General features: G+C 33.6%; 2 protein-coding genes across 2 annotated transcripts; one reads left to right on the top strand and one right to left on the bottom strand.

Moving 5' to 3' along the window:
• Positions 1-36,010: 36,010 nt before the first annotated feature.
• Positions 36,011-38,107, bottom strand: LOC123660613. The gene has a single exon (XM_045595669.1). It carries the CDS (start codon positions 38,105-38,107, stop codon positions 36,011-36,013), a length of 2,097 nt encoding a protein of 698 aa, XP_045451625.1.
• Positions 38,108-63,733: 25,626 nt separating this feature from the next.
• On the top strand, positions 63,734-65,876 carry LOC123660612. Its single transcript, XM_045595668.1, has 2 exons — positions 63,734-64,307; positions 65,770-65,876. The coding sequence occupies exons 1-2, from the start codon at positions 63,734-63,736 to the stop codon at positions 65,874-65,876; spliced, it is 681 nt and encodes a 226-aa protein (XP_045451624.1).
• The last annotated feature ends 6,213 nt before the right edge of the window (positions 65,877-72,089 follow it).

Raw genomic sequence — 72,089 nt, 5'->3', positions numbered from 1 at the left:
AAATTTCATGAGAATCGGTCAAGCCGTTTCGTAGAAGTTTAACTACAAACACCGCGACACGAGAATTTTATATATTAGATTTTGACAATGATCGTTATGATTTCTGAAATTTTCTGCGTAATTTTCTTATTATTTTATTCCATATATCTACGACAAAATATTGAAAAACATAAATAAAATGTGTATAATTATTAAAATCGTTCTCGAGTAATGGCGTGACCAAGCGAAATAAGAATTCCTTTTGGTATAAGTGTCTGTAAGATCCAATTTTGATTAAACGCTGTTTATTTGCGTTTAGTATCAGTGTATTAGCATTTGTCACAAAGGGTCGTTTCCGACAAGTTGACGTGAACCAACAGCGGAGTCCGTGAGATTTGCGGTGCTATCATGTAATTGATCAATCCGTTTCGACAGGCCGGAATGTCGGCAAATTGTGTTTGGGTATATCGGGTGGGGTTTCCTTATTTTTTTAAGGGTGTACATAATATTAGGTTAATAATTTAAAAAAAAATTTCTTAAAAGACTTTTTAATTTATTGATTTGAAATTTTTTACACCTTCTGTGGTAACTTTTAGCCGTATTTTAACATTTTTTGCTTGTGAAAATAATATTACCGGAAGTTGCTATCTAGCGGAGCTACTCGTAAAAAAAGTGTTTATGATGACCATTTTATCTCCGGACTGGATCATCTGAAATATAAAAAAAACAAATGGATATCGTTAAAGTATTATATTATATAGTAATAAATCATAGTTAAAAAAAAAAAAAAAAAAAAAAAAAAAAAAAACTAAAAAACCACGCTTTTATAGCTACTCGTAGTAGAAAATGTTTTTTACTTACAAAGAGTTTATAGTATAGTAGTAGAAGATCGAACAATCAATCATAATTAATTACTTCAAAATAAAATTATAATAAAATTTAAGTTATTAAGAGAATAATTTAATTCAGAGTAAAAAAGCCGGGTTGGTGACCGTAGGGCTGGCTTTGTCACACCTAAGACGCCGCTGCCCGTCTTCGGCCCGTGTATTACAAAGCCAGCAGTCGGATGGTTATCTCGCTATCGATCGGCTTTTAAGTTCCAAGGTGATAGTGGATCTGTGTTATCCCTTAGTCGCCTCTTACAACACCCAGAGGAAGAGAGGGGGTGGCTATATTCTTACTGCCGTAGCCACACAGCGTGTGGTCTGTGTGGGTATTAAATATAAGTAATTTATATAAAAAAAGATTTTGAAAAACTAAATGTAACACCTAAGTGTCTGTATATCAATGAGGTGTTATTCTTTGATCAATGATTGTGTAAATGAAATGAAAAAAATACGATATATATAATGATATACGGGTTTTCAAAATATTTGGGTTTCAAATTTTGGTATATGTGCCGTGTGTACATCCATATACATTTAGTAAAAAGCGGTTATCTTAATATTAAAAACAGACACTCCAATTTTATTTATTATATTTAATATTTTGTTTCCCAAACAAATAAATAAATATTAATGTCTATATAGACGCCGACGGAGCGTTTAAAGCTATCACATTAAATTCACATTGAAATAGCAATGTTCAGTCATAAATTACGGCGGCTGATCGAAGGAAAATATTTTTGCTTTCCTTAAAATATACGAGAATAGAGTAGCGACGTGTTCAAGTTATTTGTATGTGTCAGTATCCATTATGATGTGATTTTTCTTGAGTGTAATCGTTTTTAACGGTATCGAGAGAGAAATCTGCCTAAAATATATGTATTAACATTAATATAGAATGTTAGATATTGAACTTTTACAAGTAAGTTCTCCTTGAAGAGTTGTTTAAGTTCTTCTATTATTCTTTAGCCTTAGGTTTACTATGAAAGATGACGTTCATAGTTTTTTCTCACTTAATTCAAGGCATCGTATATATTCTAGAAAGTTACGTCTACAATTTACAACGTGACCGTCGCTGGCAAAGATCGCTAGATTAGCAGACGTTAAAATTTTCTAACTACGAACATTTCCTTCTAGTTCTACTTAGATATCATTAAACAGAAATTTCTAGTAATATTCGACCTTAAATCATTGATGAATGAATTATTATTCTCTGCTGAACTTAAGTTCAAATTAAATTTACGATGGTTGAACACAGCAGAAAATATAATTATCAAAGTCTGAAGCGGCTCGTTTAGGGAAGCAAATATACCTTAGTAGATAACAGTCAAATAATGCAGGTCTCAAGTAGTATGGAAGCCGTGAGGAACGTAATCACAGCTTCGCAAGGGGCTAATTCTGGTTACGGGTAGAGCCGACAACGTGCCTCCGATGTTCTTAGTGTTGTATGCGTCCATAGACTACGGTTAACCGCCTCCCACCAGGGGAACTGTATGCTTGTTTCCAATTGTATAATAAGTAATTGCCTAGTTCAGAATGCCTTGATTTAGACGCTATGAATTAATTTATTATATGATGTAGATACCGGGTATATTAACGGCTAAATAAATATTTACGTAAGAACTTTAAAATAGAGTTCAGAAAACCTTTGAAGAATGGCGGAACATAAATTTAAAGTTTCAACTTTATGCAGATCGTTAATAAAGTTTTATTTTACGAGCTTAATCAAACGCGATGAGGTAGATATTTTACAAGTAAAAATAACACTTTTGAAGTTTTAAAAACTTACTAATTCTTCAAAACTAAAAAAAATGTAAGTGTTTTTTTTTCCGACGTAACTTTGGCTTTTAAACTCCAAGGAAGTCGCTATGAAAACATTTTTTTTGAGGAATTTTAAATGAAAATATTATTTTATGTATATCTTATATTTCAACTGTTTATTGTTTAATAGATTCTTGCTAATACTATGTAAATTACTCCTTTTTATAAAGACTAGCAGCTGAAAATTGCTACGAGACTGTTTCACATAGATATGTATGTACTATACAGTATATTCTGGAATATAATATTTTATCCAGTGTCCGCGATACAAATTGATATTGGACTCTTGTGAGGCACTTTGTAGAATAGTTATAAGAATAGACACCCTGACTTAGACTTGAATATTTTATGTGAATGGTTATATTCACTGGTAGAGAAAATGAAACGTCTAATATACTTTAATTTAAATATAAACGCTTTATTATAATGCGTAAAATTTGCGTAAATAATAGAAAAAAAACACGTCACTTGTTAAGAAGAAGTAGTATTAGTATGAGTTAATTGTGTTAGATGAAGCCTCTCAAATATATAATATAATATTGAAAAAACGGTATGAATTTCTTTTTAAATAGGGGTATTCGTGTAATATAACGTTTTGAAACGGTTCCATTCCACTCGAACATTTATACTACAATTATGCATATGTAGGTAATCATTACACCGGCCCATAAAAAAAGTACTATCTACCTTTGACCCGACCCACCTGCAGGCCTAGCATGCGCGCCACGACAAAATTTTGTCTACCCCTTTTCTCGTATTATCTCTCTATGTCTACAGTAGCTAACATGCGTGCACGCGATACTCTTCTCGTTACGTCAAGAAGAGATAATCATAAAATTTTAGTGATCTGTGATATTTATCTCTACGGAAGCTAACATGACATCGTAATTTTGTCGAATTTTGTCGTTTTAGGAAGAGAAACTTCTCGTCTTCAATATTATCGACGAGAAAGACGATAAATAAAAAATAAATAAAACCGGGTGCCTATTTTTTGTATACCATGGCGTTTCCCTATTATAATTATATAATTTCGGTATACGAAGAGCGGGAAATGCGAAAAGTCGAGTGAAGTGTGCCATATAATGACACAAAAAACGTATTTGCGCCCTGTTGCTTCTTATTCTAAATAATAATAATACTTTATTTCAGACCAAAGTACAAGTCCATATTGGGTTAGTACAACAAGACAAGACAACATTCAGAATAAAAAACAAAACAAAATTATATTAAAAAAATTAATAACTAAAAATAAAATTAAATAGAATAAAAGTAAAATCAATAATAAAAAAAAAAAAAAAATTCAAAAATTAAAAAAAATTTAAAAATTAAAAAAAAAAAAAAAAAACAATGCGTGATAGAATTACAATTATCTAATGTGCGACAAGATATAAAGCACAACACGAGCATATTGTTTCACATATATAATTAAATTCATTTACTTACGCCGTTTTATTTTCCATATTAGATTTTTTAAATTAGATATACACTTTTTATCTTAGCCAAAAGGCCGAGAACATTGTTAAATAAAACATGTGTCACTCGTTTGAAATTGGTCAATAACCTTGTAAATTCAACTTTACGACATAAGAAATAAGAATGATATTCAGTTGTGATTATGGTTGATAATGTTTCTCTACTCGACAAGGCGAAGTCTTCGGAAGAGAATTTTGTCTCTCGTAGTGCGCATGTTAGGGTAATCGAGAAAATACTCGATGTAGACATTATCTCTCTCTCTCGTCAAGAGATATCTCGTTGTATGCATGCTAGGCCGGCTGGAGTTACGTATTTCGATGTGCTGAATCCGAGTTTGAGGTCTCTACGTACCTTACCCACTAATTTTAAGTAAATTCCTAAAAACCGGCAATAATAGCGAAATAAACCCTTGGTGGTCGGGGGTGTTTTTTTGTGGACCGGTGCTATTTCTAATCTTAATTTTTTCTTTATTTTACTAAAACATACACAGTTTGTTAACCGTTTATTTAATGAAATCGGATCATAACGTGAACGTGCCCCGAGACAGCAGCCTTTATATACAAAAGCAGTTCTTTATGCGACAGTTATGGAACTTATTGGCTGATATTAAAGATCGTATTTTAAACAATTGCGCTTCACACGAACTCACACTTTGTGCTCAATTTTGTCTTTGATACTGAACCCGTATTTTGCTTTAAAATTTAGCTATTTTGTCGAACTACATACTGTAATATTTGAACATCAGTGTTGTGAGCAATGTAAGAGGGAGTTCAAAGTCAAGTGGGATTCTAGAATTGTTTTTATAAAGAAGAAGGCGAAATTTGTTTAATTTACAATAAATTGTATTTAGACTATCTTGATTTTTTATTTTTGCTTTAGATGTACGTCGCTAAGAAGCCATTGGAGGTTAATTTGAAATAAATAGAGCTTAAGTTTCATATTATTCAGATTGTTTTTATTTTTTTTTAATATTTTGATGTTGTTGTCGATAGTATTTTCTTGTTTTTGCTGTTATACGTAACGTAAATAATACAAATGCTTAATACAAAGTAAAGAATTGTCAAATAACGGCAACAACGTATTTATTTCATGTTTAACCGACTTCAAAAAAGCAGGAGGCTCAAATCGGCGCAATTCGTACATATATTTATTTACTAGCTGTGCCCGCGACTTCGTTCGCGTGGAATTTAACAAATAATTTATTGTTCAGTTCACAGAGCTATAAAATAAATAAATTTGTACATCAAAAGTAGCCTAAGTTACTCTTTATTACATATTAAAAACAACTATTTACCTCACCAACATGATCAAATTTATTATTATTAATATCCAAAAAGGGATTGATGCCGATGTTTTTGAAATCTCATAGATGGCGCTGTTTTAAAATTGTCTTGATACTACTTATATTACTTTAATTATGTTTATCGGCCTAAGTTACTTATATTGCGTAATTTTTATCGTGTGAAGCTAGCTTATTCAAATATGCGTCGTTAGATTACACGTTGTTACAGAATGCGTTGAAGAATTAAAAGTTCCCTGCTCTTTCCCCGTAGGTGATAGCGTGATAATATGTAGCCTATATGTTGACCCGACGATAATATTCGTGCCAAATGTGAAGTAAATCCATGCAGTATTTTTTGAGTTTATCCCGGACATACAGACAAACAGACAAAAATTCTAATGTTATTATGTATCAAAATAAAGACAGTAACGCCACCTGTATATTGTATTGTCACTATTGTAATTAATGTATTATCTATGAAGGTATATATTAAATAAAGTATGTGGTTCGCTCGCTCATTCTCACTGAAAGCGTTGTTTAATTAACAGGTTATGGGCCCAGGTCCAAAGGTCGCCAGGTCACCAGATTCCCAGTGTTCTCAGTTATTATTTTGTATAGTTGTTTCTCGAGCTAAAGTAGTGAAACATAGTTAGAATAGTGTTATTCAGTGTTTGCAATAAAAGTTTGCAAGAATGACAACGAACTATCTAGTAAATGTTCCAAAACTAAAAGGGCGAGAGAACTACAACGAGTGGATCTTTGCCGCGGAGAATTTTCTAATCCTAGAAAATATGGTGCACTGCATTAAGCCAGTTTCTGGGAAGATGATAGAAGCCGCAGACGATGCAAGAACTAAAGCAAAATTAATTATGACTATAGATAGTGCGTTGTATGTACATATTAAGGAAGTGAAAACTTCGTTGGAGCTATGGAACAAGTTAAAGGCATTATTTGATGATTCGGGTTTTACACGAAGAATAAGCCTATTACGTAATTTAATTTCAGTTCGCCTAGAGAATTGTGTTTCCATGCAGTCGTACATAACGCAAATAGTTGAAGGAGGACAAAAATTGAGTAGAACTGGATTCAATATCAGTGATGAGTGGATTGGATGTCTATTATTGGCGGGATTAACTGAAAAATTCATGCCGATGATAATGGCGATTGAGCATTCCGGCATAAAGATTACAACGGACGCCATTAGAACCAAACTTATGGATATGGATACGGAAGTGAGTATAAATAGTCAAACTCAATCACATGAAGTTGGTGCATTCGCTAGCAACACGCAAAGATGGCAACATAAGAAAAATAAATTGTCTATGGCTCACGCGCAGAGCGAAAACCAAACAAAAATCAACGATAATGGCGGCGGTAAAAGTCATGTAAAATGTTACCGGTGTAAGCAACCAGGGCATTACAAGAATCAGTGTACGAATAGTCTTAATACACGTTCTAATATAAAAAATACTCAACTTAAGCAAAGTAACGTATTTAGTGCTGTGTTTATGAGTGGCCAATTTAACAAATACGACTGGTACATCGACTCCGGCGCAAGCATGCACTTAACGGCTAACGAGCAGTGGATTGAGAATCCTACTTATCATAAAATGAAGGAAATATGTGTGGCTAACAATGAAAGGTTACAAGTATTATGTTCCGGCGATGTGAATATTGTAACCAAAACTGAACAATGTGAATTTGAAATTACAGTCAAGGATGTATTATGTGCTCCAGGATTGACTACAAACTTGCTGTCAGTGAGCCAGTTAATAAAATCCGGTAATTATGTTCAGTTTACGACAAATAGCTGTGAAGTTTACAATATAAATAAAGAATTGGTGGCCACAGCGGAATTAAATAATGGAGTATACAAATTGAAAGTACCAGACAGTGTTGTTGCTAATTTAACTGCATCAGGCTTAACATGGCATCGTCGTTTGGGTCATGTAAATAGCAAATACTTGAATAAAATGACCAGTGCTGTTAAAGGTATGAATCTTCAAGAAAAGGTTGATCTTGACCAGACGTCATGTTCAGTTTGCTGTGAAGGCAAGCAGTGTCGATTGCCTTTCACAAATGAGGGTTCTAGAAGTAAGGAATTACTTCAATTAGTACACACTGACATTTGTGGACCCATGGAACATGAATCATTAGGTGGTTCAAGGTATTTCATACTTTTTATTGATGACTATAGTCGTATGATGCATATATATTTTTTGAAACATAAAAGTGAAGCAATGAAATATTTTATAGAATATAAAGCAGAAGTTGAGAAACAGACTAATAAGAAAATAAAGAGTTTAAGAAGTGATAATGGTTGTGAATATTGCAGTAAAGAATTTAATACATATCTCAAAAAGGAAGGTATCATTCATCAAAGGAGTAACCCGTATACACCAGAACAAAATGGCTTATCAGAGAGGAATAATCGTACAATAGTTGAAAAGGCAAGATGTTTATTATTTGATGCCGATATGGGAAAAGAGTTTTGGGCCGAGGCTACCAATACCGCTGTTTACTTACAAAATCGAACAGCTTTACCTGCCCTGAATGATAAAACTCCATTTGAAATCTGGACTGGGTGCAAACCAGACATAAGTCACTTGCGTATATTTGGCAGTAAGGTGATGGTACATGTAGCCAAAGAGAAACGGCAAAAGTGGGACCGCAAGTCTGAAGAGCACATACTAGTGGGTTATCCAGATGACATCAAAGGTTACAGATTATATAATCGTAGAACAAGACGTGTGATAACAAGTAGAGATGTCATTATTATAGAAGATGAGAAGAATCTTAATATGAATATACCAGTTATTGAAAAACATCAAGATTCGTATTCAGTGGGGGATACAGTTGTCAAAGATTCACCAATATCAGATGAAATAACCTTAGATGAGGATACATTGCTTGAAACTTCAATTAATTCAGATGATACATATGTTCCTAGTGAATACGAAGATGCATCTAATTCTCCTGAGCAATATGAAAGACCTAGTAGAATCAGAAAGAAACCAGAAAGATACGGAATATCAAATATGTGTGTTCCTGACGAAATGTTCGATAATGCCTGTGGACTATGTCTTGAAGAAGCGCTACAAGGAGTGGAAAAAGAACAGTGGTTACGGGCTGTGAAAGAAGAACTTAAGTGTTTTGAGGAAAACAATGCATGGGAGCTTGTAGATTTGCCAAAAAATGGAGAAACTATAGTGAAGTGTAAGTGGGTGTTACGTAAAAAATTAGACAGTAATAATAGTGTTCGTTATCGTGCGCGCTTAGTAGCTAAAGGTTTTATGCAGAAGCAAAATATGGACTATTTTGAGATTTTTTCACCTGTGGTTAGACATTCAACATTAAGATTATTGTTTGCATTATCTGTAAAACTAGGTTTAGATATTACACACCTTGATGTAACTACAGCTTTTTTGAACGGAGATCTTGAGGAAACAATTTATATGGAAATTCCAGAATGTTTAACAAGTTCTCAAAATCTTAATAATAAAGTACTTAAATTAAATAGAGCCATTTATGGTCTCAAACAGTCTTCAAGGGCCTGGTATAAAAAGGTTGATGAATGTCTTGTTGGTAATGGATATAACCGTTCTAAATTGGAACCATGTTTGTATACAAAGATTAAAGGTAAAATGAGAACTTTTGTAACACTGTATGTTGATGATTTTTTTGTATTTACTAATGATAAGATTGAATATGATAATTTGAAAGAAGAATTGTCATCAAAGTTTAAATTAAAAGATCTAGGACAGATTAAAAATTGTTTAGGTATGTCTGTTAACATTGATAGAGTAAAGGGTACAATTACTTTAAGTCAAGAAAATTATATTAATCAGTTATTGAAAAGATTTAATATGACAGATTGTAAGTTAGCTAATACACCTTTAGAGCCTAAATTGAATATTAACTTAGAAAATAAATATTGTGATAGTCGAATACCTTATCAGCAATTAGTTGGTGGGCTTATGTATTTAGCGGTTTTAACTAGACCGGACATTGCTTATTCAGTTAGTTTTCTTAGTCAGTTCAACAATTGTTACAATAATGAAACCTGGGCATATGCTAAAAGAATTTTGAAATATCTTAAGAAAACTAAATATTTTGGGTTAAAATATACTAAATTTGGTAATTCTAAAATAAAAGGGTTTGTTGATTCAGATTGGGGGAATAATATTATTGACAGAAAGTCTTATACAGGTCTATGTTTCATGTTGGCTGGAAGTGTAGTTTCATGGCAGACAAAAAAGCAGAAAACAGTTGCACTCTCAAGCACAGAGGCAGAATATATGGGTATGGCTGATGCTTGTAAGGAAGCTATTTATTTGAATAATTTGTTAAAAGAAATTGTAAACGAGTCATATATTATTGAATTATATAATGATAACCAGGGTGCACTTAAGCTGTCTTCAAATAATAGTTATAATAAAAGAACCAAACATATAGATATAAGATATCATTTTTGTAAGTAATGTGTTGTTAATAAAATTATTAAGTTAGAATATTTGGAAACAGCTGAAATGCCAGCAGATTTATTTACAAAAGGCTTAATTAACATTAAGCATTATTATTTTATGCAGTTACTTGGGATACAGGATATAAGAGCTGTGTAATTAAGTTTTTTTTTTTTTGTTTGATAAAGGAATGTAAGTTTTTATGTACCTGCATTATTTTGATAAGTGGGGGTGTTATTATGTATCAAAATAAAGACAGTAACGCCACCTGTATATTGTATTGTCACTATTGTAATTAATGTATTATCTATGAAGGTATATATTAAATAAAGTATGTGGTTCGCTCGCTCATTCTCACTGAAAGCGTTGTTTAATTAACATCTAAAAACTATATTTTTGGCTTCGGTATCGATTGTAGACCACACCTCAAGTATTCTTTTAAAAAAATATTCAATCTACAGTTTTGACTTTTCTACCATTTTATTAGATGTATAGATTATTTATGTATGTTCGGGGATAATTTAACGTTATCGTCGTTTATGAACCGATTTTGATAATTCTTTTTTTTTTGGAAAGGAGACATCCCAAGTGTGGTACCATGATAAAGAAACTAGGATCTGATGATGGAATCCCAGAGAATTCGAAGGAATCCTTTGAAAATCGTAGTGACGACTAGTGCGTTTGTTAATTTTTTTCATCTACTTACGTTGTCTTACTAGTCGATGTAATTGAAGTCGGTTTTTTTTCGTTTCCTAGCAAAAACAATTTTTATTCATGTCAATCAATATAAAGTAATAAATCAGTAAAGGTAAAAAGTAATAAAATATCATTTCGAAGTTTTATTGATAGGATTGTAAAACGACTACTTTTAATATATTTTTGTTTATTTTTACCGTTGCTTAAAAATTACTTAGCTGTCTTGATAAATAATATTTTTTCATTAAGACGTAGCATTCAAAGCGAGTTCAAGAAGCTTGTGAAGTTAGAATCCATTTAGTCGGTCCGTGGCCGAATGCGGTTTAAATTATTAATTTAATTAATATTCAAGTGAAATCTCGCAAGAAGATAAATACTGTTGTATTTGGTCTCATTATTTAACTCGAATCTGTTGTACGAAGAAACGTACTTATTTTATTGGAATTTTAATTTAAGTTAATATTTTTTTTTAATTTAAATTAGAGAAAATGTTTAGATCTCGACAGAATGTTTAGACGCCGCGTTGGCGCAACGGTTACAGCCATGGATTGTACCTGTTGCGCTGGCGGTTGCGGGTTCGATCCCCGCACATGACAAACATTTGTATTGGCCATACAGGTATTTACCGTGGTCTGGGTGTTTGTGCAGTCCTTGTGGGCCTCCCCACCGTGCCTCGGAGAGCACGTTAAGCCGTCGGTCCCGGTTGTTATCATGTACACCTGATAGCGATCGTTACTCATAGTAGGGAATATATCCGCCAACCCGCATTGGAGCAGCGTGGTGGATTAAGCTCTGATCCTTCTCCTACATGGGGAAAGAGGCCTATGCCCAGTAGTGGGATATTACAGGCTGAAGCGTTTAGATCTTGATGAACCCAAATTTCCTTTTGGCCATAGCGGTTTTTATAGTGTTATAATAGTGTTACCAAAGGGAAAGTCGGGCACTCAAAAATTTGGTGCCCTTTTTAAGATTCTGCATGCACATTGGCCCCAACGGGCGGGTTTACCTATGCACTCATGCAGATAACATTAGAAAACTCGATCTCATAGATTTTAATTTTTAAAATTTCAAACTAAGTTAATACGAGTACTTTAATCTCGCGACAAGCTTTTATATCGACGAGTACTCGTACGAGTATAATTATGTATATTGTATAATGACGTTACAATCATATTCACAGTAAAAGTTTATTTTATTATTCTTAGTGCATTTAAAATGTATGGTTGTTTTTAAATATTTTTTTTCTATTTATTATTTTGGTACTAATAACCTTTTACTTTTTTATATAATAATGTTATGCTTAATTTTTGATAACTATACATAGATAGAGTTATCGTTATGACGAAACATATTTAACCCTTTGAAATTTCTGCGTTTATTCACGATTTCTTACCTATATCAAGGAGTAAGACTTCCCGACGAAGAGTATATTGACGTTATTCCAATTACCTGCAATTTACAAAAATTGTTTACGATGACGATGCGATTACTCTTTGTTTACTCACTGTTGTAAAATTATTTATTGAGTTGTTCTATAGTTTTTTTTTACTGTTATCTTCCCATAATAAATGCTAATGTAATAAATGTAATATAATCGTACTGCCTTTATCTAATATGTACATATAGTCATATATGTTAACTGTAATGCACGTTTATGATATCTGTATGCTGAAGAAGTTTATAAATCTTTGGTTAAAATAAATAATTTATTTATCTATTCCACTATCGGTAGTTTAAAATTAAGTTACAGGTGTACAATATTTAGAGAGAAGCGACCGTCGGGGTTGAAAATTCAAATACTGAATGTTATTTGATAATACTAATATTATAAAGAGGTAAAGTTTCTAACTTTGTTTGTTTGTAGGAGGTAATCTTCGCAAATACTGATCCGATCATGAAAATTTGTTTACTAACAGAAAGCTACACTATTCAGGAGTGACATAGGCTATATTTTATTGTGATTGAACAAAAAATTCAGCAAAAATCGTATATGTATATAAAACTCTCGTATCACAATGTTAGTTACAATACTCCTCCGAAACGGCTGGACTGATTTTTATGAAATTTTGTGTGCATATCGGGTAGATCTGAGAATCGGCCAACATCTATTTTTCATACTGCTAAGTTATAAGCTGGGGAATTAATGGGGGGTTAATAACATATATAGCAAAACAATAGTTTGTTAATAATTATAATAATGAATTATTATAATTCAAATGATATATCAACCGAGAATTATTTATTTAAAGATAATTTAACATACATTTATCAAATGTACAAATTTATGATCTAAATTATTAAGCACATGGTAATGTTTAATCCGATAAATATTTCAATGTAATTAGGAACTCGTACAATGGCAACTGTAATAATTATTTTTGTATAATTCTAAAAATAAATGAGATTTTATTAAGAAACGCTTGAAGACTGGTTCACGCAGGTTATTATAGCACTGGTTGTTGCGCTAATCGATCTTCGGTAATTACAAATATTTTTATTGGCCCTACAGATGTTTTGCGTTGTTATACTTTTCGTGGTGTGTTTAATTTGTTCACCAACATGGGAGCGTAAATTAACTGAAGGCGTCAATTTATAAAAAAATACTAGCTGACTCTGCAAACGTTGTCTTGCCGCTAAACGCTATTTAAAAATAGGGGTTAATCGTAGAGGGTTGAAAACTTAGGGTTGTATGTATTTTTTAATGTTGTATCATAATAAAAATAAAAAATAAATAATTTATCTAAAAATTTAAAAAAATTTAGGGGTACTACCCGTAACATTTAGGGGGATGAAAAATAGATTTTTCATTCTCAGACTTACCCAATATGCACACAAAATTTCATGAGAAAAAAAAGCTGTAAAAAAGCTGTAAAGCTGTTTCGGAGTAGTTTAACTACTAACACCGCGACACGAGAATTTTATATATTAGATGACATACCTTGTAAAATGACGATGCAAAAATGTTTTGTAAACTATTTGAATAAAGAAAAAGGTCTATGTGTACCATAATACTTAAAAAGAACTGTACCAAAATTTTCCACTCTAATCCTGAATATAAATAATCGTGAGCCAAGTTTTCCTGATAAAGTTTTCTATGATAAAGTACCCTCGTTGGCACACGTGTCCAACTAAACCGTACAACCTTCATGACACCTCCGTGTATTTGTCTCCCTAAACACGTAACTCTTAAATATTATTCGGGAACATATAAATGTGGGTTCTTTCGTTTTTTTTTTTTTCTTTTTTTTTCATTTGTTACATTCAGTTGAAACAATCTTATGTGTGTGTGGATGCGACGTACTCGTTTTGAATATTTTATATCTTGATTGTGGATATCATCACCGGTATTACGTTGAAAATGTTTTTTTTTTGAATAAATGATTGAATGACAGTGACATTCAATTGAAATATATCTAACGTCATTCTAGTCGTTCAGGCAAAGACTTTTTCTCCATTTAGGTGAACGGTTGGCTTAATAAACGTTGCTTTACTGCTAGATGGTGGAAAATTTCCCATATCATGAACTATGATTGCTATGTCATTTTCGAGTTACAGTTAGAAGACCCACAAATACATATAGACCAGAAACAAATATTTTAACATAATAGAAATATCTTTCTTCAGCGGAAGCCAAGTTATACAGTCAACGATCATAATTCGAAATTATATTTTCCTTATACGACCCCTCCTAGTCTAGGTGGAAAGGTTCGTTAGCTAATGTCTAGGCTTAGGAAAATATTTTAATATTAAAAATGAAAACTTAATTGTTTAATCAAAAATATACAAATATGCGACTAAGCGTTATTTAATTTTTAAAGAGGTAAAGGAATTGACAATATACAGACTGTTTTTTAAAAAAAAATACCATTATCACCCTTCACCGTGTGTTCTCAAAACATTTTCATGCATAAGCATAAAATATTTGGAAGAATTTTTGGGCGGAAAATGTCAGTTGTTTCGCTAAAAGAGCGACACGCGTGTGTTGTGACAAAGAAATATCACAAAACTAAAACATATACATATATATATATATATATATATATATATATATATATATATATCCAGCAGTGGACTGTATAGGCTGTAATGATGATGATGACGTGAAACAAAACTTTGTACTTCTTTTTACGAAAATAGCGTGGACGGAATAGTATAAAATTTCGCACACTTATAGTTAATATCGAGAAGGATTTCAAAATGCTACTATTTTTGAATATTATTCATAAAGAAATACATTAAATTAATTTAAAAAAAATCACACATTCTACTATGTATGTGACACACACTCGCATATGTATATACTCTTTTTGTCTCTTATTATTCTTTGACAACAGAACCTTAATAATGTTCAAACTTATAAATTAAATTAATTATGGTCGAATTTTGACTAATAGGCGACCACTAGTATAAATAAAACCAAAACTCCGAAAGGTGTGTACGGTCGGTGAAGAAAGTGGTGTACCAGTTTGGATTAATTTCCTGGTCATCGAAAATTACAACAAGGTTCGTTATTCATAGATATCTTAATTAATAATTATATTAATTAATAAGACTGAAATGGACATATAGTAATGACGTAAACCTAATTGATAAGTATTCATACGTCATTATTATACGTGACATTTTAAACTCTATTAGGTATAAATAATATCGTTATTAATAATCAGATCAAGACGGCAATAGAAATTGTCAGATCGATCTGCATGCAAAACTAATCACCTATGAATCTGCCAGCGGAATTCAACCTTAGGGTGGTACACCACATTCCTGGCCGACGGTACGTGCATATCTTCCAAATGACCGCACCAAGTCGGATAATTCTTATTACTTCATTATTGTTAATACAAGATTTGTCTTAAATAAAACTAAAAAAAAACAATTGGTACATTTATCTTAAGCAAATACGGCGGGTCAGCTCGTGTACAAAGATAATATAATATGAACATTGTACGAGACATCTCTATCCTCTGTCATCGCACGTGACCTAAATTAACAACAGGCGCGAACACTAGCGAAAGATAAATCATGCGAGCGATTTTCCTGTCTTAATTTACTGCTTGCTCGGCGCCAACACCAACTGTCTCACCTTCGTCTCCTTGTTTACACGCTACTGCCCCGGATACATGATTATTGATTTTATTTTATTATTAATTTAATGTTAAATTTTTTATTTATTGATACAATTAGGTCGGAAAACAGGCTTACAGTTCACCTGACAATTATTGCGTGTGTTAAGACTGTAGTGAAGTATAAAATCCAATTGGTGATATCATTATTTCAGTCTATTTCAGTCCACTGCTGGACAAAAACGTTGCCGTTTCATCCGTAAAAATTTTACCCTCATGCGCCTGAAGAAGTTTCACTTCAAAAACCGAATTCTATTACATCGACAAGTAATACGACGTATAGGCAGTTCGTAAAACTGACATTTAAATGCGCATTATAAGAGAAAAAAAACTTTTATTACAAAAAAGCATCAAAATTGGTCCACTCAGTAAAAGTTACAACACACTTTAACGTTAACACACATAAAAAAACAGTTGAACTAAAAACCTCGTCCATTTTTGAATTTATTTAAAAATTAACAAAGCGATATAAACATTGACGTGAAATAAAGTTTTTCCAACACTACCATATATTTATCGTAAAAATACTTGTAGGGTATTCCCTACAAGTATTTTTAAATATTAATTCAATACTGAGGGTAACTTTCCTCATCCCAGGGAACTCTCCATGCACTATAAAATTTTAGTTTTTACTTAAATTTTCCGAAGTTTTAAATTAGTTGGAGTGGTTCCTAGAGTACAAGAAGAAGAGTTCAAGAAGTTTTCTGTTTCGCGAAGGTAAAAACTAAATATTGTATTGTTTTTTTTTTTTTTTTTTTTTTTAATAGGACAAATTTAAAAAGTAAGATATTATTTTATAATTATTTAAATGCTACACCAGTTTCGAGAACTAATGGAAGTCCTTCAACTACTTACTCAATGACGATATAAATTTTGCATTATATTCATCAGTTCAGCTTAATATAGTCCACTGCTGGACATAGGCCTCCACATAAGTTCGCACAACAATGGAGTGGACTCATGTGTTTTGCCCATAGTCACCATTCTGGGCAGGCAGATTGGTGACTGTAGGACTAGCTTCTTTGCACCAAAGACGCTGCTGCCCGTCTTCGGCCTGTGTATTTCAAAGCCAGCAGTTGCATTGTTATCCCGCCATCAGTCGGCTTTTCCAGTTACAAGGTGATACTGGAACTGTGTTATCCCTTAGTCGCCGAAAAGAGGGGGTGGCTAAATTCTTAATGCAGTAACCACACAGCATGCTTCATATTAATACTTAATTTAAATTTATGTATAAAAAATCGTGTCTTTAAATCTTTTATAGGTAAAATAAATCGTTTTCTGTACATATAATAAAACTGTAACTGGTCGATGTATGTACATGACAGATGATTATCTGAAATTATATAAAGAAAATAGCAGAAAATAGTTATAAGCAAAATAAATGTATCTAACGTTTTCCGGGCGATGACTTTAATTTTATAATTTGTTTTTAATTTTTTTTTTTATTGTTATAAACACCTTCCGTGGGCCTTAAGGAACATACAAAAATAAAATATCGGAATTGGTCTAGCTATTCTTGAGTTATGCGCTTAGCAACATTCACTTATATATATAAACTAGCTGACCCCGCAAACGTTGTTTTGCCATGAAATAAAAACAAAAACTTATAACTTAGGGGAATGAAAAATAGATGTTGGTCGATTCTCAGACCTACCCGATATGCACACAAAATTTCATAATATTTTATAAACCTTCATAACCCCCCCCCCCCCACCTATAACTTAGGAGCATGAAAAATAGATGTTGTTCGATTCTCAGACCTACCCGATATGTCCACAAAATTTCATGAGAATCGGTCCAGCCGTTTCGGAGAAGTTTAACTACAAACACTGCGACACGAGAATTTTATACATTAGAAGATATAAATATAATATATTAATAGAAGTAAGCATTAGCTTATATTAGCTGCTTATGTGAGATAAATAGTAGTTTTTTCCTGTAATCGTGATCTGAATTTCAAAGTTGCATTTCTGATGGTCTTTAACTGAGGTAGGACAACAGAAGAAAATATCCTGATAGAAATCTGGAGCAGCTCGACTGGGGAACTACCTCGAACTTACAGATCACAGCTAAATAACACTGCCTTAAAGTAGTTTTGTGTTCCCATGGTGAAGTAAGGTGCTTGCGATGCTTCTGGTGTTGGTGTAATATCTTACCATCAGGTGGGCCGTGGCCGTACGCTTGTTTGTCGTTCTAGTTCTAAAAAAAAAAAAAAAAAAAAAAAAAAAAACAACAACCTTGTATGTTTTAGACGCTGCTAACCATTAATATATTACTAGTATCGAGAGTGTACGTAAACATTTCGTTCAGTGTGTTTACTCCGTCTTGATTATTTGTAATGTAACGTTATAATTTTACATTAACCGCTAATGACATTACACGAATTTTCATTTAGCTACATATCCTGACATTCATTTTTGATGTAACAAATTTCACTCTAGAATCTTTTCCACTCTTTGAATTAGTTTAAGCTTGCTCTGTTTCACTTGAAATAAACCTAAATTTACTCGTATTAGTAACGACATTACATAAAACAAAATAAGTATTTTGGTAAGTACCAAATTAAATAAAAAAATCTAGAAGCACTAGCACATTTACGTAGTGTATACATGGTGAAACCAGCACTATGATCGTATTAGTTTATTTCAGGTTAGTTTTTACCGTACAGTAACCGAGTTATGTAAAACATAAAACTATATTGAAATAATTCAAATATTTCAACTCGCAGTCGCTACGCAAAGTATGGTTAATTAAACAAATAGTTGCTATTTTGTAATCTTTATCGATTGCTCCCAGTTCTGCGAATGGAAAAGGTCCCATTGAAATGGATTCATTAGTCAGAAAGACGGGCTCCAATATTTTAGCAACTGAATAGGAGAAATTATTTCGCATCGCGGCGGCGGTATTCATTCGATCGCGACGCGTTTTCATCTTGATTATTTCGTTCGATTCTATACTTTACCCTATGGTAATAAAGACTCTATAGTCTGTAATTTAAATTGACATTTCAGTCTGTTCATTTTTAACTCGCAACTAAAAAGGCGTTTGATGCGTGAATTTATATAGTTTTACGTGTTTGATTGCCTTTGAATTAAGCTTTCGACTGCACCGACAAAGCGTTGCAGTGTTTTAAAACCATATTTATTATATTATAACCGTATTTGTTTGGTCAAAAAAACTATTAGTTAGACGTTATCGTGACAGTCATTAGTTGCCGACTTTTGATTGCAAGTAAGTTGGATATTCAGATGGAGATACATAATTTTATATAATAACCTTTGGATCGTCTTTGTAAAGTAGTTACATCAAATTATGAACAATTATTTTATCCGTCTCGATGTTTGAGTGACGAGCGATATACCTGAGACAAAACTAGAGTATTTAATCAAAAAGGTTGCATCTCCGCATATTGCCAGTGGTAACAGCACTGATTTTCAAACGCCGATTCGTAGTCGGGTTTCAATTTTTAATTTTTTTTTTCCTTGGTTTCTAATTTGGAATCACTTTATACTAGTGACATTTTCATCTCATTTATAATAATAAAAAGTTTAGTCACGACAATATTCAGTGCAGAAACGTCTTCTTGGCTGGTACGATTTCTCATAATCGTAGAGCATGACAAATCGCCGAGATGCTTACAAGAGCACAAGATTTATACTTGATTTATCATTCACCATTAGTTTTTATTGCCACGAGAGCTGTGGGCCCAGAATTGCCTTTTGTCTTTCAGACACTATGTCGGCATTACGGGAAGTAAGAATTACAAAAATAAAAAAATGTGAGTCATTTTGACTTAGGAAATAGACCGCAAAAAAGTACATTAATGAATTTATATTTGTTAATGGATATTCATTTATCAAAGAATAAACTACCAGCAGCCATAAATTTCCGTTTATTTCCAAACAATCACTATAACAATCATCAATCATGAATCAAATCATAACGCATCATATTCAAGTTCTTAATCAGGTCAAACAAAAAAGTGTATTTCGAACAATAGCTAAGAAAACTCGATAAAAAGATAGAAGGAGATACAGTCCAAAACGCGACCTCCTTCTGTTTTGTCGGTTAATAAAAGTCAAAGCTCCTGAATTAGAATAACGTTGTTACGACTTTGTATAAAGCTTTTTTATGTATCCGCCTAAAATACGGGTGTTAAAGTTAAGGCCTTTGTTTCTATACATGTTGTTAGTACTAAAGCACAAATAAGATAAATCTTAAGCTTTTTCAGTAAATACTTACGTTTAATAATTATTTGATTTTTTTAAATGTAACTAGGTCGGCAAAAAAGCGTACGGCTCACCTGATGATAAGAGATTGCCGTAGCTTATAGACGCCTGCAATTTTTTCCCCGTTTCCCCCAGGAGCTCTGGTCACCTTACTCACCTACAAGAACACAACACTGCTTGAAAATAGTATTATTTAGCTGTGATCTTCTGTACGGTCGAGGTACTACCCCAGACGGACTGCTCCATATTTTGAGCAGGAAATTTTCGCTGTGCCCTACCTCAGTTTTTAGGCACAATTATAAAATTATTATACATATAAAGTTTACCATATATTACGAGTACTAGAAATAAAAAAGATTTCAAATTTAGACTCCATTTGTGTCTGTCTGCCTTAAACTTAATGTACGCTTAGAACTTGAAGGCTCGGTGTGGTTTAGTATAGTATAGTATTAGGTTTAGTTCTAATCGTAGCCGCTATTAATGCTCGCAAAATACTAATTAAAATTATTTAAAAGGAATGTTTATTAACATACATTTTCCACCAGTTGTTAAAAATATATACAAAACTCTTATAAAATATAATCTCAGAAAAGTTACCCATCATTCAGAAAATCCTCACATATCACCGATTCGTGTTTTACGTATAATTTTAACAATGTGGCAATATATGGTTTTTGCTTTATTCCATCACATAGTCTTAGGTGAAACTCGCTTTATACTCGATCCACCACTCATAAATGGTATTGAGTGATGGAATAATGTAGCGATTCAGGCGCACGCTTTGTCAGATCGTTAATCATACACAAAATTTTCAGTTAATTTTCGTCAAATATCGTCAGCTTTCTGTTAAGGCAATTTAAGAATTTTAATTGTAAGACGGATTTGCTTTTTCTTTCTTTAATCAAGTTTTATTTTTTAAATAATATTTTATTATTCGCATTTGAACTATAAAAACTTTTTAAAGCAAAATAAAAAAAAAAATCTACATTCTGAATCTGTAGTAGCTTCATATTATCTAAAGTTAGTAGTGAAAATATTGTAAGCTTTTTGAAATGACGATTGCTTTGCTTTAAATTCCACTTCTTTGAAAATATATTTTATTTAATAAAATAAAATATATCTGTTTTAAATAATAGTGATCTTGTATAAAATATAAAATTCTTTATATGAACAATTATATGTGAAGATTAATCACAATTATTTATATTTGATTATACTCACTCTAAGCTGATATTTACTCGCTCCACGTTTTAGGCAACGGTTTGATAGACACAACTCACAAACCACTTTTGTGTGATTCTTTCTTTATCGTGACGCATGTTTGTTTTATCATCGAGTTTAAAATCACAATAATTCTAAAAAAGTTTCACTTAAAAAAAAACTACTAAAACTACACACAAACGAGCAGTTTTAAAATATATAATATCCGAATAAAAGCAATCGAACTGTGATGGTCAAGAATCCATCGAACTGGAAAGAATTCAATAATTTCGATCTGTTTACGATTTGTTTAGAAGAGCAAACATCGAATTATTTAAGTAGTAATCGTGACAAAGAGGAATTCGTACGAAAGATCAAAAGCTCTGTCATTTGAACTTTCATGAATAGAATGTCTAAGATGGATCCAATTAGTGATTTAATTATATTAACGATTTGTCCAAACGTCCGCTTCCTTACAATCAAGTACTTTGTTAAGACACTAATTATTTTTAATTATATTATTTTTCGTGTATTAGTTCGAGTGTCTTAACTATTGTTTCTAACTTTTGCTTACATTAAAGCGATTCTCTGTAGTAAATGGACTAGTAATAGATCAAGGGAAAAAAATTATGGTAAGATGAAACCCAATGGAAAAGGAAGAGAATACAACGAAAATGAAAGGAACAATAAATTACGGATGATCTGAGTTCGGGAAGTGGTAGGGAAGGAGCAGGCTTAAGAGTAAAAAACGTTATATCTCGATTTCCGGCTAAACCACCAGTCCTATGGAAAAAAGCTCAATTGCAAAGTTGTAGGTAGTAAAAAGATCTACAACTTTTGTATTTATACTTTTTTTACATAACCTCAAAATTCTGGTGAAAAATACAAAAAACCAAGTTCTTGGTTTTTTATTTTTATCTTCGACAAGTTTTTGTTTTACGCTATTTGTTGAAAACTTACCTTTTTATGTTCCAAACACACTGTAATTTTTTGATTTAAATTATTTATATTTTCATCTTATTTTGACCTCAATATCGAAAAAGCACCTACATTTTCTATCGAAAATTCTCATGTCAAAATATCACCTTTTAAAAAACTCTGTGACCTTTTTGTTTATTGAAATCTCTAATTTCTGATGGTGTAAAAAAATATACCTTACTATGCTAAATGTTTTCAGAAAATGCAAAGATTTTTTTTTTATTTATTATTCAACTTGACAGTCCTACATTATTGTTAAGTGCTCCCATTTCCATCTTTGAAAATTTTGCTCACAAGTAAAACTTTTTTTTACAGGTAAGTGACTGGCTTAATTCCGTCATGAATTAGCTCGATTCAACAACCCTACTGGATAAATGGTCGAGTCAGCTATCAGGTATGTGCTGACACGAGAATGAAGCAGTTATTTTGTGGTTTTTATTCAAATGTGTTTATTTTTTGGAAAAAACAACAAATGTTAGTGGCAATTGACCAAAATTTTCCGAATAGTCTTTGTAATAGAAAGATCTGTAGTAAATATAATACTCAATTTTAAGTATTCGTATATAAGCTTAAATCAAAATAAAGTTTTTAAAATGTTTAATTTTAAATGTTCGTTGTAAATATTTGTGATATTTAAATTATTTCGCTATTCTAGTCAAAATCGTAGAATATTTACTGATTCGATTGTAGTACTTAAGGAGCAACAAATTTTTTCGGCATAGGTATCCTACGTTCTTATCGAGGTTCTAAGCTTAACCCTATGTGCCAAATAGGAATTTCATGGTCAGCGATCAAGCAACTGTGGCGTGAAACTGGAACTAAAATACGAAACAAACAAACAAACTCACTTTCCTATTTATAATACACTAGCTGACTCGGGGAACTTCTTACTTCCATATTGTTCGTCGTGAATATATCGTTTTTTTTTCTTATTTGCTTTTAATACAAACTTTGGCCCCCCTCATTGATACCCCTCCAGTGCGGGGGCACCGGAGAGGTTATGTCAGACTCCTACTGACTAAAAACCACCACGTGAGAGCAGTCGTCAGCCTGGGTGGGGCGAGATGGGGTCGTGCTAACATTCGACGGCTCCTTTACTACTTAACTTTTTTTACGTGGGGAAAATCCATCATGAATACTCTCCGCCGCGGGGGCGCCAGAGGGTTATGTCAGACTCCTACTGACTAAAAAACCACCACGTGTGAGCTACGTCCGCCTGGGTGGGGCGAGATGGGGTCGCGCTAACATTCGCCACCTTCCTTTGCTACTACCTAACCGAGTTGCTTTTAATACTAACGTAAAAAAGAATGATTCAATTTGGTACATCATTACATCATTACAGCCTATACAGTCCACTGCTGGACATAGGCCTCCACAAGTTTACGCCAAAACAACGTGAACTCATGGGTTTTGCCCGTAGTCACCACGCTGGGCAGGCGGGTTGGTGACCGCAGTGGTGGCTTTGTCGCACCGAAGACGCTGCTGCCCGTCTTCGGCCTGTGTATTTCAAAGCCAGCAGTTGGATGGTTATCCCGCCATCGGTCGGCTTCTTAAGTTCCAAGGTGGTTGTGGAACCTTGTTATCCCTTAGTCGCCTCTTACGACACCCACGGAAAGAGAGGGGGTGGCTAAATTCTTTAGTGCCGTAGCCACGCAGCAATTTGGTACAATCGTCCTTAAATTATACACGTCAGCGATATCATACCATTCAGCGATTCTTTTATAAAAATAAAGTGGTATAACTACGTGTTTTTTTCCATTAACATACTTATAAATAATACATATGTAAATAAACATATATTTTACTGAGAATATATAATTATAATAAACATATATTTTTTGAGACTTGGGGTGGGAATCGAATCACTATTAACTGCGCCAACGAGTATATACATTTATTAGATGATATATATTTATTATCTTAGTCGGATTTATTTATATTAACCCCGACATCAGAGTTCTGAACTCGTAACTGTTGTCTCTACAATCTCGTACGACCAATGATATAATTTCGTTTCGTTGAAGGAATTTCAAATGAGACCGACAAGTCCTTTAATAGTTTTGTTGAATTTGCATGTAAAAGTTCTTTAGAATTTGTGAGTTGCTTGAATGTTTTGGAGTAAGAAGTTATCCTATTTTGAAATACGTGATTTGAATATTGATATTATTTTTTGTATTATATAGATAGGACCTGGGTGACCGAGCTTAGCTCGGTATTTTTAATAAATCGTGTTTTTTGAAAATCATATTTAAATACGAATTACATATTGATAAAATATGAATAATATTTTTCGATTTTATTTTTTTAGAAAAAAAAAAAAAAAAAAAAACGATAATCGGATCTGGAAAACTTGAGGATTCGAACCATGATCTTTTCGGCCGAGCGCGATCGGCCGATTTCCCCTGAGCTACTACAACTTTATTGACAGATGCGAAATTTACCTTCTTATTCTGACGATATTGTAGCCATTTTTTCATTGCCTAAAAACAGGGATAAAACGACATTTTCTAAAAATGAATCCTAGCTAGATTTATTTATCTCCCCCAAAATTCCCTGCATACTAAATTTCATGAAAATCGTTGGAGCCGTTTCCGAGATTCAGATTATATAGATATATATATACAAGAATTGCTCGTTTAATAGTATAAGATAAGATAAGATAAGATTTGTTAGTGTCGAGTAATACCTTAGCTGATAAAAAGCGTAATATGTGCAGTCTCAGACACAGTGTACTAAAAAGCATTTGCTTCGATACATGTGGTAGGAAATATGAGTTTTATGAACTAGGGTGTACCATATCATAGCAATTCGTATAAAAAAAAATGATGAAAATCTTTTAGTAAAAATTTCTTGAGATTGAATTCGATTAGGACAACAGAAATATTCGATTGCTTGCAACATCCCGCTGTTCTTATTTATACCAATAAAGTAGAATAAATAACAATATTATAAAATTATTGAATACCATCTTTAAAATACTATTTTGTGAAAAATCGATAACTAGTATAAGCAGATAAAATTGCGTTATTTTAAGCCGAGCAGTTTTTGCCTGTGTAGCGATTCCTAATTATCATTCCTGCGAACGTACAATTAATTTTATTAAGCTAATATTTACCTAATCTACCCCAAAGACATAATTAGTAATTCATGTAATTTTCTAGTTCCTAATATTGAGAAGTGTTAATCTGACGTATATTATCGCTTTGCATTTTTACAATTTCAATATTTACACTTATGAAATAGCCTTAACGATTTTCTGAAATTGATTTTAAACGAGATGGTCAAGAACTTAATCTGATCGCTGATATCAAACGGATGTAAATGTAAATGGAAGCTATCGTTTAATCCATACGTTTATAGTGAGATACGAAACGATGGCGTCTTAAGTTTACAATTGGACACTTCCACCAAGCCCTTTTTTTTCAAAGACGTCAGCATATATATCCTAAACAATGCTGTTTTTTTTGTGCACCCAAAGATGAAGAGTGTTGGTAAATCATTTATTAAAGAGCATCTTATTAGATGCAAATCTAGCGTGTTTGGTATATTTAAGAAGCTGAAGACTTAGTCAAGAATGGGAATGAACAATAAAACATACGATGAATCACATGCGCTTGTTTACGTAATAGAATTTGTTCTATTAAATATATTTTAGTGTTAAGTTATGATGTCTGCTACAGTTGTGTGTTTCTTAATGAATGAACTTAAAAGAAATACTATACGAGGATTCAGCCTGTATCACCCCACTGCTGGATATAGGCCTCTTTGTCTATGTAGGAGAAGGTTTGGAGCTTGATCCACTATGCTGTTCCACTGCGGGTTAGCGGATGTATTGCTTTCTATGAGTAACGATCGCTAACAGGTGTCTGTGATGACAACAGGGACCGACAGCTTTGCGAGACAGACGGCCGCTCGCAAGAAAAATGTACCATCATCATGGGCCTTTACGTCTATTCCAGACGATTTAAACGGTGTCTGAAGAGCATTTCTTCTGATGGCTGTACAAGCCGATACGGGAGCGGCAGCGACGCAAGAAAAATGTACCATATAATGTATAAATATGTAGCAATAATTAATATTTTTTTTACTTTGTACATTTTCTTAAACAAATTGAAAACCGAAATCCACACACAGTCTATAATCAAGAACTCCTGTAGTATTTAATGAGTGATGCTCGTCTTACACTGAAACTTAATTATTATAAAGTATAAATTAAAATTTTAATAAACATCAACGTTAACTTTAAAATATTTTAATACGCCATATAATATGTAACACTATGTAATGATCGTTACTTTATATACCCTACGGCTTTTGGTAGTCTTCCTTTATTATCTCCCCATAAATCCGAACTTTCATATTGATGTTTCAAAGCTCTACAAGCAATAACAACCTTTATCTTTTTAAATTATGTTCTAAAATAGCTTGAACGTCGAAAATAACTTTTGAACGATTTTCCGACATTTTAAAATATTAAACATAGAGTTAATTAAAATTCTTTTTGTTCTTTAGCATTAATTAAACATTTAATCGGCAAAACATTTTCGAGAGTAAAGGAATAAAAATTTGCGTTATTGTTATATTTTAGAAATTAAATTTTGGTCTTTCGTAAGACAAAGATTTCGAATATGGTCTTGTCGATATTGAATGTTCAAGGATACTAATGTTAAAACCCTCAACTTTTTTATCTAATTCAAATATCGACAAACAACTACATAGTTAACAGTTTAATGTTAAGAGCTAATCCTTATAAAATGTAGTACAATTTTAACGCCAATTAAAACTGTAAATAAAAAATTTATTCAATAATAGGCCTCTAAACTGAGGAGTTTGTTTTAAAAACATCAAATAGATAAAAGTTATTTATTACATCAAGTGTTGCTCGAAGGAGTTATCTCGTTTCTGGACACTTTAAGGCACTCCGGGGTCTTCTAAATCCTTTTCGGTTGCCGCTTTAGAAACTTTGCGGACTCGTACTATTGTTTAACGTCATTTTTCATTTGTTTATTCTATTTTCTAGTCTAGGAAATTTATGGGTGTTTGTTTAGTTTAATGGCTTTACGAGGGTTGTGTTGTCTGCGTTTGATTAATATTTGAAATGTGTGATATATAGCTAAGTTTTTATTTATAGATATGTGATGTAATAGGGTAAATTTCAAGTCGGTTAAATGATTATAATATCTAATATCTATTGTCTAAATGATATTAAGTTAGTGTAACTTAGTTTGATGTATATATCTGTAGATAAAATAAATGCTTCACTTGCCGCTGCTCTAAACATTCGTAGGTAATCCTCTGTAGGGAAGACCGAAAATACCCAACAATAAGACGCCCAAACAATGGCAAACACCTGCATGGCCTATATAAACACCTATCTCAGTGAGGATCGGACCCGAAATAGATCAATAGCCAGTGGCTGTTAATACAGTACGAACAAATTTCCAAGAAAACAAGTAATGTTTACGGAAGTTTTAGTTAAGATTTTCTAATCTACTTAGTTCATCTTTTATGTTTTTATTTATTTATTTATGTATTTGATATACAAACGATTGTTACAATGCTACTTAGGTACATCTACTGCATAAAACTTAAATTATTTACGGTAATTGTACAATCAATTTGAGGTATACACAACATGCTTTTAAACTTAAGTCCTTTATACCTAGCCAAATGGCATATAAAAAAGCTACTGATTTTTAGGAACTACTTAAAGAGATATATTTTAAAAGTTTAATTTTATTAATAATAATTCTATGATGATAAAATTTAAAACCCATTTACGACGAGAAATGTATGCTTTATTATTCTAGGTAAGTCTATAAATAACTGATTCCACTCAATGCAATCGCAGCAGAGCATTTCACAATAAACGTACTTTATTCAGCTCTCGACTATAAAACTTTTCATATAAAGAAGAGCAAAATTGTTTGTTTTTATTGTAATAAGTACTATGAAACTACTGAACTCATTATATTTATTAAAATCAAATTGAAATTTTACTTATAATCAGAAGTCATTCAGTCAGTCAGTCAGTCAGTTCTGTCTATTGCAGTTGCAGTCCACTGCTGGACATTAGCATATAATAAGAAGATCGGAAACAAGTCGGAAAAATTTAACTGAGATGAGTTGGCAAGAAACTGAACAGTTTTTATTTTAAAGTTTGTATTGACAAACTTTAAAATAAAAACTGTAATAATTCTATATTGATAGAATTATATGAATGTTGAATTTCGGTAACGTAAATACGAGTTTATAGATATGCCTGCATATAGTTATATATCATTGATTGATTACACCATTTACCCTTAATATTTGGTTCAAGATTATATTATTGATAAACACTTGTGAGTTTAGTGGAGTACTATTTGTCATATCAGACGACAAAATTTTATATACCCTAAAAGTTTTTTTTTAAAGAGTAAGTGCAGACTTGCTTTGCGATTCTCCTCTTCATAATCTACGTTTCGAATCAGCGATAACTTTACATTGAGTATAATTGATGTATCAAAAACTAGCTGCCCGGACAGACTTCGTTCTGTCCAAAGTTAATTGTAAAAATTATTATTATCATAATTATTATTTTAATTATTAAAACCTTCCGTGGGCCGTAAGGAACATGTAAAAAAATAAGTTAGCCGAATTATTCAAGCCATTCTCGAGTTATGTGCTTAGCAACATTCGTTTTTATTTATATAGATATAGATGAATATAATTTTAATTTGTAAAATGACGTTACAAAAGTGCCTTTAAAGCGCATTCGATAAAGATATTTTTGATGTTTTTATCCGTCGTACTATTTTTACGAGTACATACGACTATCAGTTCATCAAATGAACACATAAAATGTAGCTTTATATCTTTGTGGATTCGAAATTTTATTTAATCCTTGTTTATTAGACATATTGTGACATGTCATGAAATTTATACAATAATAAAAAGACTGGTTTTATGACATTTCAAAATAATTACTCGACTTTGTTATAGTTTAATTTGTTTTCACTGAGCTCTATACACTTTTACATTTATTATATTAAAAAAATTAAATAATTTTCATGTTCTAATTTTTTTACTTTATTTTAGTCATTTTCACGTCAACCTCAAACATATCCTATATATATAATACAGTTTCAAAAAGCAATCTAGTGAGAGACAGATCGACTGACAGACGGACGGACGATGGAGCGATAGGGATTGTCGGTACCAGTCGCTTGGAAACATAACACTAAACAATTCTAGCCAGGTTTAAGACGAGAAATTTTAATTTCGTTTGAACTCGGTTGTTGAAATTAAAATTCAAAGGCGCGCTTCTATGTACCCTTTTTTATAGATTGGGAAATGCAATTTACGCTCTAACCCCGCCACACGAGGGTGACGGGAGTGTGGAACTCCCAGCCTAAGGTGCCAGACTATACACTAAAACCCACATCTTTTTTCCGCCGGCACCTTGATCATGTGATCGCTTTCGTGCACTACCACGACGCCCCGCGTTTCTTTGTAACCTAATTTAACTATTAACAAAAAGAAAACAAACCACTATGCCTTACTTCGTCGTTTCCAATGTTTCATCTTAATGTTTAAATTAAATTTATAAATATAAAATTATACTAAGTTATTACAAAAGCTAAAGCCGTTTAGTCATTTACCAGTATAATGTTTCATTTCATCAATTTTTTTTTCTGTATGCGTTCTTTATTTTACGTTAAACTTTTATTAATAAGAATCCACTCAACTCTAAAGTACCGTAACAGTCATAAATCAACACCAATGACGCCGCATAAACAATTGTTGTATAATATGTGATCAGAGTTATATCTAAGCTGACGCAATTGAATTTTGAGCGAGAACGCCGTGCCTTAGTCCTCATTAAGATTCCCTCATTACCAAACGCTATGCACGTATACCTGTTTAATTGAAGGAGAATTTTCGACTTATATAAAACTTTAATGGTTAAATATATTTTTAGTTTAAATTTCCCAGATTTACTTATATCTCAGAACGTGTCACAAAATTATTGGAATTAGTATATTCGCTTAAAGTTCATGAAGTGCTTGGAGTTTTATAGCTACACGTAATGAGTGAATCCGAAAAGAATTGAAAGATTGGTTTTTGTAATAATAGGTAAAAATAAGAGATCCGTATGTCCATGATGACATCAATAATTCAAGTTAATTTACTGAAGTCAATAAAAAATATTTTCAGAGACCGAAGAGCAATTATTCGTTTATTTATAGAATTTGAAATGTTACAGGACACTGTTGTGAACGCTTCTGAAACTTATATCGAAGTCCGTTCTGTGATGAGCGTTTTTTATTAACATTTGACATTTTATTTTTTATATGGATAAGAGAAGTGAGTCCTCAATTACACTGCTTTGTTGTCTTCCTTTTTTTTTCTTTTTGCTTTTAATCATTGCAAAGTGTAGTCTGTTAATAAGCAATCTATACATATAATAAAATAGTAGGAAAGTCAAAACTGTACATTGAATATTTTTTTAAAAGAATACTTGGGGTGTGATCTACAATCGATACCGAAGCCAAAAATATAGGTTTTAGAATTTTTGTCTGTGTGTCTGTTTGTCTGTATGTATGTCCGGGATAAACTCAAAAAGTACCGCATGGATTTACTTCAAATTTGGCACGAATATTATTAAGAAGTCGAGTCAACATATAGGCTACGTATTATCATGCTATCACCTACCGGGAACGAGCAGTGAACCTTTATTTCCTCAACGCATTCTATAACAATGTGTAATCTAATGACTCATATTTGAATTTTGTTGTTATTATGTTAATAATCATACTATATAAGCTAGCTTTACACTATAAAAATCACGGAATATAAGAAACTAAGCCGATAAACATAATTAAATGAATATAAGTAGACGAGACAATTTTAAAGCAGCGCCATCTATGAAATTTTTCTGTAGATATGAAATGTAAACAAGAAACGGGTATATGAATGGTATTTTAAAAGGTATAATCATAGGTATTTTTGGTGCTGTATAGCGTTCACGCAGACGACGTCGCGGGCAGCAGCTAGTATTACAATATAGTAATACTAATATTTGATAGAGGAAAAATATGATTTTTGTTTTTTTATTGTACATAAACTCAAAAAGTACTGGAGTATTATAATTTTTTTAACAATAGAATGCTACATCAACACTGAGTGACATACGCTGTATTTTAACGGGAGAAAACGGAAGAGCCGAAGTTGTGGTATCGACTAGGGCGAAACTTTTAATGTAAAGAAAGTATATTTATATCTGTACTAATATTATAAAGCTGAAAAGTTTATTTGTTTGTTTGAATGCGCCAATTTCAGGAACTACTTGCTCGATTTGAAAAGTTCTTTGTGTTGGATAGCCCATTTACCGAGGATCTATAGCCTATATTTATTCACAAATTAACACTAGTGACAACCTCGGGACACAGGTAGTAGCATGATAAAAATAAATTTAAAAAGAATAACACGCCACACATGTTTATTTTATATTTATTATATACCGAAGCACTTAGGGTGATAACTCGCTAAAATTATGACGTTGCCTTCTCTTCATTAGCGGCCGCCACGGAGCGTACGTTCTACAATTACTCGTGCAACTTCATTATAGTTTGAACCTCATTTTGTAAAATTAATTTTTGGTAAAATTTAAATCCGAAATTTAGTATATGAATTTCAATTTATTTTTTACAATCCATCTGTCATTTATGGAAGTTGTTGAATTGTAATATTGAAATTTCTAAAGGCAAGTCGACGTCAATATAATTAATTGAAATGTATAAAGTAATGTTAAATAAAAAATAAGAACTATATTAAAATTTTTAATTGCTTGGCAATTAATAAACGACGTCGGAAATGCAAAATCTTTCTAGATATTCTCTCGTGGGATCAGGTATTTTACAATGACAGCGAGGTAAGCCATATCGTTAATTGCATCGACAATTCGCCAGTGACATCATTTCTGTAAGTAGTTAATTTTTTCATATTTATAAATCTACGAATTGTCGTTATATGTCAATTGATTCATAGCACATATAATGTAAAATATTATCAAAAGAAAAGGAAAAACACCATTGTAATCTCAGTTGTACATAAAAATAACCTGTCCAAAAAAATCGGCGAAAGACGTTGTCAAGACTGAATAACATTTAGTATGTTTACTATTACATGGTAAAGTCACATTGTGTTACACTTGTGATATATTCAATGTTCAGTTTGTATATAAATATAAATAAACCATTTTAATTTTTATCCAGTTTTAATAAAATAAATAAATTTATAACCGAATTATATTTAGCAATAAAGTTTCAACCACGAATACCCGATGTAAAGGAATTAAATAGTCCCATAAAAATAAATGGACCAAAATATAAAGATTTTACGAGTAATCATTTATGTAGTTCACCACAACGGAACGCTTCGTTAAAACTTTGTTATATGCTTTATGAGGTTAATTAACAAAGGGATTTTATTTATTTATTTATTTATTCTTAATGTACATTAAAATACAGACACATATAAAGAAAGATACAAGATTTACAAATGCGATCTTATCGCTAAATAGCGATTTCTTCCAGATAACTATCTAGTTATATATAAGATATATATGCACGTCATTATGTTATAGTATATTATTTGAAATGTAAAAGGGGGAAACCTTTGTCTATATATTCGTCTCAACGCGTATCAAAAGGTTTTATTAATTTAGTAACTGTGCCCGCGACTTCGTCCGCGTGGAATTTAACAAAAAAGATATTTTTCAGTTCGCAGAGTTATAAAATAAATAAATTTCTAAAATAAAAGTAGCGAAGTTACTCCTTATTACATCAGTTATCTGCCGGTGAAAGTTCCGTCAAAACGGTCCAGCCGTTTCAGAGATTAGCCGGAACAAAGAGACCGACAGACAGACAAAAATTGTAAAAAAAATATTTGCATTTGGTGAAAAGTGGTTATTTTAATATTACAAACAGACACTCCAATTTTATTTATTTGTATAGATATTAAATTGCTTTACAAAAGTGTATACAGAACGTCGTATTTTTCGTAGAAGTGAATGAATTTATCAAACAATGCTACCGCCATTCGCTTAAAAAAAATCGTTGTCAAAAGAACTGCTAATAAAATATAATCTCATTATATTAAGATTCGACGTGGTCCGTAGCTGCAGCTCGTAGCATTCGTAGCACGTCTACGAGTGCTTAAGTCGACCAATAGCTACGGAATCCACTTGGAATACATTCGCAGTAATAATATTTATTCAATACTCACCTTTCGTATAAACGATATAATTATACATAAGTGTAAATAAATAGTATTTGTCCGTTTGTATTTATTTTTATATTAAATACTTTTTAAATATTAAAATGAGTAACTTGTGTTTTCTATTCTTCTCTTCGGGATCTTTGTAGTTTAAGTTATTTTTTTTTTTCATAAAATTAGGTCGGCAAAGTAGCGTACGGCTCACCTAATGGTAGGCGATTGCCGTAGCTTATAGACGCCTGTAACACCAGAAGTATCCCAAGCGCGTTTCCGACCCTATCCCCAATTCACCAATTCTACTAACTTTGTTAACTGAGGTAAGGCACAGCAGGAAACATCCTGACGGAATAGAGGATCACAGCTAAATAATACTGCTCTCAAGCAATGCTGTATTACTATCTTATACTATTAAACGAGCAATTCTTGTATATATATATAGAATCTGAATCTCGGAAACGGCTCCAACGACTTTCATAAAATTTAGTATTTAGGGGGTTTCGGGGGAGATAAATCTATCTAGCTAGGATTCATTTTCAGGAAATGTCGTTTTATCCCTGTTTTTAGGAATTGAAAAAAATATCGTTAGAATACGAAGGTAAATTTCGCATAAGTCAATGTAGTTGAAATAGCTCGGTGGGAAATCGGCCGCTCGGGATCAACCGAGAAGATCATGGATCAAATCCACATGTCCCTGATCAATTATTTTTTCTTTTTCTTTTTCTAATAGCACTCGTTATTTTTTTTTAAATAGACTGTTCTTATTTTTTATTATTATGTCGGTAAAATCGAAAAATATTATTCATATTTTATCAATATGTAATTCGTATTTATACTTTATGATTTCCAAAAAACACGATTTACTAAAAATACCGAGCTTAGCTCGGTCACCCGGGTACTCTTATACTATTAAACGAGCAATTCTTGTATATATATATATAATCTGAATCTCGGAAACGGCTCCAACGATTTTCATGAAATTTAGTATACAGGGGATTACGGGGGAGATAAATAAATCTAGCTAGGATTCATTTTTAGAAAATGTCGTTTTATCCCTGTTTTTAGGCAATGAAAAAATGGCTACAATATCGTTAGAATAAGAAGGTAAATTTCGCATCTGTCAATAAAGTTGTAATAGCTCAGGGGAAATCGGCCGATCGCGCTCGGCCGAAAAGATCATGGTTCGAATCCTCACGTATTCCAGATCGATTATCCTTTTTTTTTTCTTTTTTTTTCTAAAAAAAAATAAAATTATTCATATTTTATCAATGTGTAATTCGTATTTAAATATGATTTTCAAAAAACACGATTTACTAAAAATACCGAGCTAAGCTCGGTCACCCAGGTCCTAGTAAGTAAGGTTACCAGAGCTACTGGGGGGATTTAAAGTTGGGGTCGGCGACGCTCTTTCAATGCTTCTCGTGTTGCAAACATCTATAGACTACGGTAAGCACTTACCATTAGGTGACCCGTACGTATATTTGCCGCCCTAGTTGTATAAATAAATATATTCCGAATAGCTGAGTTAGTTTAGTCATCATCATCATCATAGGCCTCTACGTCTATTCCAGACGATTTAAGCGGTGTCTGAAGAGCATTTCTTCTGATGGCTGTACAAGCCGATACGGGAGCGGCAGATTCTACCACACACCGAACAAGGAAAAGATGTGCTAGTGTCACTGATGTCGCTGTTCTGGTGTTTTTTGTTTCTCCTGTCCGATAAGAGTCCAAACCAGGCTTCATCGTGATGTTGTTGACCATCCTTCACGCTCTTACGCCATTGGTCTCTGTTCTCGGCTAACTTTTCCCAGCTGTTGTGATTTATGTTAAAAGCGACCATATCGCGCTTGGCACAGTCTTTAAAACGGAGCAAAGGCCTCCCAACATCCCTCCTTGCGTTCGCAACTGCGCCAAGCATGATCTGCCGCGGAAGTCGAGAGGGGTCCATCCGGTGTACATGCCCCAACCAACGCAGCCGACGCTGTTTTAGCATGGCAGTTAGACTGGGCATCCGCGCAATTTGTAGAACCCTCTCGTTGGTCGCTCTGTCTTTCCAACTTATACCCAGGATGTTCCGTAGGCAGCGCATATAAAAAGTGTTAATCTGACGTTCTTGCTTCGCATAGGACGTCCACGTCTCCGCTCCGTACAAGAGCGTGCTCAAAACACAGGCCTGAAATACTATCATCTTGGTCCTGTTGGTAAGATGTTTGTTGTTCCACACTCTTGTACTGAGCCGCCCGAACGTAGTCGCCGCTTTTCCGATGCGAGTATTGATCTCTGCTTCTAGAGAGAGACTGTTCGAGACAGTCGATCCCAGGTAGCAGAACCTATCAACCACTTGTAAAGCAGTGCTATCCAGCATTATTGCAGGTATTTCTGCACTGCCTTGCGCTAGAACCACAGTTTTTTTGGGGTTTATGGACATGGAAAACAAAGTGCATGCTTTGGAAAATTTGTCCATGATTGTTTGAAGCTCGAGAACTGAGTTTGCCACAAAAGCTGCATCATCGGCAAATAACAAAGAGTCAACGAAAAGATCATGACGCTTTCGTTTAGCTTGAAGCAGTGAGATGTTGAATAGCTTTCCGTCTACTCTTGTATGAAGGTGGATACCCTGTTAGCTATCGCCGAAAGCAGTTCTTAGGATAATCGAAAAGAATATACCAAACAGGGTAGGAGCCAACACGCAGCCCTGACGGACACCCCTACGCATTTCGAACTGATCAGACGTTTGGCCATCAAAAACTACAGCGCCCTTCATATCTTCGTGAAAGGATTGAACAAGGCTCAAGAGTTTCGGTGGACACCCAATGCATTTCAGTGCAGTATAAAGACCCTCCCTGCTGACGGTATCGAAGGCCTTATTTAAGTCAACAAACGCCACGTACAATGGCGTTTTCTGCTCTCTGCACTTCTCCTGTAATTGGCGAAGGGAGAAAATCATATCGACTGTGGAACGCCGGGGGCGAAAACCACACTGTGCCTCAGGATATACGCGATTTGCAAGTTTTTGGAGCTTTCCTAATATTACACGTCCAAATAGCTTGCCGACTGAGCTCAAAAGGGAAATACCACGGTAGGAGTTGCAATCGCCGCGATCCCCTTTCCCTTTGTATAGTGTGATGATGTTGGCATCACGCATATCCCGAGGCACGCACCCCGCCTCCCAGCACTTACACAGCAGACTGTGCAGAATAGGTGACACGCACTTAAGTTTAAGTATTTCTGCTTGGGTTCCATCACTACCAGGACTCTTACCGCGCTTAAGCTGCTTTACAGCAATGTGGTATTCCCTTATAGTAGGTAGGTCGTCTAATTGACTCCAAGTATCCAGTTTAGGCATGCTCTGAATAGCCTCCGGTTCGATGCTGACTGGAGTTGCATAGAGAGTGGTGAAGTGTTCTACCCAACGTTCCATTTGACGATGACGATCTGTTATAACAGAGCCATCAGCTTCTTTAAGGGGAGCTGTCTTTTTGGAAACTGGGCCGATGGCCTGTTTTATACCAGAGTACACACCGCTGAAGTTTCCTGAGTCTGCACACGCTTGGATGTTGTGGCAAATATTGGTCCAATAGACATTCGCAAAGTGGCGTGTGCTGCGTTGAAGAGCTGCTTTAGAAATTGTAAGCTCTTCGCGCGTCTTTGGATTAGGATTCAGACGGTGAGCAAGAGCAGCGTCGCGTTTAGAGTCAAGCAAGGGTGAAAGTTGCTCTATATTTTCAGTGAACCAGTCTTGAGATTTAGCTCTCTGATAGCCGAAAGCTTTGGCAGCTGTTTCCGTGAGAAGAGCTCTGACATTACTCCATTCGTCTTCGACGGTCGCATTTACATCCCAAGTTTCAGTCTCCTTACGTACCAAATCCTCAAAATCACGAATCAAATCGTCATGCCTGGTTTTAGGAAGGTCTAATTTCTTCTTACCAGGTGGTTTGGACGAATGAATCTTTTTGTGGATCAGGGCTACACGTGTTACTACTAGGGAATGATCAGTGTCACATTCCGCGCTGTGGAATGTACGCGTGTGAATGGTTTCGCGGAGGTCTTTTCTTCTGGTGAGGACTAGGTCTAGCTGGTGCCAGTGACCAGAGCGAGGGTGCTTCCAGGACACCCTACGCATAGGCTTACCCTTGAAGAAAGTATTGGTCACACACAGCAATTGGCTCGAGCAGAACTCAAGTAAACGTTGTCCGTTCTCGTTGAGTTTTCCAATGCCGTGGGGACCCACACAATCGGGCCAAGCAGAGCTGTCCTGGCCGACCCGGGCGTTAAAGTCACCCAAGATGTAAAGTCTGTCACTAGAACTTACGCCACGTACCGTCTCAGTGAGTTGGTCGTAAAATTGGTCTTTGGCTTCGTCAGGTGAAACTAGTGTTGGGGCATATGCGGAAATAAAAGTAACAAAGCCGCAGTTGCTTCGCATCCTCAACACCATAATGCGCTCCGAAATTCCTCGAGGAGTTTCGATTGCGGAAAGGAGATCATTGCGGATTGCGAAACCAACGCCATGCTCACGTGCGGCAGTAGAGTCCTTTCCCTTCCAGAAAAATGTATATGAGGCCTCGCGTATTGAGCCTTCGTCCGATAATCTGGTCTCTTGCAGTGCGGAAACCGCTATGTTAAGTCTTTTGAGCTCGACATCGATTAAGGCAGTTTTGCGCAGGTCGTCAGCGCCATTTGAGCTTCCATTGGTGTCTGGGAAGCCTGTCCTCATCGTACGGACATTCCATGTCGATAAACGCATGAAAAGTGGGTTTTTGGTGTGTATTTTTAATTGCTGCTTAGATCCAGGTGTGGTTGGTAACGACGTGAACTTTCTAGATTTACTAGTGCTTCCTACACCCTAAAGAAGCAAATCCACGACGAGGCGGATCGGTACCTAATTGGCCGGGGGCTGCCCGGTTTAAGCGGGCGGTAACCGATCAATGGGTCTTCGATGAACCCTCCCACTGACGAGAGTGACCCCTGGCGCCCGCACTTGACGCCTATTATATGCGGACTTATAACCGGTCACTGCCACTCCCCGTGTTGTTTTCCACGCAGCAGCACTGTCGTGGGCAGAGTGACCTCTCCGCAGACACTGCGTCGCCTGGGACACAGATTAAGGAAAACGCAGGGTTGCCCAAGACCCACGCCCACCCTCTCGACCTAGCTGACTTAATCCGCAGGAACGGCAAGCCGATACGTGCGGAGCCAGCTCGGTTGCAGGAATCAGCTGCGAGAACGCCTAACGGAGACTCCTTCCGGGTTTAATAACGGAATTTTCCATTTCCTGGATGGTGAATAACTACGCAAACTAGAAGGTCTAGTTTGAGTTCCCTTAGTCGCCTTTTACGACTCCCTGGGAAGAAATGGGGTGGTACGATTCTTTTGAGCCGGAAACCACACGGCCAACACGGCGGTTAGTTTAGTAGGTAACTTATAATTAACTGTAATTACATATTGAAGGAAATCGATGCAACTCAATCTGATTTGATTCGCACAATTAGAGCGATATTTCTTTATTTATTTTCTTTTTTAGGATGGTAAATAAACTTTTCATTTTTTGCAAAATGTTTGAATTATTGATTTTTTGTAGGCACTTATTGTCTTTCGCGTTTACACTAATTTCCATATATGCGCCTGTGACCTTACAAAATAAGGTTTACATTACATAATTAAATTACACATATTGAGTACTTCGAGACAAAGGACATTTATTCGCGTAGTCAAGTAAAATTCTATACGTATCTTCGTTTAAACTGACAAAATATTTATATTTTACATTACAACATTTTTTTTTTCTTTTAAATGGGAACTTTTAACGAGTGTTTCAAACACTAGGATCGTGATAAAAATGAAACATTTAATGATTTAATAAACGCAAAGCCGGGGATTAGCGCGTTCGTTTATTGAAACGAGACGCTAAACCGAGTTCGGTGGTTTTTTAATTAATTTTTCATCTCGGCCGAGCCTCGCGGTCGACGGACGGATCGTTAAAAATGTAAGTGTTTAAAATACATTCGTATATGTTTTTTTATGTATGGACTTGACGTGTTAAGAATATGCAGTGTGTTGTTTTGCACTTCCATTACGTTATTGCGATATGTAGCTGGTGGTATTTCGTGAATCGCTTTTTTATTATTTATGTGATATCTGACAAATGTGTATGTTACAATGTTTATGTATGTGTATTACAAGTATATATTTGATACGAAAATTCTCAAGCTTATATTTTGGTAGTAAGAGTTTGCTGTTAATAAAATGCAGGTTTAATATCACTTTTGTAATGTAAATACGAAGGACTCGAATCCTAAATATAAAGTATTATTTTATTCTAAAATTATGATATTATGAATTCTTGTGGTAATTTGAGTCCTGCATGCTCTCGTATTTTGATAAGAATGCGTCTCGCGTCTCCTTCGGTTATATAATAGAACGTGGACGAAATCGTAATTTTTCCAATTTTCCTCCACGACGAGGGTACAAATAGATAAAGTGGGGATTGCTCTTGACGTAGGTAATGTCAGATGATTTTATTAACCCCTTACATTTTATTCAATCACCCTTTAATTTGTTTTATATTGTCAAACTGATAAAAAAGCGAAATTTCGGTTTATTCTATAAATTAGTTTTGACTTAATGCGTGTTTCTTACCTTTGTGATAATGTTATATTGTTTGTCTCCGTCATAAAGATAGTCACAACGTTGTTTTTTTCCAAATGTGTAATACGTACGTGACGACGCGTTGGCGCAGCGGTTATAGTACTGGCTGTCACGCTGGCGGTCGCGGGTTCGATTCCCGCTCACGACAGACACTTGTATCGGCTATATAGATGTTTGTCGTGTTCTGGGCGTTGTGCTTGTGTATTGTGTGTGTTTCCGGACCCCAGACACAGGAGAAAATCCTACTTGGGGCCGTTGAGTGTGAAGCGTTATAACATGTCATAATAAAGCCTTAAACCTTACCAAATAGACAAGTTATTTACTATAAAGAAATCTTCACTAATCAGCGTTTCTTGGAACATAATATCTTCAGTTTATTGTGTTCAAAATAATGTCAAGATTACTCATTAGATTTAGAACATCACAACTATAGATTTGATTTGATATGAAAGTCTGTATATTAGCACAAAAATATGCTTAAAAGTAAATACGCCTGGATCAAGAAAAGCACACGGTCGTCTGTTCCTACGGTAAGCAACCTAATTAGTGATAACTTTAACACCTATATTTCCCTAAACGTGAATAAAATAGTCGCTTCTAACGCAATGAATTTTTATCTAATATTGTGATTTCTAAAGATAGTTTAGTTAATTAGTTTGTAACGTCCGCCGGACATCCAAATAGCCCAACTGTCAGTCCCTTCTTACATATCTACCCCAAAAAACAACAAACGATTGTCTGTTAACACGCGATTTCGTTAATTGTAAGCAACAGGCGGTGTTTCATCAAACCCAATTAATGTATATCAAAATATATAAAAATAGGTAAAAAAACTTTTTAAGTTAAACGGTTTTATGTTAAACATACATTGCAATGTTTAAGATAAATGTACTAAAAACCAAAAAATAATAAAATAGATACAGTCGTGGGAATTATAAACATATGCATAGACTAGACTAAAATAAAACCGTGGGGCACGTCAATTGTCTACAATCGTTGATTAAAATGTTTGTTTTGTAATGTTACACTATAATTAGGCAGTTGTTCAACCGACAACGATGGACGTGTGATAAGTAGGGCTAGAATGTGGAAACAAGCTAGCAAGCTCGATTATAAGCAAGTTTTAGGGTTTCATAGTGGTGAGCGAGTAGTACTTTTATCATATGTTTTGTCGATTAAAGACAAACTACGAGCAGTGAAACGATTCCTCGCCAGCCAGCAGTGTGAATGTCCAACGATAAACTAGTTGAAACATCTCTTTTATTTACATGGAGTGTATAACTATTGGAATTTCCATGAGCAAGAAAATAGTAAGTAATTTCCTTACCGTCTGCGGGCCAACTGCCTATTTTAACGACGAATTAAACGATTCTTCTATCGCACATTAAGTCGATAATTTGTAGACAATTGACGTGCCCCACGGTTTTATTTTAGTCTAGTCTATGCATATGTTTATAATTCCCACGACTGTATCTATTTTATTATTTTTTGGTTTTTAGTACATTTATCTTAAACATTGCAATGTATGTTTAACATAAAACCGTTTAACTTAAAAAGTTTTTTTACCTATTTTTATTTTCTAGTTTTTAGTTTTTATTTCGCATTCTGTTTAATTCATTTAGTGCTTCATTATTGCAAGGCCCATCTTAAATATTGAGGTTGTATAGTGCACTGTATTCTTCTTGTCAAGCCCTTTTATTTGATACCCATATTGGTGGGATTGATAAAAAATTGTTATCACACATTTGGTAGCGGCGGCCAGCTTAGATTTCAATTTTGCATAGTAAATTGTATTCTACTTGTTGAGACCTTTCATTTGATACCCATGTTGATGGGATTGATAAAACCTAAGTTATCCGCCATTTTGTAGAGGCCGCCATCTTGGATTTTAATTTTATATAGTACATTGATTATACTGGTTGAGCACTTTCATTTGATACCCATATTGATGGGATCGATAAAACCTACGTTATCCGCCATTTTGTAGCGGCCGCCATCTTGTATTTCAATTTTTTATAGTATATTGTATTCTACTTGTTGAGCCCTTTCATTTGATACCCATATTGATGGGATTGATAAATCCTACGTTATCCGCCATTTTGTAGCGGCCGCCATCTTGGATTTCAATTTTTTATAGTATATTGTATTTTGCTTGTTGAGCCCTTTCATTTGATACCCATATTGATGGGATTAATAAAACATAAATTATCCGCCATTTTGTAGCGGCGGCCATCTTGAATTTATAATGATAATGAATAAACATAATATTGTATTGTCACCAAAATCCAAAGTGTATACAAAATTTCAGATTAATCGGTTGACAGGAAGAGGGTGAAATTTGAATTACTAAATTTGACCCAAGAATAAAAAATAAAACAAACGGGGTGAGCTAAATAAAACCGTTTAAAAACCTAATGTTTATATAGTTAAAAAGTTCGTTTATATATATTTTTTATGTTTAAAAAGCCCTTTCCAATTTCTACTTGTCCTTACTCTCCTATATGAATATATATTTATTAATAATACCTTTTTCAAATTTGGAATCGTTAATAAAATACTTTTTAACCAACTTCAAGAAAGGAGCAGGTTACTCAATTCGACCGTATATATATTTTTATGTATGTTCGCGAATAACTTCGTCGTTTATGAACCGATTTTGAAAATTCTGGTTTTTGTTGGAAAAGAGATATATCCCAAGTGTGGTACCATGATAAGGAAACCAGGATCTAATGATGGAATCCCAGAGAAATTGAGGGAAACTCTCAAAAATCGTAGTGAAGACTAAAGCATTTGTTAATTTCTTTCGTCTATTTACGTTGTATTACTTGTCGGTGTAACTGAAGTCGGCTTTTTTCGTTTGCGAGCAGACACAATTATTATTATTAATGTACTCAAGTTCGAATACGTTTTTTTTTTTCGCAATTGTTGATAAAGTTGTTACACAGACACAGTTACAGTTGTTGTGACACAGACGGTAATACAATTTCTTCAAATAAATAATGCACTGGTCTATTATTATTTTCATTAGTTAAAATATTTTTAGTGACAATAATTTTTTTATATGTTATTGATGAAGTTTGCGTATAAAAATCAGAGGAGCGGCGTTATAAGAGCGGGTGAATCAGCGCAGGTCGTATACTCTCAAAATATTTTATCTACGCTAGGGAATATAACAAATGTGTCTTTACGCTCGTAAGATTTTTTCGCTCGAGTTACTTGAAATTGAGATATGAATTCTATTTCCGAACACATATCTCAGAGTAAATTTTCTTTCCTTAAGTAGGTATTTGTTTTACGGTGGAGCCTAGCTGTAGCTAATTGGCTATAGCTATTTAAGGTATCGTGGCTACTAAAGCTATCTTTCGTTTGTGTATGTAAGAGGGGTTGTTAATAGAACCCTGGTAATAGAAATACATTAAAACCTTAAACTGAATTAGACAGTATTGATAAGTCTGATTGCATAGTCTACTTCCAGTCTAATTTTAACCAACCTCATATTATACTATACCTGTAAGAACAAAGTAAAATAACCACCACACCAAACCAGTAGTGGCACCATGTAGTGGCAACTATATGAATAAGTAATCCTTCCTACCCATTGTCTATTTATATGTAACGTTGACTGACCCTTTGGCGGAGTTGGCAGTGACCTTGCTTACCGCTCCAACATCGTCAACTCGATTCTTTTCTCAAGTCTGAATACAATATTTATGCATGATATATATGTATATCTTTAAAACAAACATAAGTATGTACATCAGTTGAGGTCAAACATAAGTTGTTATTATTTACTTATTAACGTGATAATTTAGCCCTTCATCACATCAGCCTATCGCAGTTCACTACTGGACATAGGCCTCCACAAGTTCGAACCAAAAACGGCGTGAACTCATGTGTTTTGCTCATAGTCGTCACGCTGGGCAGGCGAGTTGGTGACTGCAGGGCTGGCTTTGTTGCACCGAAGACGCAGCTGTCCGTCTTCAGCCTGTGTATTTCAAAGCCAGCAATTGGATGGTTATCGCGCCATCGCTCGGCTTTTTAAGTTCCAAGGTGGTAGTGGAACTGTGTTATACCTTAGTCGCCTCTTACGACACTTACGGGAAGAGAGGGGGTGGCTATATTCTTACTGCCTACCCACGCAGTAATTTTTGTTATTATTTACATATTAACGTGATAATTTAGTCCTTAGCACCTTGCAACGTCAGTCCTAACTCCTACAATGATTAACATCGTTTTCAGTGATTATTAAACACTCGATTGTAATCGGGTCCGGACTTTGTTTAGCTGTACAACATTGGTGTAACAAAAACCGAATGTGTTCTCATCCTGTTGGTCATCGGAGCTGATCCTCTGTATAAATAGTAAATAGTAATATAACGTTGTATATACATACGTACTAATCTGTGTGAGGCTCATTATTTACTCCCGTTGTCGGATTTTCCAACTGTGTCTTGTTATCTGTAAGTCAATAAGTTAAGCTTCCAATTACGATTGTAATAATGTACTTTATATATACTTTTTGTAATCATATATGTGTATCTTTCTTATAAAATTTGTTTTTTAAATATATTTTTATATAACACTTAATTGTTTTATAGTTTATTTTCTTTACTTGAACTGCTGTTCAAATATAACCCTGTGGTACATATTGGTCATTTTTGTAGTAGTTTTGTACTGGTTTTGCGTATTAAAAACAAATTTGGACACCAACCATAAATATACTTTTATTTTTTGTATAAGATGAAATAAGTTACATTAAATTTTCTCTTTTTAAGTTGTTCGAAAAAAGCGAGTCAAGTGGGTGATAAAACTATACGGTATAGTGACATTGTTGGGTTCATGGCGACTAATTTCCTGTTGCTCCCGCCAGTAAATCGGATAGGAAACGTCATAATCATATGATAGGTGCGGCGCATTGCGCCCACCTGTCGGCGCGCGTGCGTCCCGCGGTGACGTCACACGACCGCGCCCGATCGCCGCCGGGGCCACCCGACCGCCAGCCAACCGACCCGGATTGATCCACTGACACTCGTCGACACTTCGTCTATTGCTAACCAAACGACTAGAAAGGTTCAGAAACCCACAAAAACATAAACAACGTCGACTCGTCGATATCGACGTACCCATATTTCGAAATGAATTTTCCTGGCGGCTCGCCGAATCTAATAAGAGCAAATAAAAACACATCAGACAGCTATCTCGCGGTGTGTCCCTCTGGCTTCTTATCTAGTTCTTAATCCAAGATAAATATTACATCAATCGGGGGTGGAGACGCGGTGCACGCAGGCGCGCCGGCCGCCGGCCCAGTCCCGCTCCGGCCGCGCTGCCCGCCGCACATCGCTCTCGCGGGCGCCCGACCCGGCGGCGACTCGCCCGCTGCCTTCTAGGACTCCCGTAAATTATCGCGCTACCGTTACCGAACTGCGGATCCTCGCCGAGCACCGAAGTCAAAAACGCGCTCCGAAACCCGCCGGCGACCGCGACGTATCCACGTGCCCGTCTCGTTGCGTAAGTCGCGAAATCTCCGAAAACGAACTGAATCTCCTTTGACACACGAGAAAAACAAATAGCACGCATCGACATCGATCAGTGCATCGTTCCTGGTCTGTGTGTTTATATTACGGCCGAAGTAAATAGTGTATCGGGCCGAGCGTGTTAGGGAGGTTAGAAGTGGCTTTCTTTTTTAATAGGTTAATCCGCAGACTGCGGGCGCGGTCTTTTTAACCTTACAGTACAAAAGTGCTGGTTGACCTTAAAACCGCGCGGCGACACCTGATTTGTTGTCGGCCCGAAGCGGCTACAACTATGGTCTTTAATGACGCTCTAAACTTTCAGATTTGCGTGTTTACATCCGAAGTTTTACAATTTGTTATATATTTAAAAACATGTTTCTTAGGTATCCTCCCAACGAACCTTATTACGAGCATAAAATATATTAAAAGCGTCACTTTGAAGGATAAATAAATTAGAGCTGAGTGGAGTTCTCGAGAAATCGTAAAAAGCATTTACTCCAGTATAAATGAATAAACAAACTTCATTTGAATTTGGCATTTTTATATTCCAAACGGCCACTTCACTTTTTAAATCGTCTTTTACGACTCCTTACCCTAATTAATGGCGTCTGACGCTAAAGGAATTAGAAATTTCGACAAAAATTTGTATTAGCACTTAGCGCCGCTTATTAACTTTAGACTTAATTCTGCCTTAGACCGAATTATGCTAATGTTCTCCATTTCTTTTATTCTTTTAAGTTCATTTCATAAAAAAAGACTATTATCTATCATCGCCCATTATACGGAACTCCGCTTAAAGAAACTGGGATTATACTAAAAACCATATTTTATGGCCATATTTTATTCTATGGCCAAACTCTTGTCTATATTGTATATTTCAATCATTCATTCATTTTCAATAATCAATGCAATGTTGTTAGAATATGGCGAAATGGTTGCTATGTTATTCGTATGTTCTAACACCATCGTTGTTATGAACATGAGCAGTCCAAAAAATATAAAATGTGAGAATAGAACTTTAACGTAATTTTTTCTATTATCTAAAATTGTCAAACATCTTATAATTTTTTGAATTGTAATTGTAATTCGAGAAATAAATGCAATCGAACGAACATTGAAATAAAATTTCTTTTTATATAAATAACGACGATAAATATTCGCAGTATCAAACATCTTGCAGTACTTCAAAGAATGGCTACTCTTCAAATATATTTTTTTTTAATACAAATAAATATCATTAGAATTTTCTTTTTTTTTCGTATTTTGATTTGATTTTTTTATAACTTTTTTTTCCTGAAAATACAGAACATAAAAAAAATTCAATTAGGTGCAGTCGTTAGTAAGTTACGGGCGTACATACGACTACATTACAATTAAGCACGTAACATGTAATGTGTGTCGTATGTACATATACTTTATTTTGTTACGAGAGTACATAGACTTTATTTAGAGATAAATAATTTATTAGCAAAACTAAAAACGTATTAAGTTTTCGAGTTATACAATTACTTAGTCTTTTAAAAAAATTTATATCCAATTTTCAATATAACGAGCTTACATTTTAACAAGAGCTTCGCTTAGCTAGTTCATTCTTCGTTTATTCAATTACACAGGAACAAGATAAAAATACTAATTGGTTTGCAAACAATACAAATATTCATTTATTAAAAATATTTAAATAAATAGGATTGTGTTTTCGTATTTAGTTAACATACCGTATCAATGCCATTTCGAGCATTAAAAGTTTCAATTCTAGTTGTATTTTTATTTCGAAAGCTTATTCTTTTAAAAGTGATAAATGGAAGTTTTTGTGGAACGATTCAAATAAAAGCAACTTAAATTAACTTCAACTTGAAACATTATCCGTACTTATTTACAACACCCGTAATAATACACTTAAGCAAATTTTTATGTGAATTTGTAGACAGACATTCTTAAATAAATTTAATCTATACTAATAAATGGAGAGCCGGTTTTTTTTTTGTTCGGATATACTGCGAAAACTACTGAACCGATCGGAATAATACTTATACCATAAGATGCAGCGTGTTTCGTAGAAGGTTATGATACGTTGGTGATTACTTATCGTGTAAAAAATATGGACGGACAGAGGTCGCGACTAGAATATGTGTACATAGTTCAATGATTTATAAATTTATTAGAAAAATGCTGTAATTACTCTCTTTTGTGTATTGGCATAAACTGTAAACAAAAGTAAAAGATTTTTTTTTATTTACTTCTTTTTTTTAAGTAGTCATTTTTCTTAAAGTGATTAGACTTCTAAATTAATAATATATAATTAATTAAAGCTACTAATATAATGGAAAAAAAAGTATACATTTTCATTTTCTTATTAACCAACTGTATTTATTTTTGGTTTTTACATAAAATTAAATTTCTCCAAACATTTTTGAATATCATATCAAAAATTGACCGCTCCAGCGGGGTTCGAACCCGCGTCTCCGACTGACCATGTCGGAGACCGACACGGTTCGAAACGCGGACGAACTTCGAGACGCGGGTTCGAACCCCGCTGGAGCGGTCAATTTTTGATATGATATTCAAAAATGTTTAGAATTCCTAATGTGTGGGTAACACAAAAATAAAATCGTACATATTAAATTTCTCGACGTAAAAACTCCACGTTTCTCTGTAATATTTATGTCACAACCAAATGTCTTTCAGTCGGCCTTTGTATTTTCAAGGCCATTCTACAACATGCCTACTATGTCTTTGAATTATCATATTTAAAACGTTCAACGTAACGCTTGAGTGACCGCCGTAACATTGAATTAGTATAAATAATGAATAAACGTCTTACATTTACTGGACTCCAGGAGGATGATACTCATGTGCACTAAAACACCCAACATATCACTAATGTTCAGACTACGGCAAACATCGGTCTGGAAAATAGAAACAGTTGTTTTGTGACGTGATTATATACGCGGCTGTTGGTGAATATGTCAGTTGCTATAACCACGCTGTTATTTATATTATCTGTTATTTAACATTATTAGAAATACAGGCAACGTCGTAAATTTACGTTCAACTAGATAGCTAAACGTCGTCGTTTATTTTAGTTTACCGTTCAACGTTATGTTCAATTGCTAATTAATATGTAGATGTATATTTGAAAGCGATATCCAATGAAAAGACTAGCGGCTCGATTGGACGTCTTTATCGTCCAGTTGACTACGAAATTTCTGTTCAATATAACTGTACCTAATCTCAATTCCTCCGTATACCCTTACGTAGAATCCTTTGACCCAATTTTGAGGTATTATCATAAATTGTTACTCAATATGTGCATACGCAATATTTTTTCTTTGTTGCCCTATATTCATATTCCGTTTTGAGTACGGTGTAAGTAGCGTTAAATTGTTTGGTTTGTATGTAGGTTCGCGTTTGCTTATTGTTGTATATTGTTTATTAAAATAGAAAACAAAAAAGATATATTGGAACCATTACAAGCTGTTTTGTTCGGAGCTTTGTTTGAATGCCTTTGAACTATTGTCCTATATATTATAGACTATTCGTTATTGCATAAATACAAAGAATAAAGATACAGTTTTCATCTATATACAAATAAATAAAATTAGACTGTCTGTTCGTAAAATTAAAATAACCGATTTTTACTAAATGCACATGGATGCTTACACGATACATATACCAAAATAGCATTTTTTTACAATTTTTGTCTGTTTGTCTGTCTGTCTGTATGTTCCGGCTAATCTCTGAAACAGCTCGACCGATGTTGACAGGACTTTCACTGGCCGATAGCTGATATAGTGATGGGTGACTTGGGCTACTTTTATTTTAGAAATTTCTATATTTTGTAACTCTGCGAACTGAACTATATTATTTTTTTGTTAATTCCACGCGTTGTTAAGTTTCATTCCACGAAGTCGCGGACACAGCTAGTAATACAATATAATAAAACTGCGTATTTTAACATAAATTACTTATATCTTAACCGAATTCAAAAGAGGAGGAGGTTCTCAATTTGATTGTATTTTTTTTATGTGTTACCTTAGAATTTGTTACTGGGTGGACCGATTTCTATGATTCTTATTTTAATCGAAATGTGGTGCTTGTTATGTGTTCCCATTTCTAATAAGTACTTTATGAGCTATCTTTAATAATGCGTATTAGCTTGACTATTTTTTCGCCTACTTACGTTATATTACTGGTCGATGTAATTGAAGTCTTTTTTTTCTGTTTGCGAGCAATCACAATCATTAATAAAACAATAACTGCCTTCATCAATCTTGGTAAGTTCTTATGAAATTATTTATTTGTTTCTTTCTTTGTTATTTTTAGATTTACGTGTTTAAATCCAAATTTATATAAAGATACATTATAACAGTTTTATACCACTTAGTAAAAAACGAATAGTAATGAATGTAGCTGTCTATGTTTTTATGTATAATTGTGCAAGGTATGGATGCCTTTCATAACTTGAGAATTTTTGAACTTATTAACAAGTAACTTTATCAAAAGATGTACTTATTCAAGCTGTTCGTATCGATGATAAATTACAATTGTTTTTGATATTAAAATAAAAACAATCAATTTTAAAAATTTAATAAAACCATAACTGTTTAGTCACAATATCTCAATATTCTTTTTGTATATGTATGCCATGTGGTTACAAATTAAAATTTAAAAACTTAAAATCCATCAAGTGTTTTTTATATAATACATACAAATGGCAAACATCTATAATTATATTTATAGAAATGAACTAAAATATTATGTTAAGTGATTTCATCAATTAAAAATAGTATATTTCATAACAAAGTAGTTCTTATATTTGTTGAAGTTAAAGGCAACAGGGCTAACGTCTACATGAAGTGAGTAAGTGGAAAAACTCGACCGATATGTTCTCGAGTCACGAAAACGCGATAGTATTTTGTTGTTGGTGAATCATTTCAACTAAAAAACCTGAACAACTCATAAATTCATAATATTCATGTTATTTAACTTAATTTTTTGTTAAATAAATAAATTTATTTTGTTTTGTACGACTAACTTAATTTATAAAGAGAACGTTAATAAGACATTTTACGATATTAATTATATGTGTGCATTTGCACTTAATCTTAAATCTCTAATCTTCAAAACTACTGGACCATTTTGAATGAAATTTTGCTCATATATGTAACTTTGTCCAACACATGCTATATTTTATTTTCTTTAATGTCCGCCATATTCTTATTGCAAAATTATAAATATAATAAATATGGCGGTACGAAATTCGTCAGGTCGCAAGTATTAATATATATTTTCACTCCGAATATTATAGTATTATTCAAAATTTGTGCGAGGAAAAGATATTTTGTTAAAACACGAGTAATTTCTTCTCGTTTGTTTCGAATACATTGTTATGCCTGCGACTTTGTTAGCATTGTTTTCACATGGTTTTGTTATTTGCTAAACTGTATTTACATTACGTAAAATATATTTTAATTTAAATAATAACTACTTTATCGTTAATTATGTTTATCTTGAATTAATATCTATTGGCGTGATATATTTAAAATTTGGATTACCTACTATTTGTTTTGCGGCAAACATATTTGCATAGTCGTGGACGTTAATCGTTCTGCTTTCGTTTGATGTAATTTAAAGACTAACCAGGCTTTATTATACGCAGAAAATGTTTATATATAGCTCAATGGATTTTTACATAACCCCCTTAAAACAAAAAAACTCATCAGCCTTGTAATATGATTCATAGACAAATAACGTTTCAGAAACGACGCCAAATATTCAACACAATCCTTCGTTTCATACTTTTATATAATAAATGAAATATATATAAAGTAACGAATGCCTTCGAGGGTTTATAATTCCCCGCAAGCTGCTAATCCCGTCTAATTTCAACAAAAGCCGTTTAGTGCTTAATTAAACTCGCTAGACTAAAACTCGATGACTCTAAAACAAATTGAGGAGCTGGTTGACGCGCTCTAGTAGCAATTGAACATTCTTGTAGCTTAAAATACTGTATCGTGTAGTTATTTTATTAATCGACCAAATTAAATTTAGTTTAAAATTTAAACAAAAACTACCTTGTTCAAGTACGCTTTATAAGGACTTGAATAACCCTTTTCAAGTATATCAAGTTAACAGTTTATAAAGAATAACAATAGTTTATTAAACATTATACATATTTACAATTCACAACTTAAGAACTAAATATTTACAGATAGTTTTGGTACAAATCATATTAACAGGTTATTGTTTAGTTATAGGCATTGTAAGGTTGAATAAGGCTACCGGAATGTGTGTTTACTGAGATAGGGTACAGCAGGGTATTTTCCGCTCAAAATGTGGAGCAACCCGACTGGGGTAGCACCTCGACCTTACGAGAAGAAGATCACAGCTACATAATACTCTTTTCAAGCAGAGTTGTGTTCCTGTGGTGAAAAAGGTGAACAGAGCTCCTGCGGGAATTGGGGGTAGGGTCAACAACGCGCTTGCGATGCTTCTGGTGTTGCAGACGTCTATAAGCTACGGTAATCACTTACCACCAGGTGAGCCTTACGTTTGTTTGCCGACCTAGTTATATATCTTATATATAAAATTCTCGTGTCACAGTGTTAGTTAAAATATTTCTCATGTTAAAATATTTCAATAATTTAGTATTGAATATTCGATGTTCTAAATTATTTTGTTTCAAGCAATTGCAAGAGCCTATAAGAAGTTTCTTTTAGCTTTTATTAGAAAATATTTGGTAATAGCCACGTTTTTTTTTTCACAATCAACTAACTACTATACGTAGTTTTATAATTTAACTCTTTTTTACAGTTTTGTTTTTTCTTTCCTTTTTTATACAAATTTGACCAAAATTAAATGTCCTTTATAAATCGTTTGAGAATTGTGTATTAATTGCAAAAATTTTACAAAGTTAAAATCGTGTGATTTGTGGTTTACGAAATATAAGTTTCCCCGTTCCCTTTACGACATTTAATTTGTAAAAAGAGGCGATGTGCGTGTCACCACATCGTCTATAAAAAGTAATTAAATAATAAAAAACAACCTATGACTACCCACTAGATATCATTCAGACTCAATTATTATAATTTGTGGAAAAAGTTTTTTAAACATTCTAATTGTGAATCACTTTCCTTTCATCCCGTTATTCAATTACAAAAATTCCTATTGAAAACATTTTGAATAAATATAGAATTCTAATTATTATGATCTGTGGTTTATTATATTATTATTTTTTTGTGTTTGATACGTCGGCATCAATTGTTTATTTATAAATGATATTAGTAATACTTACCATTTTCATTTTTGTGCTACCCACACATTAGGAATTTTAAACATTGTTGATTCATTCATTTCTAAACATTTTTTATCATTTTTTCTAAACATTTTCGACGTGCCCGTGGTGGTGGGAGACGCGGGTTCGAACCCCGCTGGAGCGGTCAATTTTTGATATGATATTCAAAAATGTTTAATAATACTTACTAAATTGTTTAGACTTCTGATGTTATAGTACTGTTAAAAAAGTCATCATCCAACGATACATTTTCTATAATCAAAATAATAAATCTAGGTATTCTAGGATTACATAGCTCACCTGTGTTTTACATTCAGGTCAAGCGAGGGGATTACACGCAACGCGTTGGTAATAAACATAGAACAGTGAATTGATGAAAAGTGATAAATGTTGAATGTTACGATTGTAATTGAAGCTAATATGAGAGAAGTTTATATGACATTTATATGAACAACGTTTAATGGATTTACAACAAAATATTCCAATTTTATTTATTTTACATTCATAGAATAGCAAATTAAACAATAATTTTATAATATAGAGTTCTAGAAGAATCTCGATTCGATATATATATATGCAACTAGGTCGGCAAACAAGCGTACGGCTCACTGCTTGAAAAAAGTTCTATTTAGCTGTACGGTCTGTTACGGTCTTCGGTACGGTCGAGGTACTAACTCCAGTCGGGCTGCTCCATATTTTGAGCAGGAAATTTCCTGCTGTGCCCTGCCTCAGTTAGTGTCTCAGTTTTGGCCGAAACCGGAACCGAAACTCACGTAGTCAATGTACTTAGCGTATTTTTAGTATTTAGTAATGATAATGCAATTCGTAGACATCGTTCATCCTTGACCATATGTTACTTACGAGTATATGGTCAAATATGACCCCAGATAGTATTTTACAGATTAGACTCACGGGCTAGGCGTATCATTTCCATAGCGTTCTCTCTTCAAAGTCAAACTCAACTACCCTGAGACCAGTTAACAACCCCTTTCACGTACAACTTGAAATAGTACATGATTCTGAACAATATCAGCTCATACAAAAGCGAACCATAAGGTTTATTTCACGATCGAGTAATTTAATTACTCGGTTTTGCGTTTGTATTTACTAGCGCTAAGCTTAGCTCGGGGGCTATTATCATTGCGAAATCGGCATTTACGATTATCGATCGATGTATTGATTACGCGTTAGCTGGAAGATGTTTTCGTTAAATCGGAAATAGGAACATTCGGTAATACAGTTCATTATAACTTGTTCAGATTTAAAATATTGTTACCACTGTTTTACTTTATATTGTCGACCTGTAAAGAAGTAATTAAAACCTTTAAATATGTCTGGTTTCAGAACTGTTATGAAATTTTAATTTTTAAGATTGTAAGTACAACTTTCTTCAATGTTTGTATGTATTTTAGATGCCTGATGATGGTCCAATAAAGTATCGAAACGTCGCATGAATTTGCAATTAGTGGTTTGATTGGCACCCTATGTCCACTTTCCTGCGAACCGTCAAAGAATAATTGTAAGAAGAGTTAGATAGCAGTAGTATGGACATTGATCTCTTTATTTAAAATTCTACTCAAGTAAGTAGACCCAAGATTTTGATAGAATATTATATGTTATGCCCTACTCCAGTTAAAGATCTTAAAAATTAACTACCATCTTGAAGAAATGAGTATTTAAGTGTTGTTACCATATCGTCTAATGTTGACGTAGTTTTCAGATAGTTCTACATTTTTGCGTATTTCGTATTCTTTCCAATATTAATTACAAAGAATTTTGTTTTATTTTTTAATTAGAATTAATTAATTTATTAAAATTAATAAAATTTATTAAAATTAATTAATTAAAATTTAGAATTTGACGCCGTGTTGCCGCAACGGTCACAGCCATGGATTGTGCCGGTTGCGCTGGCGGTTGCGGGTTCGATCCCCGCACATGACAAACATTTGTATTGGCCATACAGGTGTTTGCCGTGGTCTGGGTGTTTGTGCAGTCCTTGTGGGTCTCCCCACCGTGCCTCGGAGAGCACGTTAAGCCGTCGGTCCCGGTTTGTTGATCGTTACTCATAATATATCCGCCAACCCGCATTGGAGCAGCATGGTGGATTAAGCTCTGATCCTTCTCCTACATGGGGAAAGAGGCCTATGCCCAGTAGTGGGATATTACAGGCTGAAACGAGCGAAGCGATTGTTTTATTGTGTATGTATGTTACTTTAAAAGTAAACGTATAACACTGCACAACAGCATTTTTTTGCATGGAATGTTTTTTATGGTCTAGCTGCATTTTCTTCCCTGATTCTAAATCTGTTCTGTGATTTTTGCTAGCATGCTCTACTTTTTGAGATATGAAGGGTAGCTATTTTTAACAAAAAAAAACATGGTATCCGTTATATAACAATTTATTTAACTATCTAATTAGAACAAAACTGTCTTTTATGTAACTTTCTTGAATAAATTGGAGTTTTACTATTATTCTGAATAATCCAACAGTAGTCAGCCATCATATTTTTACTCCAATAGCCCTGGTTGCGCTCCTCCGTGAAGCGAATTTTCTGATGAAAGCGCTCTCTCTGCTTCTCGCTTAAATCTCCAAGATTTTCAGAAAATCGATCTAGGTGGCTATGCGTGGAATGCATCTTAATGCTCCATCCAATATGTTGCATCCAAGTTGCTGAAAGTATAATAGTAACTGCCTAACGTGGTCAGGAAAGTCGATGGACTTCTTATTTCTCAAAAAGTCAAACAAACTCGTTCCAGGCTTTTTATCAACGGTTGTCATACTTTCAGTAAAATTTACATGGTTTGTTAAATTTCTAATTTGTGGTTCTTCGAAAATTCCAGCTTTTAACTTCTCAGCACTCAGTTTTGGAAATGATCTGGATATATACTGAAATGTACTTGGTTGGCGTTCTAGTGTATCATATTTTAATTTATATTTGTTTGGGTGCTAATTACTTTTATTGGTATCTAATGTATCAGTTGAACGCAGGACAGGTCTAGTACTGACGGCACAGTAGGATAAACCCACTTTGAATGATTTTGGCGTTAATTCCTGTTATGTGTGCAACGCAGAAATAACAGCTGTCGTGGTGGTTCGATGGTGCACGCCAAATAATAGAACTAATGAAGTTCAAGGGATCCCTCATGTTATTTTTCAATAAACGCAAAGACTCCACACACGTTATACACACTCCAGGCTTGTTGTGTGTTCCTAATGGCCGTTGATAGTACTCCATGTAGGCATTTTTTAAGAAGTCCGACATTCTTAAACATAATTTTTTAAATGTATATTTGCCACAAATGTGACAAAATTTATTTTTGGAAGCCATTGCAAAAAAGAAACAGAAAGTAGTAAGACATTGACGATAACGATATCAACAGTCAAATGTAGAGTACATTTTTACCTGTATATCCTAAACTAGAGCAGCTAGAAAAAATCTGAGGGTAGATTTAAAATAAGCGAGCCTATTAGTAAACAACAGTAAAAAATTTCATGCAACAAAATTTTTTCGATTTTGTTGTGCAGGTAATACATTCAAATTTATTTCCTTTAACGAAATGAAATTACTTCATAAAAAAAATTCCGCTGGAATTTATTTCGCAAATTATTTTAGGAAAGAACAGTGCGTGATTTTTTTTCTTTCCAATATAACAGGTAAGGGAGCGTAAGATAAAAGCCAATTAGACTTCGACGTGAACGGTGTACTTTATTAAATAAAAAGGTTCCGTTTCATCTTATGAGGGATAAGCATTTATGAGTCTAATGAAGACTTTGTTTAGAGATTTCGCTAATTATAGTGGTGCTTAGCGCTTTGTTTACTTTTATCATATATATGTATAAAGTTAGATGTAATGATTAAAGAACAAATTATATCATATATTATATAAATAATATCTATAATTATTATAATGAGCATAATCTATAATTATTATAGATTACCAATTTTACAAATTTTTTTGTAAATTATTACTAAACTAGCCGACCCGTGTCCACTTCGTTGGGCGTTAATTATTATTATGTATATTAACCAAATAACAACGCCATCTATTAAAAATCGAGAAAACGACGTCGATAGACTAAAATAAGACTAAATTAATAACGTCGAAAGACTAATAAATTGTTTTCTAATAGCGATAGATAGCGCTAGTTTATTTACCATTTTGATATTATATTTTAATATTTTTCTTATTTACTGAATTTTTTGTTCAATTAAAATAAAATATAGCCCATGTTACTCCCGAATAGTGTAGCTTTCTGTTAGTGAAAGAATTTTCATGATCGGATCAGTATTTGCGAAGATTATCCCCTACATACAAACAAAGTTATAAACTTTACCTTTTTATAATATTAGTATAGATTTTCTAAGTTACTAGGTTTTTAATTTCATATAATCTATAACGTATTGGTAAATTAAAAAAAAGCCGAATTGATTCAGCCATACTTGAGTCTTACGTTTAGCAACCATTTAGCGATTCATTTCAATTTATATACGTTTGGTGTACAGTAAAAAATATGTCGTTCTTGTTACATACAATGTAAGAATTAAGCTATCTCGAGAACTGAAATAGACGGACTAAGAAAGTTCAAATTTTCTTTTGCGTAGTCCGCTAAAAATATATTTTAGTCACGAAATAGAACAAGCAAAATGTTTGACAAGTATCTGCATCGTGAAGTCCTCTTCAATATTAAACCATCGAGTTGTCCTAACCCAACAACACAATCCCTATACATCCTGAATAAGTCCAAGCGTGCTCGCTCTCATCGCATCCTAAATATTAACATACATGAAATTTCCATTTGTTTGCGCTGCCCGTCCCTTAGCCTTGTTTTATTATGTATGATCTAAGAAACTATACGCCCTCTGTGGCCCGAGATAGAGACGGTATTCGAAAATCTTTTCTTATTATTACCGAAATTGATCGTCGACAACGCGTGGGATGGAATAAGTGGTCAGTACTAATTTATTTTGCGTTTATGAGATGTCTGAGGGTAGTAAAAATATCATTTTTTTTTTTTGGATAAGTTCGCACATAATTTAGACAAGAAATTTTTCTTTTTTGCATTCCTTATTTAAATATTTTTAATTTTTATATTATATTAATATTGTATCTTTAGCTTGAATTAATTTATTGAGATGTAACAAAATAAAATAAAACAGCTATTTTGAATACCTGCTTAGTCGCAACTAGACAAACGTATATAAATTAATAAAAAACGGTAAAGATTTTATTCCTATCTTCTAATATATAATATAAATACATAGATACTTTCTGAAGTTCAAAAGAGTTTCGAAATAACAGTAAAAATATTTCTACGAGCATTTGGAAATAGTTGCGATCTTTACCGGGCACCCGTAATATAATCCTGTTTCAAATCGTGTGCAACCACACAAGCCTGAAGAGGCTTAGAACGTCAGTACCATTCAAACGGCTCGTGGCTTCTCAAATGTTTAACTCTTGTTCTATATGTGAAGTCTTATATAATTTTAGTATTTCAAATGTACGTTTTAGTGATACTGTTTTTGAGCAAGTCATTGATTTATTGTTGATTTCGTAATATACGTAGAATATTTATTTGTGTACAATGGTGACAACATATTTATTATTTTATAAAAATTACTTGTACAATTTTATGAATTAAATATTTATAATAATAACTCAAAATTCCTGGATTTTAAGAATTCTTTCACCAGAAGTGACAATAGGCTATATTTTGGCGGAAGAAATATAATCGATCAGAAAGCTAGTTATTTAATAAAAGCGATAATATCTACGATTTTATTTTTGTCTTACCCACACATTAGGAATTCTAAACATAGTTCGCTTAAACCGAAAGTAAAATCATCATATCAAAAATTTCGATCTAACGGGTACATTGTTCCATAGCTTAATTGGCTAGAGCGCCGACACGGTCAGTCGGAGATGCAGGTTCGATCCGCGCTGGAACGGTCAATTTTTGATATGATATTCAAAAATGTTTAAAAGCGATAATGTTCATAACTTCAGCTGTTTATAAGTTGATACATTAAACTTGTAAAGCTGTATTAATGTTGAGATCCCTCATCACGCGGTACCTTCGTCACAAGAGCTTATTGAGCCGTTCTGATTCACGTGATTTACACGCGTAAAAATTACATGTTTTTACTTAACATTGTACAATTTTATTGCCATTATAACATTTACGTGCTAGCGGGTTTGTAGGATCAATGAACTTGAAATTAGATTACGTACAATTTATGTTCTTTTTTATTACGTAATTTAATATATTATTAAAGTCTGTATCCTGAATATACATGGCAAAACAACGTTTGCTGGGTCAATATATTCATATTTAAACTGGCACTCGCTGTAAAATGTCGCCTACTAATACTGTACTCTATTGCTTAGTAACAATTTATTATATTGAATGCAACACAACTTTAAATCTATACAAATAAATAAAATTAGAGTGTCTGTTTGTTATATTAAAAAAACCGCTTTTTACTAAATTCATATGCATGTATACATGGTACATATGCCAAATAACGTTTTTTAGAAGTTTTGTCTGTCTGTCTGTCTGTCTGTCTGTTGGTTTCGGCTAATCTCTGAAACGGCTGGACAGATTTTGACGGGACTTTCACTGGCAGATAGCTGATGTAATAAGGAGTAACTTAAGAGACTCTTATTTTAGATTTTTTTTTATAAATGCGAACTAAACAATAACCATTTTGTTAAATTCCACGCGGACGAAGTCGCGGGCACAGCTAGTATGTTATAAAAAGAGAACAGAAACATTAAAAACATTTATAATTAGTAATTCTTCTCCAAATATCTATCAACATTCGGACTAAGTTTTTTTTTATACTTAAATTTCTTACATTAATTCGTCGAATTCCGTGAAATAAAGTCGAAAACACAGATTCACTTCGCAATCTGTAACCGCGCCCTTCTCAAAGGAACTTATTGTGTCACATTATCATTGGGATTACCGCCGTGACACAATTGAATTGTCGATGTATGTAATTTTTTAAGTAATGAAATAAAAACCTTTATGAATCGAAAGCTCATCAGACAAAGATGATCCAAATCAATTTATCATCTCTCATATTTAACGCGTTTCATTCTCCGAACAGTAGAAAGGGTAAGTATAGAAATAGTTTTGAACTGTAATAAAAACGTTTCTAAAACATTTGAATTGCTGAGCTATCACATATTAAGCCGTATAGTCTTAATAACTTATCTATATAATTACTTATAGTATTAATCTTAATAGTCTTAATTCAGCTAATTTAATATAAGATGGATAGAATTGGTAATTTTGGCTAATTCATTTTTAGATGAAATATAATGCAAATAAAGCTAGTGCCTTATAATTAGAATTGATAAATTTAGAAGTACGAGTATGTCTGGTTTTGTTTCATTAATTTATCCTCTTTCATAAAACCGACCGATAAACATTAAATTCAAATTTAACAATTGATATAACGCTAGTCTGTCTGTAGATTTTCTTCATACGCCACAGTCGAGTTCCACGTTTATTTAATCTGCCGATATTCGAGTTTTTGCAGAAACATGAACAAACTGTAATTAGTTTCAATTGCTTCAGATGGTGTCGATTTGAGATTGCAAAATGGGTTTTAGACAAAAAGTTACATTTGTCAACTCGGCTTTTGTTAAACTTAGACTCTTATGACATTTCAATTTAACTATGTATTTTAATGTTTTAACATAATATATGAATAATAATGATTAATAAAGTCAACTTAATTGTTCATATCTTATATGTTTGTCTGATTTGGTAAATCTTTTCGGGAGAAATAATATAGCGAAAGAGTTTTTATGTGCCTACTTGCTTAGATTGGGTTCTACTGGACTGATAGGAAGGTTCTACGCTTTAGGTACTAGTTATGACAGTTAATTCGAATCAAATGAATGCGATTGAAATCCTTTTCGATAAATTTACGCATTGTTTTATGTAAAAAATATCAAGTACTATAGTCGTCCCAAAATAATAGGCCCATTTGGACATATATCATCGGGACGTAAATAGCGAAGTAACCATACAACTCGGTATTCGATACTCACGATAAATCGATTCGAGTTTGTTTGAGTATTTGATCGATTTGATTATGCAATGTGAAGTGCATTTGATTAAAATTTTGATCAGAAATTTAACTTAAACTTTAATATTGTAGGTAATATGAAATAATACAATGGTACAAAAGGTCAATTTGTCTTCATTTTATATTTTTATATTATTTTCTATTGTTTGCACAAATTTTAATCATTATAATGAAACAATTTTTTCGGATTTTATCACGGCCAAGCCAAATCAAAATTTTATTTAGGACTTTGAACACCAAGCTCTTTTTCTCAATGAAGATTACGACACAACATTTAATTACTATTAAAATCGAATGAAGCTGATGAAATTCAGTAATTAATTAGTTACAGCACTAGTGTTTAAAAAAAAGACTTAGAACGTAACTGTTTCTAAGACGTTTCGTAATAATTAGAAATGCACTGTAAAGTAAGCGCGAAAACAATACTCCCAATATATTCTATTATATTATTCAACGCGCCAAAAAACGTACGTGTGTTTTACAAACACTGTTGTTAATAAGTCTTTTATTCTTTATTACAATTTCGTACCAAGTTACGTTCTAGGGTATTTGTCAAATGTCCAAACGGGCCTCTTATTTTGTGACGACTGTAGAATACTTATTTAATTTATAATTTTTAATATGTTTGATTGTCTGAAAACGGTTATGTTCGTTATCATATACCCGGTATACAAGGTTTAACTTATACGACTTCCTTTACACGTAAAATTTTTTACATACAGCAACATACATACATAAACATAAGTAAAACCAAGCTATTTTAAAAATAAAAATAGAACAAAACAAACGCTACTGCTTATTTCTAGCCAAACAAATAATTCACAAACAAATACATAATAAATCCCGTCCTACGAAACAATCCAATCGAATTGACTGCGAATACCAATTGAACGTATTTCAAAGCCGATCGAATGTCAAGAATAACCCATAATTTCAAGCCCGATACAAAAGTTTTGTTCGTCAGATTAATGTCATAAAACTGTCCGGTTGTTTACTGAGCCCGTGACTGATAGACGAGCGACCGCAGCGTTATCTGCAACGATGCAATTCGACTATCATCGGTATACGTACAATATACATGTTTGCTTAGAGACTACACGTTTACCAATAATGATTGTTCCGTGGCCTTTGGAATGTAGTCTGAACATAAATAGGTAATAACGTTATCAATGCCTGTAATATATTTTCATTGTTTTGTAAAGTCAATAAATCATGCATTTGAAATTTATTTATTAGTTTATTTGAATTTATAAATTTATTTTTATTTTACATATCGCAGTGATGTCAACTAATTTAAATTGTAATAAAAATAAACAATGTTTTCATGAATACGCTAAATTACAAAAAGAATACTCTGGTTTGGTAATTCTCATTTATAAAATTCTATGTCAACGTTAAAAAAAAATACTATTTTTCTTGATTGAATATCTTTTCTTGATTTCGGCTACGACGGCAGATTATCTGAAAAGGCGCTTTATATTATTTATCCATTATATATCCGTTAATATATATATTGGATATAAAAAAGCGATTGAATTTTTTTAATTTATATAATATTGTCGACGTAAGGACTAACTGCGTTATACAAATAGCAGTATCAACCTATTTCGATGTTCCACAGCCCTTTTAGCGCGGAACTCCGTGATATTATCGACGCAATGAGACATAAAATGAAGCTCAGTGGTCGCGAATAACAGGATTATTCGTATGCCCGAATTAATTTCGTCGTCGCCGTATCGCTACTTTGTTCTCGATCACCGCTCGCGATATCTGACGCTGTCGTTTTGTTTGAATTTTGATTTGTCATTTACACTTGGCTAAAAACGCCTAATGTTTTTCACCGCGTAAAATTCGTAGTCATTTTTTGCAACGTTGTATTTTTGTACATAAACTGGTCTTAATACATTATTCACCTAATTTACTAAAGAAATTGTAAAATGAAAACTGAAACTTTTTTGGATGTTGAAAATTTTGTTTATAAAGAAACGAACAAAACTGTTTCTAAATTAAAAATAATAAAATAAAAGTAAAAAAGTTTCTCGAGCAAGTGAAATGTAATTCTTTGTAAGAAATAAAGTTCTTTAACCGTATCTAACGTTAAAACCGAGCCCGTACTACGTGCAATAAAATCATTCAAAAAGAACAAACTCATCAACTTTTAATAGAAAAGAGAACATAATAAACCTTAAAACATATTTACACATAAACATCGAATAAAACCGAACACGACAAGAAGGCGCTCCTCTGAAAACTCTCATTTGTTTCCGTAACCGAAATACAATATTTTCCTCTCAAATACAACGAGAAACAGACACGATAAAAACGTATTACGCGGTCTGAGGGCGCCTTTCGTAACGAAATGTAAAGGCACCACAACGGAAACTTCCGCAACGAAACGCCAAAGTTTCCCCATTCGGAAGTTACGATCGTGCAATCAATAAAAAACCTACTGATTGAACGGACCGCCCGCCATCGCCGCGCTCAGCCGACCAGAGCTTGCGGATTAAAGAGTTGTATAAGCCGATCGCGTGCCTTATCTCACGTATGATTCCACGATTAATGTTTATTTCATTTGTTAAGTTTGTTGCATCAAATCTTAATTACGACAGGAATGTTACATTTCCTAAAAAATACTAAACCCATACCCGGTTCAAAGGTGTCGTCAAAGGAGATTAGGTTCGCTTATTTAGGCCCCGTTCTCATGCCTTATTTATCTATAGTCAACTAAGTCTTCCTATATATGGCTAGTGGTCAGTGTTAAACGGTGAATAGAATATAAATATAAAATGGCGTGGGGATATTGGTCGGCGTCTGCCGTTTTACCCGATCGTGGCCGGAGCCCTCGCCGCGCCGGCACCTCGGTGGTACACTCGCATCCCAACCCACCGACGGCGAGGGAAGTTCTCGAATCACACGAAGAAAGCATAATACACACGGCCTCGACGTCGAGAGATAGTCGCGATCACTCCGCCTCGCCTCACTCGTCATCGAACGGCGGTCACTCTCATCACCACGAAGTGAGGCACGCGGTGCCAGCCAGTGCTCTGTTCGGTGAAAGTTACGGGGAACTTTCTAGAAGACCTTCGCTCGATCTCGGGTCAGTGAGAAGTGCTTTAGCATCGTGTTCGGGCGGGGGGACGTTAAGTGCGGGGTCTACACTAACACGCGGGGGGACGCTAGCAGACTACCTTCCGCCGACGCCCTGTCCGCACCACCACAGAGTGTACGTGGACCACCACAAACATTACGAACAACCCATTCAGCCCGTGCATGTGGGAGTGCCGCACCACTCACACTCACATGCCTCGAGTAGACACCACACCGACGACGAGGACGATCTCGAACCGGCTTACGCAACAGGTACGCTTTTGTGTTGTGATATGTATACATCGTATGAATACTTTTTTATTCTTTTTTTACTTAAAGCCTTCTGTCATTCGTGTGACCGTGACGAGATACGGTCGTTAGTGTGACGGGGCGGGGAAGTCTACGCTACATTAGGCGCCAAATGAAAATGCCGCGATGAATGGCCGAACGAAAGTAGGCCACAGGCCACAAAACACATTAACGAAGTAAGACCGAAGTTTAATTAACACGATACTTGGGAATTGGTCGCCAAATTTCTAAACCTTTAGTACTCTGGCCCATGATAACTTTCTTGAATAATAACTGGTTTATCTAATTAATATATGGCAGTTTTAAAAGTCGAACGGTTATTTCAGAACAGTCTAATTAGAAAATGTATTTCAATTATTTGTTGAAAGAATCCACGCATTATTTAATTAAGAAAAAAAAATAGTTTGTCGTGCAATCATATTTCAAATCATTTTTTTGTAACGGTAACATTATTTGCTATATTTATTTCAACTTGGCCCGTATTATTATTGCTCGCTTACTGTATGCGAACACAATATAAAATATAGAGTTTTTTATACTAGGAATTAGGTTCCGTATTTTACTACATCTTTCTAACAATGCTAATTCATTGGTTGAGCAGCATCTCCCTAATGATTCTTTGTTTACGTACAATTAATTATGATATAAATGCTCTCTAATGGCATACCTTCAATAAAATGTAAAATATAAATGATTTATTATACTTTAGATGTGTTTCAATTTAAACTTTGATTCAATATTGATTCATTTTTAACGTTACTAACATCTTAAAAATGTATTTAATGTCAAAATAATATAACGTCCAATATGATTGATGATTATCCTAAGACAATATGACAATTTATAGAATACAAAAATTTCATGTCAATTGCAAGAGCCCTAGCATAACGTAGCATACAATAGACACCCGGGACAGACACAAGCGAGTAGATCCTGCTACGTCACTCATTCCTTGATGCCGTCGGCTAAAGTGTGGCGGACTTAGAGTGCAGCCTTATAATTTTACTATAGAATTTGTTAGTTGAGATTTTGATTTTATTGTAACGTCTTCACATGAATCAAAATGTTAATTATCTGATTATAATATATTGTAATTTCTTTTGTATAAGACAATATTAACAGAAACTAAATTATAATTTTTTTAAATGTAAATAATGTCTTAAACAGATATACATTTTAATGTATTTATTAGCAGAGATTGATTTCACCCCTCAGTCGACGTCAATAAATTTAATTTAACCTAAGGTCAACTTAAAACACAGTAACTCTTACATAGTATTAATACAATCTATATAACCTACATATGCAATATGCCTAACCAATAAATACATAATAGAAATAAGTCTCCGACGTAACGGCAAATTTTATTTCAATAGCATAAAAGGTAGCGAACTAAATTACTTCAAACGTTTTGAACATTGTTCAGGTAACATTGTAGGCGTCCTAGCCTCCAATGTAGGCCTCACACCGACCTACTTCGAGAAGGTATTACTACGCGTTCAAACTCTTAAAATGTATCTTCAGGCTTTGTAAATTCAACTGTTTTTACTAAAATGATAGCTGTGTTCTTTTATGTCACATGCTGACGTCATTAACGTCCATCATGTGCACTATCTATATCTTTTTAAAAAGAAAAAGATGATTTTTCATTCTATTTAAGCTATAGTTTGTATAACGGGTAAGGCGTTTTAGTACCAGCTTAAAAATATATAAATTTACCTTTTTAATCTAGATAAAAGATTTTTTTCATCCTTTTAATATGAACTGAATGTTTGGTATGAATTACTATTTATCTAGAATAAATGGATAATTTTTTTTCTCATTTTATATGAATTATTATATTATCAGTTTCCGCCATTGAAATTGAAGTTTCCATACAATTTTTAATATTACTTCAAATCAATAGCAACCGAGGATGGAAATGAAGCTACATAGAAAAATAAAATTAATACTAAATAATAAAATTCTTTATGACATAATTGATAAGTTTTGGATAACATCAATACTAATGTTATAAAGAGGAAAGATTTGATTGTCTGTTTGCATTGAATAGGCTTCGAAACTACTGAACCGAAGTGAAAAATTCCGTCACTACTTGTAAGCTACACGATCCCCGAGTGACATACGCGCACCATCATTTCAGCCTATTGCAGTCCACTGCTGGACATAGGCCTTCAGAAGTTCGCGCCAAAAATGGCGTGAAATCATATGTGTTGCCCATAGTCACCGCGCTGGGCAGGCGGGTTGGTGACCGCGGGGCTGGCTTTGTCGCACCGAAAACGGTGCTGCCCATCTTCGGTCTGTGTATTTCAAAGCCAGCAGTTGGATGGTTATCCCTCCATCGGTGGGCTTTTTAAGTTCCAAGGTGGTAGTGGAACTGTGTTATCCCTTACTCGCCTCTTACGACACCCACGGGAAGAGGGGGTGGCAATATTCTTACTGCCGTAACCACACAGCAACGATATACGCTATATTATTAAAAATATATATTAATTAATTTTGATTTTTTAAAAATAACCGTGCGAAGCCGGGGTGAGCCGAGAGTTCATGATAATTTAATTTACTGATAATCACAGATTGGATGACTACCAAGTTTTCTCCACGGTGTACAGCTACCCCTATAATTTAATCAAAAGAAACAAAAATATGTTTCGAATTATGCTTCGTTAGATCAGATATGTTTCACGTCAGTCATTCAATGTTTCGGTCGTAAACGTTCAGTATTCGCAGAAATGGGATATGAATGGTCGACTGGAAGAATGCAAGGACGTTTCGCAGCGAATGTAATTGTTCTCATTCACCTACCCGCTGAGCTAACAGCGTCCGATTTGCGACCTACTTCAGTCCATTCAATTATTTTACGCATTATATAAATGGGTTAACGTTTAAACTATAGTGGATATGTCTTTAAATTTGGGACTTGACCGCTTGTCTATATTTATACAATAAATAAATAAATATCTTTAAAATACACGATCGTCTGTTCCTAAACGTAGCAAGTAAATGCTTGTGTTATACTGTTTCTGATTGTTATTGTTCTGTCTGATATATTAAATACATATATACCAGCCATATTATAGCCATATATCCACTGTGTTGACGCAATGGTTACAGCCATGGATTGTATCTACCTGTTGCGCTGGCGGTTGCGGGTTTGATCCCCGCACATGACAAACATTTGTATTGGCCGTATAAGTGTTTGCCGTGGTCTGGGTGTTTGTGCAGTCCTTGTGGGTCTCTATGGTATATGGTGTGGTCTATGAAAAGTTAAGTATATTCTCGTATTGCTATAAATCAAAATGCAACATAGTCATCTAATATTGCAGTAATTTGAAATCACTGTCAGTTATATCGACAGGCGAATGGCTCGGAACGCGTTAATCTTCCAAACGTCATCACACAAATTAGACGACAGGCTTTATTAATGTCCTATTAATATCATACATAAATAACTAGTAATATATTAATAAATAACGACAGCTCTGGTGTAATTTTTGCGTGTGCCGTGTAGGCGTCTAAACGCTAGCGATTGCGCGATTCCCGCTCGGAGTAGATATAGTGTTTTTGTACAAATACGCGTATTTATTTTCGGTCTGAGAGTCTTGTCCTTGTGGACAAGCACCGACCTTTCACTTTTCACAAGTACTTGTGGATTAAGCTCCCACATGCTCCTACACGGATAAAGAGACCTATGCCCACTACTGCGATGTTACAGGCTGAACCAATCAATCATAAATGCAAAACTTTGTGAGACGGATATATTGATGGATGAATATTTGTTAATCCCTTACGTGCTACTGAATTTATTATAATGAAATTTGCTACGAAGATATCTGAAGATCCGAAATCTCATCGAGGCTAAGCGTTTTTATACAAAACTTTACTTTACGATACGATAAATTTAATGTATTAGTTAATATTAGTTTTAAAGACATTGTAATCAGTTTTTGCATTTCATATTATTGACTAAACGTGTATATACGAGTATGTATTAACTATATTGTTTAATGTATGTCATGTTTAATGCAAATAAAAATTATTTTTATTAGAATTATTATTGAACCGAGTGTAATGAAACTTGGTACGAAGATAGCTTGAAGATTAGAAGAATGCACACGCTATTTTTTCCCAACTTTCCGAAGGGATCGAAAATTACTTGGGTAAAATCGCAAAACGCTAATATGTTGTATTTTAGATTAAGCCTCATTGGAGCATAGCGTTAGTTCCACTTAATTTAGATCGTACGCTTAATTTAAAACGTGAATTTGTACTGTTGATTGACTTCAAATATCGACACTTAATTAAATTTTGTGATTATTAGAGTAATATTTATTTATAATGTTTATATTATTATCAAGTAGGTACAATTTGTGTTTAATAAAAGAATTGTATACATACTATTTTAATTAATTTAATTTTTAATAAATACTCTTCTAATAAGGAAAAGAGATATAAAAAATAATAAACTGACAATAAGGTAATATTAATTTGAATTTACTCAATGATCGTAGAAGCCTGAATTACGTGTAGTTACTACAGCCGTGTTTCGTATGGTAAGTAGATGAACTTGTAAACACGAGTCCTATTCCTACCTCTTTGTTGCTACCTGCCTGCTATTGCAATGCACATTCTTCTAGCTAAAAACGTGTTGGACTTTCCTTGAGTTTTAAAAGAGATTACAGACGGGTTCTGTAACAGATATATATTTATCAAATCCATCGCTGTATGTTAATTTATCATCTTTATATAAAAGAGAAAAAGCATATACAGTTCTATTTAATTTTAAATAACAGGATAAAATATGTAATATAACTATCATAATGTCGTTTTTTTTTTGTTTTTATATTACATTACAGTTAAACAGAACGGGAAACGTAATTTTCTATTTCCCTCAAAACAATGTTATTAATTATTCCTATAAATTCAATATCCAATTTTGTTGCGGAAGTAACTAATCATAACCGAACATAATATTAAACGCTATAGAAACATGAAATAAAAACCATTTTGCCATAAACAGTAATAGCATTCAGTTATTACAGGCATTTTAGCGAGCTTTATTAAAATACTCCCGTGTTTCGTGATGTTATACATTCGATGTGTATCGTGGTCGATTTTTGTGTGTTTAATTAGCTAGTGTTTCTAGTTTGTAATCTTGGATTTAGTATTTATAGTTAAATACTACGTTGGCTAACAACTGACCGCCATCAATATTTTTTAAAACGCACAGTATGAAGTGACCCTGCTTTTGTGCTCCAGGGGTTATGATTTCGATTTCCGCCTCGAGTCTGGGTGTGATACACCTATGTATTTATTTATTAGAATTATTTATAACTTTTGGGGGTGTGATGGATTTTTCTTCTGTTAAGTTCCTCGTCCGCCATCGCAAAGGAAGGATCCTCCGACCAGACGTTTATTGTGTCTGGTGGTCTACTGCCCTGACAGGTGTTGTCGGGTTCTTGTATATATACTCAATCACTCTGATAACTTTGATAGCGCGATGTAGGATACTTCAGTTTTCTCTAGTTTTTTTGTATATGTCGCGAGATAGATGTCGCTACAAACTATTTATTGAAAAAAAAGTGTGTGTGTGCAATTTATACGCGGTAGAAATGAAACTTCTGTAAAGTCGTGGGAAAGTAGGCTATTACGAGTAGTTCTATTGACGATAATCATGGTCTCGTAGTAAAAGTCGTAAAGGACATGCAAAATACGTCGCTTACGCGTAATGTATTTTATCTCATTCTCTCCTATATACGTGTTTCTTTATCGTGACTCATTTTCGTTTCATCCAGTTTCAAATCAGAACTGTTCTAAAGAAGTTTTAATTCAAAAATATATAGCTAAATCAGTCTACTGCTACCTATAGCACAAGCATTAATTTGCTTACCCTAATAACAGGCAATCGTGTGTGTATGTCATAGATAGATATTATCTTTAGTTCAGTTATGATCATCTATTGTGTCATGTGTTATATGGGTCATCATTTATTGTGATTAAGTTAATTATTATTATCATCATCATCATCATCATTTCAGCCTATTGCAATCCACTGCTGGACATAGGCCTCCACAAGTTCGCGCCAAAAATGGCGTGAACTCGTGTGTTTTGCCCATAGTCGCTGGGCAGGCGGGTTGGTGACCGCAGGATTGGCTTTGTCACACCGAAAACGCTGCTGCCCGTCTTCGATCTGTGTATTTCAAAGCCAGCAGTTGGATGGTTATCCCGCCATCGGTCGTTTTTTAAGTTCCAAGGTGGTAATGGAACTGTATTATCCCTTAGTCGCCTCTTACGACATCCACGGGAAGAAAAGGTATATTCTTACTGCCGTAACCACATTAAGTTATAAAATGTCAATTTTAATTATATTGTAGTGCACGTATATACATAGCTATTTGTTACGCTAAACGTTTTAACTAATAAAGTTTGGAAACGGCCCGCATTGTTTACCGTCGACAGTGTGCGGTTGGTGACAGGATGTAATTAGACGAGTGATGTGCATTGACCCGGAGCGATGCATCCGTAATTATTACATACAATCCTTGGCACCAATTGATATATCCAGTATGTACCAATATATTCTTACCATAATTATACCTAAGAGCAGAATAGGCCGGTACAGCGGTACACTACAGCTGTCTGTAAATGTATATTTACTTCTGGAAAATGTAGGTAGATATTATGAAAAAAATATTTATAAATAATAAAAATATTTTAAAATATTGAGAACGATATATTTTAAGGACATAACAGCTTAAAACTTCACTTGTTAATCTTAACTTTTTTCACATTAGACATTCGTAAATGTCATACATGTTTTTCTTTAAAAACCTTTGAATGACCCTTAAATAACTTCAGAAAATCTTTAAAAGTAATATATTTATAACACAATACATTTTAAACAATTTTATATTCAAAACATACATAATATTTTTGTTAAATACATATAATTCGTTTTATGTTAGCATCCATTTGTTTGCCAATCGCTCAGGTGACGAGATTCACTATACACACAACTTTAGAACAATTATCGTGCATATATCAATCGGCTTGTTAATCAACAGCATCGTTTAGCACAGTCATACAAATATATGTGTTTATCTATGTTAATATATTTGTATTAAATTATACAGAGTTTATATTGTAATGTAAATTCATTCATTTGGTTTAACTTGTTCTGATAGTTGTTTTATTATATTAAAAAGTATCGTGTCATTGCCACGAAAAATATGGTTTAAAATTTTATTGACACGTTTATAATATTATTTCACGCTTTATCTGAATTGAGTGTAGTAATAAAGAATTGCAATTTTTTTTTAATAATTTAAGAGAGCGTTTAAATAAGCGTTTGAAAATCATATTATTTGGTAATGTTATTTAATTTTTTATTGTAATATGTAAGATTGGATCTGCTTTCTTTATGATTATTTTTTGTAACTCTGACTGATTTTTTTTATTAAATAAAAAATACGTCCATTAGCTTAATTTAACCACGACTTTTTTAATGGTAATAATTTATAATAATAATTTATATTATTTATATATACTTATCGTAAGGCGATTATTATAAATTGAACGTATATATCTATAGTTTCAAAGGATTGCTAATTTTAAATATGCTACATAAGTATAATACCTACATATATATAAGAATAAGTGTCTCGAATAGCAAAGGCACGTTCTAAAATGTTATAAATGTCACGTACAAGCTCTATACATGTCAACGAAAACTAGCCCGAACTTAGG

Source organism: Melitaea cinxia, chromosome 15, assembly GCF_905220565.1.
Source record: "Melitaea cinxia chromosome 15, ilMelCinx1.1, whole genome shotgun sequence".
In the NCBI taxonomy this organism is placed as follows: Eukaryota; Metazoa; Arthropoda; class Insecta; order Lepidoptera; family Nymphalidae; genus Melitaea; species Melitaea cinxia.
Note: the sequence above shows the minus strand (reverse complement) of the source record. Positions and strands in the feature narration are given on the sequence as shown.

What these genes read in the sequence shown, in the direction of transcription:
- LOC123660613 (XM_045595669.1), bottom strand. Translation starts at nt 38,107, where the DNA reads ATGAGGACAGGCTTCCCAGACACCAATGGAAGCTCAAATGGCGCTGAC.
- LOC123660612 (XM_045595668.1), top strand. Translation starts at nt 63,734, where the DNA reads ATGGCGTGGGGATATTGGTCGGCGTCTGCCGTTTTACCCGATCGTGGC. An exon ending in CGAACCGGCTTACGCAACAG is followed by an intron (nt 64,308 to 65,769) that starts GTACGCTTTTGT and finishes AACATTGTTCAG; the next exon opens with GTAACATTGTAGGCGTCCTA.